A 72,089-nucleotide genomic window follows, 5' to 3' on the forward strand; every position below is an offset into this window, starting at 1 on the left:
ATTCCTATTTCTGTCATCAAATATCTGTGTGCTAAATATACCTATTTTTTTTACATAGGGGAAAAAAGACTCTGAGGACACCCCTCATCTGAGGAGACCACAGACCCCCCACCTCATGAAGAAGTGGAGACCCACCCAAGCCAAGCAGAGCAGGAGGAGGAAGGAGACGTGGTGGAAATTGTCACCACATCAGGTGAGTGTCTGCGACCACAGGCTCAGGTAAGAGATGATTTATAATACATGGTGTGTTTTTGTTTCTATCTTTTTAGGTGATCATGATGTTGTGGATCCAGGTCATTTCACCTCGGAAAGTGCACAGATCCTGATCGGGGAGATCATGGGGTATAATAGGGACTTGGAAAACATCCAGAAAAGCATCAATGATGTTCAAAAAAAATGAAGAACATCATTGATGTTTTAGGGAGAGTTTAAAACCCCTCAAAATCACTTTGTTTTTTTGTGCTTTTTGTGAGCTAAAACTTTTGACCATTTTTTGACATATTTGCGAAAAGCCAAATTTTGAAGATGCACACAGTGTGTCAACATGTGCTATCTGCCATCACGGGAGATCAATGTAGGCGTTTTGGGGGTGCAACCCCTTCCTCAATAATAAACTAGCTGTGAGGAAGGGGTTGCACCCACAAAACACTTCCCTTTATCCCCCATGATGGCAGCTAGCACATGTTGACATTTGGCAATTTGTGTGCATCTTCAAAATTTGTTTTTTCTAGGGGTGACTTCACCCCATCTGAATGCAATATCAAACACAGTTTGTAAATACTCATGTCTGATATTGCCTTCAAGTTCTACTAAATGTGAACTTTGTAAGTTCAAGATTTGTGTCTTTCTTGTTGGTTTTAAACATGCCTGTTTTATCTTAAATGGACATTTCTACTTTTTCTAATGTGACCCCAAAAATTGTTATACAACAAACATGTTGGTTTCTTTTAAAAACCTTTTCTAAATGCACATGTGATTGTGCTGGTATTAAAAATATTGTTTTTTTTTTTCCAAAATCAATGTTTATTGCAAATACAGGTTGAAATACACAAGAATGATACATATGGAGAATGCAGAAGGATTATAACATTGTGTTGGTACAGAATATTAGATACATTGATCTTTTTGCTCAATATATAATATAAATTTATACTGGAGTAGGTTGAAATGATAAGAAATCATAAACCTCAAACAAATAACAAAACTCAACGAGGTGCGGCTAGCCCTGTAATTAGCCAAGTGGTTAATTCTTCAGCACGGGTACCCGATCGGAATTGTGTGTTGTCAGTTTCCCAACAAAGTGATGTGTTCTAATGAGCTTGTGAAGAATTCTGTGAGGCGCCATATCTCTCAATGCTTTCCGAAATATCTGTGTATTTTGGGGTCAAAAGACATTGGGAAGAAAGGCGACAATAACTTGTGTGTATAGGCTCATTGTTTCAAAAGCTCATCTAGGGGCTGTTCATATGGAGTTTATGTGTTATTAAATGAAGTTATCAGTGGACAGTTGCCTACTTTCATGTGATGAGTCAGTTACTGTTAGTATTGCGGTCACCGGACCACTAGCAATCCATTGGAAGGGTTCATCTGGTAGGCTAAGATAATAGTTAGGCTGGGGTATGGGGATGGAGGATTTGGGAATGTATGGGATCAGGAAGCGGGTTGGGAATGGGAGGTGGTAGCGCAGTCTCTAGGAGCGTGTAGTAGACTTATCCGTTGTGTGTTGTTAGTAAAGGTGAAGAGGAGGGGGATGGGGAAGAAGAGAACTGTATAGGGGCAATGTGGACTACAACTCCCCTGTCTCCTGCTATGCTCCGTGTGCCAATGTGTAACCCTAAGACAATAAATGGGCGTATTCGTCTGTTGTTTGGAAATGTTGCCAACAAGCCCAGATTTCCCGAAATTTAGTGGGTGTGTCCTTGGATTGATGTATTAATTCCTCCATTTCTGCTACTTTAGCTATACGCTTGAACCAATCAGCATTGGTTGGGGGTTTGGAGGATTTCCAGAGAGGAGGGATGCACATTTTTGTGGCATTCAATAGATGTAGCGTTAGGGAACGGTGGTATTCTTTTTTTGGGGATAGAGGAGTGGTGCAGAAGCATTTGTGCTGGGGTAAAATTGATCTGATAGGTGGTTATGTTAGAAATGATGTGGTGGACTTCCTTCCAGAAAGGTTGGATAGATGGACATGACCACCATATGTGGACTAAAGAGCCTTCTCCCTCAGAGCATCTCCAACAGTTGGAGGGTATGGTGGGGGAGATTTTGTGTAATCTGGTAGGAGTTTTATACCACCTAGAGAGGACTTTGAAGCCATTTTCTTGTGCCGACACGTTAATTGATCCCTTATGAATATAGGTGCATATGTTTTCAGATGCTTCCTCTGACAGGTCAATTGACAGATCCCTCTCCCAGGTACGAGTTGCCATGTTGGATTTAGAGTTGAGATCAGAAAATAGGAGAGAGTATATTTCTGAGATCACATTTCTTTGTGGTTCTGTCTTGGTACACAAGATTTCAAATGGCGTGAGTGGTCTGGAAAAATCGGAGCGTTTATGAGTATGGTTGAGAAAGTGTCTAATTTGGAAGTATATCCAATGTGGGAATGTTCGTCCAGATGTTGGTATGGTTAAGTTGGAAAGGGACAGAAAGGTATTTCCAGAGAAGAAGTGTTCCGCACGAACATTTGTATGGGGCCAAAAGTCTGCAAGGAACGTGTCCGAAAGGCCCACTGGAAAGTCTGGATTGTTTCGTATAGGTGTCATTGGTCCTTGCGTGGAAGAGATGCGTTGATTCCGGCAAGCCTTCTGAAAGGTTTGCAAGATGGTGCCTATTAAGGGATGTTGTTTGCAGGTCTAGAGGGACAGTGCTCGGGGTGGTCCAGGGAAGCTGTTGGACTGGTATTGGGGAGAATTTGTTTTCAATTTTTGTCTAGGCTTTTGTGTGACTGTGGACATTCCAGTCGACTATTCTCATCAGTTGACAGGCTATGTGATATTTGGCTATGTCTGGGAGCCCAATACCACCTTTTAGTTTGGGTAAGGTTAGTCTTTTGAAACTTAGTCTAGGATGGCCTTTGCCCCACAGGAAGTCACTACAGGCTCTACGATAGGAGGAGTAGAAGGTTCGTGGAAGATTTATGGGGACCGTTTGCATCACGTATAATAATCTTGGGAGGATATTAATTTTAAGTATGGATGCCCTACCAAACCAAGAGAAGATTCCTGTCGACCAGGCCTTTAGGTCTTTCTGAATACGTTGGAGTATTGGGAGATAGTTTTTGGAATATAGTTCAGATCAATGTGATGGAAGATTAATCCCGAGATAGATAATTGCAAAAGTGCAAGTGTTTCTTTTTGTAAGGAAATATTTAAGGCTTCTGATTTTGTGAAATTGATTTGAAGGTTCGATAAGGTGTTAAATGTGGTAAAGTCTTTAAGTAAGTTGGGTAAGGTAACGTGTGGGTCAGTTAGGAAGAGGAGGATGTCGTCTGCGAAGGCAGCGAGTTTGTATGTGTTACTTGAAATGGGCACTCATTTAATGTCTGGGTTGGACCTAATTCACTGGAGTAGTGGTTCTAGAGTCAGAACAAATATTAAGGGGGATAGCGGACAGCCTTGGTGGGTCCCATTTGATATGGAGAAGGCATTCGACAGGCAGCCATTAACACGGACCCTTTCGGTTGGGAGGGAGTAAAGGGCCATAATGAACTGTAGCATGTGGTCCCCTATTCCAATCATTTTTAGCACCTCGGACATGTAGTCCCATGCTACCCTGTCGAATGCCTTCTCCGCATCCAGGGAAAGGAAGAACCCTTGCTTTTGGGAGGAGGTCAACCATTTATGTATGTTAATTGCCTTGATTGTGTTGTCTCTTGCCTCTCTTCCTGGTATAAAGCCAACCTGATCTAATGAGATGAGGTCAGGCAGTAGAGGCAGGAGATGATTAGCTAGGATTTTGGCATATATTTTGAGGTCAACATTTAGCAAGGAAATTTGGCGGTAATTTGTCACTAGTGATGGGTCTTTATTTGGCTTGGTGATCACCATGATGTGTGCTGTCGGAAGATCTCGTGGAGGTGGGTTTTCGGGAGATAGGGAGTTGAATGCAGTCAGGAAGTGAGGTTTAAGAGTGTCAATGAATGTTTTATAGTATCCTGTCATCAACCCATCTGGTCCTGGACTTTTCTCAGGTTTCAGTTGCTTAAGAATCGTGTTTAATTCTGTAGATGAGATCGGTTGCTCTAGGTCATTAGCTGTCTCAGCGGACAGGGGTTCTGGGCTGTATTGTCTGAGGAAATCTCTGATTAACTGTAATCTTTGGGGATCATCCTTCTGTGGGCTAGTGAGGTGTAAATTGTACAGTCGGGTATAATAGTGGACAAACTGAGCTGCTATTTGGTCATTTGATATTATTTTATAGCCCTTCTCGTCACCTTGCCAGGTGCTTACCGGACTTGTTGCCATATTCGTAGAACATTTTTTGGGAAAGTATGTAGTTTTTCTTTGTTTGTTTAGTGTCTCTAGAAGTTCATTTCTAGCTTGGGTCAGATCTGGAAGGGTCCCTAGTGATTGGGATGTTTTTTGAGCACGTTCTAACTCTTGTATACGGGTGGTCAGTTTTGCAATGTGTGCCTGCTTTTCTTTTCTTCTTTTGCTCGAGATCGCTATGAGTTCTCCACGTATGGTACTTTTATGTGCCTCCCATCTCATCATAGGAGATATGTCTGGGGAGTCATTCTCCTGGAAGTATAGTGCAATGCGTTCATTTATGCGAAGTGTGGTGGCATTGTCCATGAGAAGGGATGGGTCAAGGCGCCAAATTTGGAATCTGGGGGGGCTGTCTGTAAATTCTAAAGTCATGGATATGGGGTGGTGATCCGAAAGGTACATGGGGTCAATGGAGGCAGCGGTGAGTAATGGTAGGTCTCTTTGTGACAGGAAGAGGTAATCAAGTCTGGAATGTCGGTTGTGTGGAGCCGAATAGAATGTGTAGTCCTTCACATTTGGGTGAAGCGTACACCATGAGTCATGTAGCGATAACTCTTGCATTTGTGTTTTAATTGCCCGAAGCGATTTGTACGGCATGGAGGAGGTGCCTGCCGATGTATCATGTAGAGGGTTAAGAGGGACATTGAAATCTCCTCCAAGAACAAGAAGGCCATCTTGGAATTTGGAGAGTTTTTGCAGTGTGGATCTGAAGAATGAGACTTGTCCTGAATTGGGGGCGTATATATTGGCGAGGGTTATTCGCTTGCCATATAGTGTGCCTTTTACGAATATATATCGTGCTTCCTCATCAATGCATGTATCATTAATTTGAAACTGACAATGTTTTGCAATGAGGATAGATACCCCCTTGGTTTTTGCGGTGCAATTAGTTGAAGGGAGGTTGGGAATCATGGGTTAGAGAGTTTAGGGATGGAGTCTGTTCTAAAGTGTGTCTCCTGAAGGAAGATGATGTCAGCTTTATTTCTGTGTAGGTCAAGTAGCAGCTGAGAGCATTTTTCTGGGAGATTAAGGCCCCATATATTTAAGGAGACGATCTTGGTAGAAGATTTGTTTCGTTTTTGTGTCTTTCGCTGCATTGTATGGAGATGGATCAGGTCTCAATGTGTTAAAGATCCAGTATAGATATTTGTTGTGGTAAAGTAGAGGCACTACGGAGGAGGAGGATTAGGTCTAGGAGGTAGAAAAGTGGTGTTTGGCGTCGGGATGTGTGGAAAAGTCTGGTAAGGGAAAGATGCGTGGGGAGACGGAGGGGGAAAGTCTTGTGTAGGAAGTTCAGTAGGGGGGTACCCGTGTGAGAGTGTTGGAAGAGCCTATAGGTATAGGCGGTCTTTTCCGGGGAAAAGCAAGAGCCTGCTCACTAATCCTAGGATACTATGTAACCGTATCCAGCTATGACCGGAGTGGTTCAGTGATGGACGGTGAATATAGAATTGTCGTTCGGGAGGAATATTGTTGGTAGTCACTGAGTGGGTAGTAACCAGAGACGGCGGAAGGTGTTGTACTCTAAGGAGGGGTTGCTACCCGCCGACAGAGAGTGAGGTATAGTAAGTGAAAAGAGGAGGTCAAGGAATTATAGCATTTACATTGTGATGTATCATGGAGACCATGTGATTAAGCAGTTGTTTGGTAGGTTATAGGAATGAGGTGAGTTGACACAGTGGAAGAGGATGGTAGTCCCTTTAAGGGACATGTTGTAGTTCTGAGAGTGGGGGAGTATTCTACGATCTTTTGCAGTATACATATGGAGTTTGAGGATGAAGTTGGGGCCCTCTAGATAAAGTAAAACCACGGAACATAACTTTGCATTAAACTCATTAAATGTATGAACAGGTTGTAACTATAAGTCGTAAGAAGTGGTGTATGAAAAACAGTGGAAAGGTAACATTGCAGTACCGATTAAACCTTTATACCTTAGGGTTGGTATGAGAGGCATCCGCCTATCTGTTCCAACTCGCTGTAGTTCCTACCTGTGTGAAGGAGGGAAGGAATTTTGGTCCAACTTACGGACCCATGTTGGCACATGTAGTGTGCATATCATCTAGGGCTGATAGTGCTCACTACTTGTTGGGGCAGTGGGAAAGTGGAAGCAGAGAGAGGAGGCAATAGGTGAGTGAGACAGGAGGGCTTCTAATCACGTTTGCCATGAAGTCCAAAGAGCCCATGCTTTATAGCAGAAGTGCGCTACGGCTATATTGGGATGTTTGAATTATCCATCTAGTAGATTACGATAGGTTACCTGTATAAGATCTAGCGTGGGGCATTTATGGGTGCAGGGAACTTATGGGTTTGTTTTGTGTTATTCATGTATGTATCGGAATGTGTTGTGCCAGCTTAGAATAACTGATCATTACCGGAGGTTTAAGAGGTATGTTTCTCGATCGGAGATACTCATCATTGCCTAGAGCATACCCTCTCATATGTTTTTAACTGATCATCATGGTATTTATGTAATCCCTTGTCATTGGGTGGAGGACCACGGCAGTATGGGGAATAATCGTGGTGCTTCAAAATGACTGGGAATATATACATTTTATCATCAGAGTACATATCTTTTTGTTTAGAATGCAGGTACTAAGGTGGTATGCAATATTTCCCCCTCTGAATGACATCTGAGGTATGGACGTTATCACACCAGTGAAGGGTCGGGTAATTGTAAGAACGCAGTCACGTGAGGTGTGGACTACTTCTTATGAGTCCCAAGGGGTCATTTCAATCAAGTTACCATTTGGTATAAAGCGGTCAATGTGATGATCTGCTAGGGCCGCCCAATCCCACTCCTTATTACAGGGAATGTTAGGTGCGGGTGATAAGTGTGGTGGTGGCAAGTTAAGGCGGACGGCCCCCTCCTTTTTTTTTGCATGGAGCCCGGGAAGTTGAGCAAACCATGGATAGGCCGTTCATCAAATAGTGAAGTAACTTGAGTGCATAGGCTAGACCGAACCTTTTGGGCGAGCCTATGTATGTAGAATCATGTAGTTCTGCAAAAAGGGTCGTGGCCTCACAGATCATCCCCCTACTTCACCCAGACAGGGTGGGAAAGTGGGGTATCAGTCAGGTTGATACACTGCTGATCACCAACAACAGTGCCTACATATATTAATCTACACTGTATACCTGTATATCCATGTACCCCTACATACACATACTCGCCTATATATCGATATACATATATCCATAGACACATATATATATATATTAGTTGGGCTGGATCCGTGATTCGGGTCCGGAGCTGAGTGGTGAGCCCTGGTGTCAGACGGTGAACGTCTTCTCCTGAAGCGCTGTGCCTGGGTCTCCATGGGTTCAGTGCTGATTGGGTCATTTCTTGTCCCAGGGGGACGGAATTCCGCATACCATTCGGGAACTTCTGTGAAGGGGATCTCCAGTGTGTCACAGAAGTGGCGTAGATCTTCCGGCACTCTGAGAAGTGCTGATCGGCCTTGGGAAGAGGCTGACAGGGCGATGGGGAACTTCCATCTGTAAGGAATCCTTGTTGTGCAGGACTTCCAGGAGGGGGCGCAGTTCTCTTCTGCGTTGCAGCGTGATGTTTGACAGGTCCTGGAACAACCGAATGTCTGTGCCATTATGTGACAGGGGGTTCACATTACAAGCTCTTCGTAAGATTTCCTCCTTAAGCTGGAAATCAATGACACAGCAGACCACATCTCGAGGTGGATGTGAATCTCTTTCTCGTGGACGAAGGGCGCGATGTATGCGTTCTATACCTATTGATGTAGTGGGGGGTCTCTCCAGTAAGGTGTTGAATAAGCCTGTCACTTCTGCTTGTAGACGGGCTGCATCGATTGATTCCGGCAGGCCTCGTATGCGGAGGTTATGGCGCCTGCCACGGTTGTCCAAATCCTCCATGTGGCGGTTAAGATCTCTTAGTTGCATAGTGTGGTTATCTAAAACTTGGCAGGAACGGCAGAGCACGGATGTATGGGTCGCAGAAACTTTTTCTATGTCCTGTACCCTGCCTGCAACCGATTGAATGTCAATTTTAAGGTCTGTGATTGCAGCTGTGAGTGCTGCCGTGAGGGTATCCTTGATATGCGTTGCCACCGAGCGTAGATCATGTAAGCTGGGTTGTGGCTGTGGAGTGGGGATTACTCCACCAGTGTCTGAGGAGATCTGCAGGCTGGGTCCTGTCGTTAGGCCTGCTGACTGAGACACCATATTGCCGGATTGTGTCCAGAACATTTCTGGGATATTTTGGCCGCTCTGTCCAGAGTGGCCTCAAGGAGACCTAGAGCGGGAGGCGGAGGAGCTGCGGGAAGAGGTCCCCATGATATACGAGAACGTATGGTGTGAGAAACCTTCGTTTTTGTCAGGTAAATCTCTCTGTCAGCGGGAGCTCACAAGTTATGCTGCCATCTTCCGCTGAAGCCAAGCCACGCCCCGATTAAAAAGATTGTTAATCAAGAATGTGTGGATTATTGTTGCAACGCTCCAAAACTTTTGTTGTGCTCTAATTGGTGTTTTCAGTGACAATGGGGGTTATTTCCTAAGGGCAAATCCACTTTGCACTACAAGTGCAGTTTCAACTGCACTTGTAGTGCAAAGTGTCTTTGCCTTTAGTAAATAACACAGAACAATGCTTTGTAATGTTACACAATCACGCCATTTTCAGGACTCACCACATTTCTGTCAGGGTCAGCTAAAAGAAACACAAGCAGTAAATGTCACCAAAGATTTTAGTAGTTACATTTTTTTTTATTTGAAAAAGATTTCAGACATTGTCTGGCATATTGATAGCCCCCCTACCCGCAAAGTATTCAAGGTATCTTAGACGGACATCACGGGCACTCCAAGCCAGGGGGGGGGCAAGCCAGGACGGCCACTTTCAAGCGCCGTCAGGGTTGGTTCATTTTGAAGTCCAGCCTCAAGCCCAACTGAGCCAGCATAGTTGGCAGAATGTTGCCATAAAAAGTTGTGTAGAACACAGCACGCCAGGATGATATGATTCAGTTTGTACTCTGCCATGTGTATGGGTGTAAGAAATAGGCGGAACCGGCTGGCCATGATTCCAAACGTGTTCTCCACCACTCTTCTGGCTCTGGCCAGCTGGTAATTAAAAACCCTCTGGTCCGGGGTGAGGGTCCTTATTGGGAATGGCCGCATAAGATGGTCCCCCAGCGCAAATGCTTCATCCGCTACGAAGACGAATGGGAGTCCACATTGTCTTCTGGAGGTGGCAAGTCCAAGCTGCCATTCTGGAGATGCCTGTAGAACTCCGTCTGGGCGATGACTCCGCCATCGGACATTCAGCCATTCTTCCCCACGTCCACATACAGGAACTCGTAAGTAGCCGACACTACCACCAACATCACAATATTTGAACCCCTTATAGTTGAAATAGTATGACCCCGAGTTGGTTGGTGGGACGATGTGGACATGTTTCCCATCAATTGCCCCTCTACAGTTAGGAAAGTCCCACCGCTGGGCAAAGTGGGAGGCCACAGTCTGCCATTCCTGTGGGTTGGAAGGAAACTGTGGAGTCAAACAAGAAAAAAAAAATAGTCATTTTACACATAAACAGGGAAAGCAGATTAGACACAATCATTCTTGGCCAATATCAAGATAACATTTATTTGAGGGAGTTTTTAAAGACCAAAGTATAAGGTACACCTATCAGATTCCCCCTCCCCCCTCTCATGGGCCATTTCTAACATTTTGGAGGGGGGTCTTTTGGACAGGTAACCCTCTCCACTTCATTGAGAGATGAATGCCTAAATAATGTGTATTACTTTGGCCAGCCCCTCCTTAGTTACACTATTGACAACCCACTGGACAGGTAAGAAGTGTCAAAATACAAAGATATAAATACACACTGTACACATTTGAGCACATTTGGAAATTCTGCTATTACCTATCAAGATAATAATTGGATACAAAAACTTGAAACAGTACCATTTGAAAGTATACAGGCAGGCCCTTGCACTACATGCTTTGGGGAATTCATCCATACATCTGACCACTAAAGAGATGGGTATAGTGTGTATGGGTTTGGCAAAGTCAGCAGATAGAGGATTAAGGATAGATAGAGAATTGGTATCAGCTGACTTAGCAGTTGGGGGGAGGGAGGGTTCCAAATGATTTGGGGACCCCCCAAAAAAAGCCTCTGGCACTCTGCCTGAATTTAAAGCACAAATCACATTTAAAAACATTTTAGGGGGTGTTTAGGGTAAAGCACTACTATGGAGCTGATAAAATACATTGTTAAGTGACTACATGAAGTGAATATAGGCCCAGGAGACCATGCTGGGGAGGTAAGTGAAGGCAAATAAAAATCCAGCATGCATGAGGACAAAGGGGACATTCACAGCATATTACAAACATGGTAACTAGGGAATGAGGAAAGAAATACAATATATTATCAAACATTCAATACAATAAAATGTGATATTAAAGGATAAAAATCTTACCTTAATATACTCCTTCTGCAGGACCTGAATGATGGCAGAACAGGTCTCTGGAACTATGATCCCCAGAGCCTGGGGGGAGATGCCTGTCGAGAACTTAAGGTCCTGCAGGCTTCTTATCTGAAGTGATGGCTTGCCTCATGCAGGTATCCTGCCTGCTGATTTAGAGGGTGAGCAAAGCCAACAAATGGTGAAATACGGGGCCGTCATCCGAAGAAAGTTCCTGAAATCATCAGGATTATTCTCACGGATCTCACGGAGCAAAGGCATATGACAGAACTGGTCACGCTGAAGCAACCAATTCTTGGTCCATGAACTCCTCCCCACCCTGTTCATGGACTGGACTTGTGTGAAGGTAAGGACCCCAACACCAAGCCCCCGCACAGCACAAACTCTACGAGGAGTACGTATATGCAACATGGCTAGAAAATGGTCGGCTGCTCAGAACAAAGTAACAGAACGCACTGAAGAACAGCAAGGCCTGTGAAGAGCGACCTGAAAAACAGTAACGAACAAACAAGAACACAATGACAAGGGTCACGCATAACTCGCTGTACGAACTGAAGACCAGATACAAACCCACAAGCACAAACTGGACAGCAGAAAGCGATCTGAAAACCACGAGTCTGAAAAAGCGCGAATCGTCTCTCACCAAACTTCTACTAACACGAGATTAGCAAAAGGAGCCCAAAGGGTGCCGCGCTTGGTTCTGACCTGGCCTTTTCTAGTCTCATCGTACGTGGTGTACATCACCGCATTCTTGGCGATCGGAAATTCCGACAACTTTGTGCGGCCGTGTGTACGCAAAACAAGTTTGAGCCAACATCCGTCGGAAATAATCCATGGATTTTGTTGTCGGAATGTCCGATCAATGTCCGATCGTGTGTACGGGGCATAAGAATTTCAGCTGTAAAGTGCTAAGGATGTAATGTTGATGATAGATACATTTTGACAGCTCCAATGGGTAAGAAAGGCCTTAATTAATAGTTTAGGTAGGTGATTCTAAGGTTATTCATGTTGGATGGAGAGTATCCACCCCAGCCAGTATCCACCCAGCCAGTATCCACCCAGCCAGCCCCATGCACATGAAGAAATTACCCCTCCCATTCATGCCCCTATCCAGATGCCCACTACTTGAAGAAATGACTACATCTTTCACATGGAAATCTTTGTTGTTCATCTTTGTTGTTCTAATGCCACAGGATGTCCTGAGATGAGTAAAGGGGAACTCCTGCTGGAAAAATGTTCCTGGGAATAACACCTTAAGGGGGAGCCATGACGCAAACCCAAGGAAGACTTCCAGTGAACACTGTGAAGAAGAGGTATGAGGTGCCAGCCCAAAGACCCAAGCCTAGCCCAATGCATCAGTTTCAGTTTGTCTGTGGATGTCAAGTCTTTACAAAAAGGCAAGTTTTTGGGGTGGAGAATCTTCTGTTTACATGGATAATTACAGAATCAATTCCTTGGAGGTATTTTTAAAAGTTTAGAAAAATGAAATCAAGGAGTGAAATAATTTGGCCTTTTTTGTATACTGGAAATTTTATGAACATTCATAAGCCATACAAAAGAGATTATTTTTGTGTTCTTTTATATTTTTTGATGAGGACTAATTTTCATTAACCTACAGGCTGTCATGCCCCCCTCTTGGTTTTCTGGACTGTTACGCCCCCTTCCCTTTATTTTTCATGGACAATTGCTATACATCTGAGATCTTGGTACCAATTCTGATGCGTTTATTGTTCTTTATTTTATACATGCTTAAGACAATAACATATTTATGATAGGAGTAATCCAGGTTGATGTTAAAGGTCAACATTGGGGCAACAGGGATTGTAGTTGTCATGTTTGTGACAAAAGAGGTGGTTGAAATAGGTGGATTAGAGCCCCCCTAATATAAAATATATTTCTTCTTTTAGGTTTTAAATATATTGTTGCTCTGAAGTTAGAAGTAAGAGAGATGTTTCTATAGAGAAGATGAAAGTCTTGGTTTAGTTTTGTCCTAACCAAAAAACGAATGCCTGGATCAAAGTGATGTGAAAGCCTAGGTATTGTTATAAAAGCTGTTATACTTCTCCCTGTGTCTGCGTGGGTTTCTTCCGGGTACTCTAGTTTCCTCCCACACTCCAAAGACATGCTGGTAGGTTAATTGGATCCTGTCTAAATTGTCCCTAGTATGAATGTGAGTTAGGAACCTTAGATTGTAAGCTACTTGAGGGTAGGGACTGATGTGAATGTACAATGTATATGTAAAGCGTTGCATAAATTGACGGCGCTATATAAGTACCTGAAATAAATAAAATAAATAAAAACTGTCTGAACATTGACAGGCGAGAATTTCTATGAATAACTGTATGTACATGGGGGAAGTGTTTGGCATGGCTTGGATTGGTAATATCCCATTGGTGGGCTAAATCTTGAATGTATACTATAAATATGCTGTACCAGGACCAACAAATCGAACAATATGTCGATCTAATTATCTGTGTTGGGTCACTTTTATATATACATTTTCCCTGTGCAGAATCTGGGTGTGGTGAAATAAGGAGTGGCGGCAATAATAATAAGGTATCGATACACAGAGTGGGCAATAGCCGGGCCAGAAGGCATGCCTCAGGGCAGGTCTAACACATTGGATCTGGCTGCCTGCACCTGGAAGAAGCAACCAGCTGAAAAGGACCAAGATGGTGATATAAGACCCGCGGTATGGCTCTTGGGTTGTAGTAAGATAATGCTGGATAGAATTTGAGGGTGAGTAGGTGTTTTGAAGAGAATGCAGCACTACAGCTAAAATGGAACAAAACATGGGTGTGGTTGGGGGAGTTAATCAAGGAAAAGCTACAGTTCACATTTACTAAAGGATAAACCAGTGTGCTCCTGAATTTCCAGATCAGTGATGGAAAACCTTGGCACCCCAGATGTTTTGGAACTACATTTCCCATGATGCTCATACACTCTGCAGTGTAGTTGAGCATCATGGGAAATATAGTTCCAAAACATCTGGGGTGCCAAGGTTCACCATTACTGCTCTAAATTATCTGGTGGACACCTGAAAAAAGGTCAGGTAGGATTTTAGGGGATTAGAAGACTGGAGTACTAAAGAAAGCATCCTGTAGCATTGAGTTTAATGTGGGCTGTGGCAACAAGGATTGTGTCTTTTAATGCTAAGAATGATATGTTGCACCTGAAACTGAGGCCTCTGGGTGAGTTTCTGCCAGGCTTTTCCAGATCAAAAGCCGCTACTTGTACTGCTAAGAAAGGATGGTGTACAGGAATGATGCATCCTAATGGAGTCTAGATGGGGACATCAGTTACCTGTTATATCATCAGAGGGGATGAGCTGCTAGTTTGGACCGAACCCAGGTTCAGACCGAACTTTGCTTGTATGGAGGTTGGGCAAATGGGCAAACTAAACTGGTGTTCATCCAAATCAAATAATTGGAGACAGTTGGAAGTGATACATTTAGCAGCTGTATTACTATTGCTTCTAAATGTGACATTTTTCCCACTGGCTGGTTGTTAGGAAGCCAGAAGCTTTACTTATCCTAACAACCAAGACTGATTCCTGTCCAGACTATTCATCTGCCAGCCAGGAATTGTTTTTGGGACTGGTATGGAATTTAAGAGGTAATCCCACTCAAAAAACTAGAAAAAGTGGAATATCCCCAAAATGCACACCAGACCCTTATTAAAGCATGCAGCTTGGTTGACCAGGAGAAGGCGAGATAAGCATGCACTCCCCCGAACCATACCAGGCCACATGACCATAAAATGGAGGGGCACATTGCCAGGGATAATATCCACTGACAAAGCACCTTGTTCCTGTGTTAATAAGGACAGAGACTCTTTCCCCATAATTCTGGCCTGGTGGTTGTAGGGAGTTGTGGGTGAAGTCTTTTCAGAGTCTCAACCCCCCCATTTAACAATAAGCACCCTATGTGAATCGGTAATGGGTACACAGTATGCCTACTCATAAACATTAGCTAAAGAGTTAACAAAAAGTGAAAAGTAAATAAACACACTGACAATATAGTAATTCCACTCATTGACAGAAGTGTAACATGTAAATTAAGAAAGAGAGTCTACAATGTACATCCATCACAAAGCACATCTATTAGCAGCAAAAGAAAAAAAAAACACTGACACACATCTGTCCCCATCACTTCCCTAAACCGAATGACAGCTCTAGTAGATGACAGCTAATATAAACAAAGGAACAGGGGGGCGTGGCTGGCCGCGAAGTGAGATGGCCGCCTGATACCTTAGCTCTGCTCAGCCGTAGGACATACAGCAACTCACAGCACTCAATCTCAGCGAATCCCCCCTCTCTGTCACACCAGAAAGGAGAAGTGCCAACTGGCACCCGATCAGCATGTCCAGAAGGAGAAATACCAGCCTACACAAGCCACGCTGCCTCACTGACTATTTTGATAAAGCTGACATGCAGAACAGCAAAGATGGCGCCAACATGGCGCCCTGCGCCTCCTCCCCATACAACAGAGACCCGATGGACAATCTCACTAGCCCTGAGGAGATTGATAGCACAGCTCCGGACACAGATTCCTCTCACCCTTCTCCCGCTGATCGAGGTAAGAGAGCCGCTCAGTCTCCAGCTCTCTTGCCTAATAAAGCTCCCCTGCTCAAGAAGCAACACTTGGATCCTCCAGAAGCTATAGACCCTGAAATAGCTTGCTCTGACTCCCTAGCCACTCTGCCTGCCTCTGACCAGCGAGCATCTGAGCACACTCTCAAGCTCATGCTGCTGTCCCTGCAGAATGATATATTACACTCTAGAATTGATTAGGTAGAAGACCGCACTGATGATCTGGAAAAACAACTCACTGAACACACTGCAGCCTATAATGAAATGGCGGATGCCCATGATCAGCACGCTGAGGAGATACACTATCTGCAAGCCAAAGTCACAGAGTTAGAGGACCGCTCGAGGTGGAATAACATTAAATTTGGGGGTGTACCAGAAACTGTTAAACCTCCTGATCTGATCCCCTACATACAAAAACTATTCTTCATGCTCATTCCTCAATTGCGCCAAACCGACATGGTTATTGACTGGGCACATCACATTGTCAAACCTAGCCACCTCCCTGCATCTGTACCTCATAACATATTAGCCCGCATCCACTTCTTTTAGGTGAAAGAAAAAATCATGGCGGCTGCCAGATCCACCTCTCCACTACCTGACCCCTACACTTCTGTGTCATTATACACAGACATCTCTGCTGCCATGGCTCAAAAATGGAGGGAATTCTCCCACATCACTGCAATCCTTAGGAACCACAACATGCCGTACAAATGGGGCTTTCCAACTAAACTGGTAAACTGGTAGTCACATAACAGAACCAAAACACCAAAACTTTACACCCAAGGATGGAATCAATCGAATGCATAACTGGGGCCTAATTTCCTCACTGCCACCTGACCCAGGATGCCAGGCGCAACGCCTCTGCTACCACCCACAGGTAAAAACGTCCTATGTCTTCTCTCCCTCGAGACGCAAAGTGCATCTTGAAAATTTTTGATTTAACAAGCCTGCATTCTCTCATCTCAACAATGTCCCTGATGAGCGTAATACTGACTGCGCTCTTTACTCTCTCCCCCGAGAAGGAAAAAGTGCCAAACACTTTACAGTTCTTTTGTTATTTTTTACATATATATATTTTTACTTTTATTTCCTACCTGTTCTGCCTATTGTAATACTGTACTACTGGTTAACTTTATATGATTACCTGTGTTTTGCCTACTGTGTAACACTATTACAGGTATAACACCTCTTACACCTATCTGTGTGCGACAACTGAAAGCGTAATCCCTATACCCCCCCCCCCACTAAATACTTGCCAAGATGTCTATCACCTGTACTTCTATCAATGCAAAAAGCTTAAATTCCCCTTACAAACAAAATTTATTATGGAAGGAAGCATTAGCCCAAACTTTTGACATACTATGCGTACAGGAAACTAATTTTATCTCCAGCAAACCCCCCTCCTGTACCCACAAACAATACCGCACTGTTACTTCGCCAACTCCACCAAGAAAAAAGCGGGGGTTATGCTTGCCATACGCTCCTTGGTTTCCTTCCAACCATGTCACACCGAAATAGATCCTGAGGGCAGATTCATAATTCTAAATGCCACTGTCAACAACCATACAATGACTATTGATAACATTTACTCCCCCAATACCAATCAGCACTGTTTCTACAAAACCATAATGAAGAAATTGGAACCTTCCAAACAAGGCCCCTTGATCATATGTGGGGACTTTAACCAAATTATAGATCCCGCATTAGACACCTCAAACCCTGCCCGTAAACGTTCCACCTCTCTTTCCTCCCTGATCCACTCGGAGGACCTGTATGACCCCTGGAGATGCCTCCATGATACAGAAAGGGATTACACTTTATTTTCACACACAAAATGCATATTCTCGGATAGATCTCTTTTTGACTGACAAACATACTTTACAACTGGTCCAAGAAACTAAATTTGAACTTACAGGTATTACATGGTCTGACCACACACCGATCTCAATGAAGCTGTTTCCAGCACTTACAACCAAAAACTACACCATTTGGAGGCTCAACAACTCTATTATTGCACGCCCACAATATCAAAAACAGATACTATCCGAACTGCAACAGTATTTACAACCAATGTCAGATCTATAGACAACCCCACCACACTGTGGAACACCCACAAGGCCTACATAAGAGGCCTCCTGATTAGGTTGTGGGGGGCACGAGAAAAAACAATACAATACCACCACAATACCATCACAAACAAACTTCTAGAGAAAATATGCATACTCTAACTAGCCAACAAACCTCACCCCTCCCCCCTGCTTAGCTCTGAACTACATACAGCTAGAAAAGCTCTCAGTGACCACCTTCACACAAACTTAAGACAACTTAAACGCAAACTAACACAAACTAAAATCCCATACCTTACTGACAATCTCGGTACATGACTCAGAAATCCTAAAGACATCTGATCAATTTAGCTCCTATTACTCTAAATTATAAAATCTCACCAACTCCAATTCCACCCCACCACCCTCCTCTGATGACATAGATAACTTCCTGAAAGACATACACCTTCCCTCACTATCACAGGACAAATTATACTACCTGTCATCTCCATTCTCCCCTATAGAAGTAGAAACATCCATTGCTGCCCTACCACTTCATAAAGCTCCAGGCCCTGACGGGCTCAGCAATGGGTACTATAAAACTTTCTCTAAGCTCCTTACCCCACATCTATGCCACTCCTTCTACTTCACTGCTTCACTGCTGGCTCAACCCACCAGAATCTCTCCAAGCCACCATTGCCACTATTCCAAAACAGGGCAAACTGACCAATGACCCTGCCAGCTACAGACCCATCTCCCTACTAAACACTAAAATATATGCCAAACTTTTAGCTACATGGCTTTCAAACATTATCCCATAACTGGTACATATTGACCAAGTGGGATTTGTGGCTGGCAGACAAGCATTGGACGGTACCCACAGATTTATCAACCTACTACAGTGGGTGGAACACCACCAAACGCCTTCTCTGCTCATCTTCCTTGATGCATAGAAGGCATTTGACAGGGTGGGCTGGTCCTATTTGACAGCGGTCTTACGGAAATTTGGCTTCCTCAGGACCATTCTGCAAGCAATACTCTCCCTCTACTGCTCTCCCAGTGCCAGGGTAATGACTTCTGGACTACTCTCAGAACCCTTCCACATTTCTAATGGGACACGTCAAGGGTGTTCACTGTCACCCTTAATATTTGCCCTTGTCATGGAACCCCTAGCCCAATCAAACTGAGACAACCTCCTCATATCAGGAATTACGACTGGAGATAGAACACATAAAATAGGCCTCTACGCTAACAATGTCATCATCTCTCTGACTCACCCTATTAATTCACTCCCAGCACTCCATCACACCTAAGACCTATTTAGTAAGGCCTCCTTATATAAAATCAACGTCTCCAAATCAAGCATGCTAGGTATAGGCCTCAACCAATGCACCAAAAATGACATCACTGTCCAGACGTCTTTCTCGTGGACCCCTAACTCCACCCTCACATACGCTCTATCAACTTTAATGATTTTGTATCTATGCTCCAAAAAACTATGCAAGACCTTCAACACACCTCAGTCTCCTGGGCAGGCAAAATCGCCCTCGCCAAAATGTAACTTCTTCCTCATGTCTTATATATGTTTCGAACTCTGCCGATACCCTTTCTCAAAAAGCAACTATTGCAGCTACAGTCTATCATAACTAGAAAATAAAATAATAATGCGCTAGCCAAAACAAAATTGGAAGAGCTGCCAACACAACAATCAGGCTAATTGTGACAAAGGAATAAAGTGAATAAGTGTGGCGCTAAGCAGTACATGTGCGTTATTAGGGAAAAGCCTGACAGAATGGATATCTGAAAGGACACCAACCCAATAAAGTATATTTAATGAAACACAAAATAAATCGTGTATGATAGTTGATAAAACACAAAATTAATCGTGTAAAAACTAAATATTAATCAGAAACCGTAGTGCAAAAATGGTAGTGGGGTAATGAGTGTAAAAACCTGACAGTATTGTACTAGACAGGTTATATAAATAATGGTGGCCGACGTTAAGGTCACCATGAGGTGGTGATAGAAAGGGTGAAAGGTAATTATACACTATAGATCCCCAATTACTTAGGAATAAATGTGAGGAAATATTAAAGCCAACAAGGGCATCTTAAGGATACAGTACCATAAAAAACTTAAAATAAACAAAACAATGAACAGCATGAACTGCTGTCAAAACCATAAGTCCAACCTAAACTTATAAGTGACTTGGTATAACTGAAAGTCCAACATCAATGGGTAGGTGAACATCTAGGGATGTGGCTGGAAGGTCTATAACAACCAGAATCAATGGTATAGAGCCCTTAGATCCGGGGGTGGCATCCACGGATTAAGGTATCCAACATATGTGTAAAAAGGGGGATAGGCAAATATACCCTTACCGACAGTGATGGACTCCTCCGCCAGCGGCTTAGGAGTCAGACAGGCTTGGGATAGAGATGGAAGGTGATTCCACAGCAGCTGGAGATGTTGAAGGGAGACAGCGGCACTCACCAACCGGGTCTCTCTGGTCACCGCGACTCACGGTATCCAAGATATGGATGGGGAACTGCTTACCAAGATGTTGCATACATAGAGTGGAAGTAGGCCCTCAAGTGAAAAAGGGGATCAAAGAGAAGACTTCCCCATAGTGTGAATCCGCTTATTGGAAAGCATTTATTTAAAAGAACAATACAATACACCCTGACTTAAAAGTTGGAGTCAGGTATAAAACAATAAAAAGCGCTTAAATCAAAGATAGTGGCAAGACAGGCATAACCACCCGACGCGTTTCGTCCGATAGGACATCAACTGGGGAACCTCATGCAACAAACCACCTGGTTTCAAATAGAAAGCGCACCACTTCTTCCATCCCAAACAGATTCCCAGCGCCCTCCTCCGGCAACACCAAGAGACTCACTCACTCCTCGATACTATCAATGCTACCATCAAGACATGGAAAGCCACTATACAATCTTCTAAAGGCATCCCACTATGTCTACTCTCAAATATACCTCTGGAAGCACTCCACACTCTCACACCTAACATCAATTTCTCTGACTGGATCACCACAGGCATCTCAACTATCGGAAACCTATATGAAGGTCCCACTCTCATGTCCTTCCAACAACTACAGGCCACCTGGCATATTGGAACTAAAGATATTTTCAAATACCTCAGGACACACTCAATCCTCTCTAAAGTAAAATGGTCCAAAAACCTACTACCATGGCATGTGACAAGAGTTTTCCACCTCAAAGTGCCTTATCAGTGTGGAATCTTGTTTATCTATAAGCTCATCACTGATACCTGCCACCCCAACGATGCTAAAATAGGAGCAACTACTCCTACACCTCCCAACAAAGGTACCACTTGATCCAAGCACCTTTTGAAAATCTTAAGATGTGTACTACATTGGGAAACTGTCCAAAAGTTATTCCACAACTGGTACCTCACACCAACTAAGCTCGCCCGCATCTACCCGACCTCCACCAATCTCTGTTGGAGAAACCGTGGAACTCTAGGAACTCCACTACACATTTGGTGGGACTGCCCAAACCTCATCACATTTTGGACTATGCTCTCTAGACTCCTCCTCTCCATTCTACCAACTCCTGTATCCCTAACACCTCAAATGGTACTATTGGGCCTGGACATGGATTTATGGCCCCTACCTTCCCATACAGTCATCTCCCATGTACTTATTGCTACTCGACTAGCTATTGCCAAAAAATTGCAAAACCCCAACCCCCCTCTAGCTTGGAGCTAATTGCTCATGTGAATAACCACTGCCTGATGGAATTTATGTATGCCAAAGCTCACTTACAAATTCTTTGTATTTTTCTTACTCTGTATAATTTACAATTTACAATAACATTCAGTTTAAAAAAACAAAGGAGCAGGGTTTCCTAAACAAGATCATTGACCAAATATGAACATGACAAGGACATTCTTTGGAGCATATGTGTTGTATTGTCTTTTTCCTACATTTCTTTTTAATCAATATTAACAGATAACACGCAACAGTATTTTTTAAATGAATATATTCATTTGCTAGCACTTATTTATTTAAAATTAAACCTTGAAATGCACACTGAACTGTTGTTTTTTTCTATCAAGACACTGCTATGGTGCACCATTCCACTTCACTGTTTTTTGTCAATAATCGGGTGATTGTGGAACACAAAATGTAGCTGACAATGGATTCCTTATTCCCTGCCACAAAGTAAAAACCTGAAAAAAAATAATAATGAAAAATGCCAGTACATACAGCTTTCTAAAACCTGCCTTGAATATTTGAATCTGACCAGAGAATGAAGGAGAGAGAGAGAGAGAGAGAGAGAGAGAGAGAGAGAGAGAGAGAGAGAGAAAGAGAGAGAGAGAGTGAGTTACACAGAAAAAAGATTCAGAAGGTATGCTCCAACTGCCAAGCTGAGGATTATGTATAGAAATGCATATGCTTATTATACTATATCTATAAATCTATAAGTATTATAAATATTTATATATAGTATATTAAAATCTGTGCATTAGATGCCTTGTATAAATCCTTTTTATATAATGAGTGATGGAATAATTTATATATGTTATTTCAACTCCTGGAATATAAAACTTTAATTGTCCTAAGGTATTATGGTTGTGGTAATTAATTGCAGAGTAATTAATTATAAAGTGCCACAGAAATGAACAAAGAATACTTTACACTCCTTAAGGTTACAAATAACACATTGAGAAAAGAAGTGATATAGCAGGATTTGTCATTTGTCAGTGGTTTAATGGAATGTTCTTTACTTTATAAGTAAATCATTAAATCACTGTGAAGTACAGCCGGTTCAATTACTAGTATATCTTGGTCTATTTGTACACCTAATACATTTGATTGTTACCCAGGAGAAGCTTTTTCAGAAGTGCTAACAGATAAATGCAGAACACCTGTCAGATGGACTAAAATCTGTGGTTTGTTAAGTCACTAAAGCCTCGTACACACAATCAGATTTTCCACAGACAAAGCATCAGACTTTTGTCTGAAGGGCGTGTGCCGTGAACTTGTCTTGCATACAAGCTGTACACAATTGTCGGCCAACAAACACAAATGTAGTGACGTACTAGATGTACTACGAGCCGATAAAGAGGAAGTTCAATTGTCATGCGCCACCCTTTGGGCTCCTTCTGCTAATTTCATGTTAGTAGAAGTTTGATGAGTGTTGATTCGCGCTTTTCAGTTTGTGCTTTTCAGTTTGTGCTTTTCAGTTCGTTTCTAAACAGCCGTTCATCAACCAGCCATGTTGCGGAATCGGAGGAGAGAACTCTGTGCTAAAATAAATGCTGGTTTTCCTCAGAAGTGCGATTCACACAGACATGCTACAAATTATGAAACAATACAAATCAGAAGGTAAAAAAGTTAGTGACAGAGTGACCCATATAGAGAGCAAAATGGGGGAGTTCACTGGCACCTTTAACGACATGGCTGATGCACGCAACGAACGTGAAAATTACTATGTTTTAAGACAAAAGACTCAAACCTTGAAGACTGTTTCAGAAGGAATAATGTAAAAATTTGAGGAATTCCAGAAGCCGGTAAAGCATCAGAACTGACCGCATTTCTGTCCAATATACTGAAAGAAGCCCTTCTTGATTTGCCTCTAGAAGACTTGATAATAGACCGAATACACAGATTACCCAAATCACAACATATCCCAGCTAAGCTTCCAAGGGACACGATTGCAAGAATTCACTATTATCAGGTAAAGGAAAAACTGATGTCCATTACAAGAAGAGCAGAAAATCTCCCCGACTGCATGAATAGCCTATCATTCTTCGCTGATCTATCAGCACACACTATGCAATGCAGGCGCAACTTGGCAACCATAACTAAACCGCTCAGGAACCACCACATTTCATACTGCTGGAACTACTCTGCTAATTTGGTCATAACCAAAGGGGAACAGGAATTTCTGGTCACAATGCTAGCAGATGTAATCTACCTTCTTGAGGAATGGAAAATTCTAACTCAGGAAGAAGCACATTGTCCACAACTCAGCTAACCCTACCTCTAAACAACCTGAATGAAAGCTGAGCTTCACATACAAACCCTGTATTGCTTCTTTTGTTCAATGTTCAAATTCAACATGCATCCAGCTGGTTACCAATGATAGTAGATATACTCCGCAAATAATAGCGGGACTTTACTTCTGCTCAGATTTTGGGGAAAAAAGCACATTTTTAAGCAGTGCACCTAAACTTGCACTATTCTGTTTGTGGTTTTATTATTTTAATTATTTTTGTTCTTAAGACTGTTGTTATCCTTAGAATACTAAAGACCAGTTTCCAGCATACATAAGCGTGGGAGGCAACCACTGGTGTACAAGAGGCTGTGAACAGACAGAAAGGAAGACTTCACCGCCTGCCACCACTCTTCCGAAGGGTAAGACAGCCCAATAAAATAGTCTAAACAACTTCCACCCAGGCTTAGCTGAGAGACTTCTTGATCTCATACAAAATGGAATTTAAGATCACATCTTTAAATGTAAATGGGCTAAATAACCCCTCAAAAAGACATATGTTATGGAAGGAGGCCCACACCCAGCAATGTGATGTACTCTGTATACAAGAGACCCACTAAAAAGCACAAAATCATCCATACTTTTCACATAGTAAATTTCCCCATGCATAATTCTCGAATGCCCCCTCCAGAAAAAAATGGGTTTGCTATTTTCGTTAAACATACAGTAGCATTTAAACATATCTCAACCCACTACGATGAGCATGGAAGATACATCATATTGACATGTGAAATCAACAATGTAAAATACACACTAATTAACACCTACGTACCAAATATCAGACAAATTACATTCTTGAACAAGCTGTGGAAAAAAGCCAAACCTCTATGCACAGGACACATGATACTCTGTGTAGACTTAAATGTGATCTCGAACCACCAGATGGACATATCCAGCAATTTCTTCAAACAACTCTATAGATCAACCATAGCCAATATCTCCCAATCGGCAAGCCTATATGATGTCTGGAGATGCCACCATTCCACAGAGAGGGATTTTACCTTATTTTCTCAGGCTCACCTATTGTAATCCAGAATAGACATGTTTATAACAGATATACTTTAATGTAGCCCTTGCAAAACCTTTTTAAATCTGCTTAGTGGCTAAGTGTAGCCCTTGCTAAAACCCCCTGAGCAGGCTTTTGTAGTTAGAAAATCTTTTAATTCCTTAAAGTAGAGCCCCACCCAAAAGAAGAAGCTCCGCTTGTTTGCTTCCCCCCTCTGCTGCCACATTTGGCACCATTCGGGGGAGTGGGTAGCTGTTTTTGACAGGTATCCATCCCCTTATCCAGGTAACCTCGCTGCAGGGAGGTCTCCCAGAAATTTGGACCCCCTCCTCCTTACCCACTGCCAGGCCATTCACAAAGTGCAGCATGCTTCGCGCATGCGCAGTAGGGAACTGGCCGTGAAGCCGCTAGGCTTCACTGCCGGTTTCCCTTACAAGGAATATCGGTGGCAGTAATGGTGGTGGGGGGCTGGAGCTCAGCTTCAATTTCTGCAATCTTTGAATAATTAAGTGTGCTGCCTGAAAACCCTTTTCAAAGTATCTATTTGAGAAGGTGGGATTCGGGATGGGAGTTACCATTAGTAATTACTAGTTGGACACAAGATCACAGAAGTTCTATTTGCATGATTTATAGTGAAAAGCCTATAAATTACTAATCCAAAAGTACTAAACGTAAAAGGTCTTGCACTCTATTTACCCCATGGACTACAAACACTTGCTGGAGATGTGGTGTGGAGGTAGGCTCATTTTACAATCTCCTTTTGCTTTGTCCAGATGTTTCTTGCTTTTGGCAAAAGTTTAATACCCTATTACCTAAACTTGCAGAAAGTTCATTAGACTTGGATCCATTTAAACAACTGCTGGGACCTCCATTCAGCAGATTAGAAAAAACATTGAAAAACATTCACCCCCACATCCTTACAGTGACCTATTCACTACCAAATGCATATAGCAACCCCCCAGCACCACCGCTAAGCATGAATTTTATAAAACGAGTCAGTGAAGTTCACAGTATGAAAAAACTGGGGTGGCAAGAATTTGCAATTCATGGGTTTAATGCTGTATGGAGTATGTGGGATACATATCTGATGCACCATAAGCAATGACACATTTCTAGGCTCTTACTCAGGTTCCTTGCACAAGTTGGCTCACTCAACACAGGCAACCCACCGCTGCCCCCCCCCCCCCCCCACCCCACTTTATTCCTTTTCTTCTTTGCTTTTCTTATTTTTTACTGTCTAGACCTGTCTTTCTTTCTTACAGTTTTTTCACACTCCTACTGTACCTATAACACAGCATATACTGCCCTCTGAACACAGACACTATGATGCATTAATGACTACACTGTTCTTTATAATAGCAATAATATGGCATTAACCGTTCCATTTAATGTGACCTTCAATAAGCAACATATTGGAAAGATTTCACATGAAGATGTTTTAGTATCATTATTTCTGCTTTATCGATTGTACTATGGTTATATGGATTTTAAAATACTGTATGTTACAGATATTCTGTTGGCATTCTATGCATGAAAGAGGACAATTTTATTGATCTGCTGTTTTTTATGTGTGCTTGTCTGTTTAATAAAATATTAAACAAAAATAGTATATATATTCTTATATATTGCTCCAGTAAATTATTTTGTAGGACTATCCATATGCTATTATGTTTTTATCAGGTGCACTTTTCAGATGTGTTCCTGTCTGATCCAAATATTTTGGTATTTCTATTGTCCAGGAGCATACATGAACTAATGGTGTACTTAGGGACTTCCCTTTGGCCAAAGCTAGCTATTATGCTGTGAATGTATATTCTATGGCTAGGTTTCTAACTAATGTGCAAATGATGTTCTGAAAGGTGGCCAAGGAGGCATTTTAGAGCACATACTGTTCTATAAACAATGCTACAAGGGGAATCAGTATGTATAATTGAAAGTATATATGTGTTTTTAATTTTAGGAGTAACAAACACTTAATTACCTAAATCAAACCAGGATTGCTGACTGACCTGATTGATCAAATATGGTCGTGATTTTACAAGGTGATTTGAAGGTACATAGTTGAAAAAAGACACAAGTTCATCTAGTCCATATGTAGTCAGTAACATCACTCTGGCTTGTTTACAATTTGAAACAAGCTGGGAAGCAGCCGTAAGCTGTCATTTAGTGGTGGTAGCACTACTGCCACTAAATGAATGACTTCTATCAGAAGCAGTCAAAGGTTTTGGCAGGCAGGCAAATTGGGCAAACTGTCCAGGTCAAGTGTCCTGACTTGAGCCTCACATCACTTGCTTTGTACCTGCATCTTTTTTAGTTACTGAATCATTAAATTAGCATGACGACAAGGCCACAAACATTTTCATAAAGATGTCATCAAATTTATATACCTGTTTATCACAATAAATCTTGCCTAAAAAATTGCATTCATACATGTGCATTGCTTTTGGTTTTGTAATAAATGTACATTTACAGTGTAGATGTAAAAAATGTGACTTAGGCTCCATTCACACTAGCGCGTTTTTTGATGCATTTTGCATTTTGCAGAAATGCACGGGAATTTTTTAACATGGGTTCCTATGGAACATGTTCACATCAATGCCTTTTTGTTTCTCTGCATTATTGGAAAGGGTCAGGGACTTTTTTTCATGCAAAAAGCAGCGTTTGGAAGTAATGGATTTCAATGGACAAGCATCAAAAACGCAAGCAGCGTTTTTGATGCGTTTTTAATGCGTTTTTGCCGTTTTTTTTTTTTTTTTTAATTTTTTTTAAATTTTTTTAAAAAAAACTTAAAAAAAAAAAAAAAAACGCAAAACGCAAATCGCGGCAAAAATGCGGCAAAAACGCTACAAAAACGCTGCTCAAAAACGTGGCAAGCATGAAAAAAAAACCTCCAAAAACGCTCAAAAGCAACATGCATAGGTGTGAATCGAGCCTGAAGCGGCACATTGATGGCTCGATTTTATTTCCTTCCACCACAGGTAGAAGAAAATAAAATCTCTTGATTCTCCCATGAACACTGATTGTGTTGATGGGGGTATGCCTCCTGCAGCTAATGTGTTCTGCTGGCAGGGGAGGGGCGCAGGGAGCCTTCCCAGCCGGTAGAACACAATGATTATCACTAGAGGTTATAGCCACCGACAGTAATCAAATGTAGAAAATCCAAGAGGCTGGTTGTACCCAAGTTGATCAATCAGCCAGCCATACATGGCTCCAATTGTGGCTGGTCCTTGCAGAACTGCCTGAATTTCAATTCATGTATGGCCAGCTTTATTAATTCATAATTACCATCACAGATTATAGTGCACAGATATTCAAACTTCATAAAGCATTGTTTAACCACTTGAAGACCAGCATGGTAAACCTCCTTCCTGTCCAAGCCATTTTTCACCTTTCATCACTGAAATATATAAGATATTTTGATTAACAAATAATCAGTCATGCAACACTGTACTCATATGAATTGTATATCTTTTTTTGAGACAGACAGTAATTCTTTTGGGTGGAATTTAATCACCACTGGGTTCTGACTGCCTATCTCAATTCTTGGGCCCTCTAATGCCAGGACGGTATACAGTAAACATCCCCAAAATGTCAATCTTTGATAAGTAGACAATCTATGTTATTTAATGAGCAGTATGGTGAGTTTTTTGAAATTGTAATTTTCTTCCCCCCAAATTATTTGTGAAACTACATTTTATTTTATTTCATTTAAGTTTTTTTTCACACAGAGCAGGTCATACTTACAATTACAAACCGAAACACATTCTTCTACTCCTCCCAAGTATAAGGATACAAGTATGAGGATATCAAATGTGTGAGACTTTTTTTACTGCCTAGATGAATAGAGTAGCCCAAAATCCAAGGAGCACCATCAGGCTTTCAAGGGGCATAAAATACATCAGATTTCCTGACTACCTATCACACTTCTTGAGGCTCTGAAGTGCCAGGACAGGAGAAACATCCACAAAATGAGCACATTTTGAACGTAAACCCTCCAATATAGGGGCATAGATTGAACATCTAATTTCCTGACTTACTATCATATTGTGTTGACCCTGGAGCATCAGGATAATAGAAACACCCACAAAATAACCACATTTTGGAAGGTTAACACCCAAAAGTATTTTTAAGAAGCATAGTGAGTATTTTGAATAGTTTATTACTTGCCACACATTTTTGGAAAATATGTCAAATAATAGGATAATCCTAACACACAATATGAGCATACTTTTTACACCCCAAAACAAATTTTGATACTCCTCTTGAGTATGGAGATACCACAAATGTAAGACTTTTTTGCAGCCTAGACACAAAGAGGGGCCCAAAATCCAAGGAGCATCTTCAGGCTTTAGTGAGGCATACATTACACATCTAATTTCCTGACTACCTATCACATTTTTGAAAGCCCTAAAGCACCAGGAAAGTAGAAACACCCACACAGTTACCAAATTTTGCAGACAACTTAAGATATTTTTTGCTTTCATTAATTCTATAATAAACTATTTTCTTGAATGATGACAGCAAACTGTGAACATTTAGCAGTGAAGGAACCTGTGTAGAGAGAGACTGAATTACATAATTTGCAAAAAGCATGATTTTTGTGCATGTAGTCATGACCTGATATTCTTTAATAACCAGAATGATTTCTAATTTTCTCTGCAAGTGGTTCCAATAAAAGTGCAAATATCAAAGGTGAAAGAGAGCATCTCTGGCATATGCCATTTGTTATTAAAAAGCTTTGTCAGACCAGGCCTTCTGCAAAAACACGGGCCAAAGGAAAGGCATATAGGGCCAATATAGCTGAAAGTATGTTGCCTTGAAAACCAAATTTACTGAGGACCTTTGACAAATAAACCCCAGTATATCTTATTGAAGGTCTTTTCTGTGTCCAACATAAGTAGGCACTTCATTGGTTTTAGCATAATGCGTGAGAATCAGCATTCCACACATAGCATCTAAAGCTTGAAGTCAAGCCACAAATCACACTTGATCCTCTTTTACCAGCTGAAGTAGATTGTTCAAATCCTATTAGCAATAATTTTGGCATATATTTTCAAATATGTGTTAAATAAAGAGACTGGATAAAAGTTTTAGGCTGATATTGGTTCCTTTCCTGGTTTAGGCAAATGTATTTTTATTATTTTTCTTTTTTTTATATATTCTTTTTTTAAGTTTGATTCCAATAACGAGGATGCATTTAGCTATTACATAGAGAAGGATACACAGGTTCAGATAAGCATATACAGTATCTCACAAAACCAGGGGTGGTACAAGGGGTGGGCGAAAGGGGCGGGTGCCCTGGGTGGAGCAATTTATTGTAGGAAGGGGGCGCAGCGCTGGTAGGCAGTTTGATGTTAAACTTTATGGGCAAGTGACTAACACCGGCTGCCCCTACAACATTGCAGAGCTGCGCCTACTTGCAAAGCTGTGCAGAGGCATACTAAGTGGGGGGCGGGCCGCCCCGAGTACCACACACTGGGGGGTGTCAGGCTGGCCCCCCTCCACGATTGAAGTGGTAGCAGCGCCGTGGGTTTAGGCAGTGGCGCAGTGACAGGCACAGGGAGAGGTGATCTATATTGTGATGCGAGGGGGTGTGTGCGGGGGGTACAGGGTGACACCGCTGCACCTACCATCCTCTCCTCTTGCGGCCGTGGGCTGTCTGCCTGTGCAATCCGGGATGTCACACAGGCAAAGCCGAGCAGAGTGAAGCCGCCTCCCCCTCCTCTCTGTTTATGTGTAAACAGGGGGAGGGGATCTGCTAAGCATGTGCCGCCGCGCTGATCTGAGATACTGAATGGGGGGGTCTGCACACTGCACTGAACGGGGATACACTGAAGGGGGGCTACTTTGAAGGGGGCTACACTAAAGGGGGGTGTCTGCACTGAACAGGGGGCTACACTAAAAGGGGGCGTCTGCACTGAAAGGGGGGGGTGTCTGCACTGAATGGAGGCTACACTGAAGGGGGCATCTGCACTGAACGGGGGGCTACACTAAAAGGGGGCCTCTGCACTGAACAGGGGGGCTATACTGAATGGGGGTGTCTGCACTGAACAGGGGGCTACACTGAATGGGGGCAGCTGCACTGAACGGGGGCTACACTGAAGGGGGCATCTGCACTGAAGGGGGGTCTGTGTAACATGCAGGGGGTCCAGAGCTGCAGGGTGCTGTGTAATGTAAAGGGGTCCAGAGCTGCAGGGTGCTGTGTAATGTAAAGGGGTCCAGAGATTCAGGGTAGTGTGTAATGTAAAGGGGTCCAGAGATGCAGGGTGATGTGTAATGTAAAGGGGTCCAGAGATGCAGGGTGATGTGTAATGTAAAGGGGTCCAGAGATGCAGGGTGATATGTAATGTAAAGGGGTCCAGATATACAGGGTGATGTGTAATGTAAAGGGGCCCAGAGATGCAGGGTGATATGTAATGTAAAGGGGTCCAGAGATGCAGGGTGATGTGTAATGTAAAGGGGCCCAGATATGCAAGGTGATGTATAATGTAAAGGGGCCCAGAGATGCAGGGTGATGTGTAATGTAAAGGGGCCCAGATATGCAGGGTGATGTGTAATGTAAAGGGGCCCAGAGATGCAGGGTGATGTGTATTGTAAAGGGGCCCAGAGATGCAGGGTGATATGTAATGTAAAGGGGTCCAGAGATGCAGGGTGATATGTAATGTAAAGGGGTCCAGATATGCAGGGAGATGTGTAATGTAAAGGGGCCCAGAGATGCATGGTGATATGTAATGTAAAGGGGTCCGGAGATGCAGGGTGATGTGTAATGTAAAGGGGCCCAGATATGCAGGGGTATGTGTAATGTAAAGGGGCCCAGAGATGCAGGGTGATGTGTAATGTAAAGGGGCCCAGAGATGCAGGGTGATATGTAATGTAAAGGGGTCCAGAGATGCAGGGTAATGTGTAATGTAAAGGGGTCCAGAGATACAGAGTGATGTGTAATGTAAAAGGGCTCAGAGGTGCAGGGTGATGTGTAATGTAAAGGGGCCCAGAGGTGCAGGGGGCTGTGTAATGTAAAGGGGTGCAGGGGGCTGTGTAATGTAAAGGGGTCAGTGCGGGGATCACTGGTCTCCAGGCTAGCAGGACTGGGAGGGATAGGGAGGGGGTCCAATGTAGGTTTACCTTACAAATTTTCTGTAAAGTGAACTTACAATTTAACCATTTGCCGACCCACCGCAGTAGATATACTGTGACAGGGCTGCAGCTACAGTATTGTATTGTTGTATTGTTTTTAGTGTTTTCTGGTTTTGAAAGGACACTGACTCTTTCTTTATACCCGGAGGGAGCGCAGTTTGCCATCTTCGCCCTGGGCACCAGATGGCCTTGTCCCAGCACTGAGTACACCCCTCACATTTTTGTAAATATTTTATTATATCTTTTCATGTGACAACACTGAAGAAATTACACTTTGCTACAATGTAAAGTAGTAAGTGTACAGCTTGTATAACAGTGGAAATTTGTTGTCCCCTCAATATAACTCAACACACAGCCAGTAATGTCTAAACTGCTGGCAACAAAAGTGAGTACACCCCTAAATGAAAAAGTCCAAATTGGGCCCAATTAGCCATTTTCCCTCCCCGGTGTCATTGGACTCATTAGTGTTACAAGGTCTCAGGTGTCAATGGGGAGCAGGTGTGTTAAATTTGGTGTTATTTCTCTCACTCTCTCATACTGGTCACTGGAAGTTCAACATGGCACCTCATGGCAAAGAACTCTCTGAGGACCTGAAAAAAAGGATTCTTGCTCTACATAAAGATGGCCTAGGCTATAAGAAGATTGCCAAGACCCTGAAACTGAGCTGCAGCATGGTGGCCAAGACCATACAGAGCTTTAACAGGACCAGTTCCACTCAGCACCATATCCAGAGGTTGTCTTTGGGAAATAGACGTATGAGTGCTGCCAGCATTGCTGCAGAGCTTGAAGGGGTGGGGGTCAGCTTGTCAGTGCTTAGACCATACACCGCACACTGCATCAAATTGGTCTGCATGGCTGTCATCCCAGAAGGAAGCCTCTTCTAAAGATGATGTACAAGAGAGCCCGCAAACAATTTGCTGAAGACAAGCAGACTATGGACATGGATTACTAGAAACATGTCCTGTGGTCAGATTACACCAAGATAAACTTATTTGGTTCAGATGGTGTCAAGCGTGTGTGGCCACAACCAGGTGAGGAGTACAAAGACCAGTGTGTCTTGCCTACAGTCAAGCATGGTGGTGGGAGTGTCATGGTCTGAGGCTGCATGAGTGCTGCCAGCACTGGGGAGCTACAGTTCATTGAGGACCCATGAATGCCAATATGTACTGTGACATACTGAAGCAGAGCAGGATCCCCCTCCTTCCGGGACTGGGCCGCAGGGCAGTATTCCAACATGATAACGACACCAAACAGACCTCCAAGATGATCACTGCCTTGCTAAAGAAGCTGAGCTCTGTGATGTCGTCATGGAGGAGTGGAAGAGGACTCCAGTGGCAACCTCTGGTGAGCTCCATGCCCAAGAGGGTTAAGGCAGTGCTGGAAAATAATGGTGGCCACACAAAATATTGACAATTTTGGGACCAATTTGGACATTTTTACTTAGGGGTGTACTCACTATTGTTGCCAGTGGTTTAGTGTTGTCGCATTAAAAGATATAATAAAATATTTACAAAAATGTGAGAGGTGTACTCACTTTTGTGAGATACTGTATGTCATGTGGTATCTGATTGGTATACAGTGTATCAAATGAAAAACATCTCAAGTTATTATTGTAGCATTTAATATTTATGGTGGGAACGGTGAAGAGGACACAGCATTCTTGTAAATTCTTTCTAAGTAAGGAGAAGAAGAATTTGTAGCACTCAACTGAAAAGCCATCTAGAACTGGTAATTTGTGCTGAGGTAGTTTTTGATAGTGCTCATCATTTCTTTAAAAAAGAGAAAAATGAGTGTTAAGCATTTCTAAATAGTATAATTTCCTGCCTGTATGTGGATGAAAAAGGTAGGGTATTTTTTGTTTAATAATCTTTTCCTTAACCTGTCCTGGCAATAATTTATCTCCTTTGTTGCCATTATAGACAGAATGTAATTTTAAGGCCCTAAGATTTCAATAATGTTGGAATAATAATAGAGATCTAAGCTCTTGTCCTCTGTCGTTTAGCAACACTACTCGTCTTCATAAGTATACCTCATACATATGTTTATGTGAATTCCATAATATAAAGGGGCCTACAACAGAGAGTTTGCTGATAGCAAATAATTCTTGTATATTTTGTGTTAAATCAGCTACCTTTTTAAGTTGAGCCATTAAATGAGTGTTGTTATACCACATTTATAGTCTACCTCTGTTGTGCACCCCACAACATCAATAGATATTGGTGCATGATCTGTCCAAGTTATGTTGTGGATTTCCGACTTGATTACATTTCAAAGGCAAAACCTATCAGTTAGGATCAGATCAGTTCTTGAATATGTAAGATGGGAGTGTGAAAAAAGGTCAAGTCCAGTTCCGTGGAGTGTTGGCACCTGCACACATCATACAAATTTGAATAGGTAAGAAAGCGGATCAATGTATTCTACAGGATCTTCTGCAGTTGGAATCCAGCACATCTAGCGATCAATCTGGTATTGTGATAAAGCCTCCGAAAACAATCAGGTGGCCTTGGCTTAGTTTAGTCACCTATTTTTCACAGTTTCCCCAGAAAAGTTAGTTGTTTAGTTGTTGGGAAGATATACATTATTCAATGTATATTTAATTTTGTTGATTTTCTATATTAAAATAAAGTCACCAGTCACTGCCACAATGTCATTTATGGCAATCAATACTCCCCTTTTTTTTGCTAAGATGTTAATCATATAAACATGTAGAAAGTGTCTATGTATGAAATTAGAGGTGTTTGAGGTGCTAATATGGGTGAGTTTCCAGGCTTCTCTCCATATCATATATCTCTTTTGTGGACTATTGAGTCCTGTAACATTTATGGACAAAATTTTAAAATGCATTATGAGTAATAATAAGCATTTGTGAATGCATAGCAGATCCCTAAAGGAGAGAAAGCTAACATTATACTTTTTTTCTTTTGCTGCAGGATATACTATAAAGGATCTGCATATAGAGACAGACCTGAAAGGAGCTGTCAGCTTGTCTGGTTAAGGTCAGTAATTTTTCCTTGACATGATAAAAGTGAATGCATACCAAAGTATTCTTAAGAAATTTAGCTGGTAGATGGGCTGATTTAGGGAGTCTATGTACACAATCTATATTAAGTTCCTCAACAGGTGTCTTAGGTAGGGTCTCCACGAGGAGTGTGGAGAAATAATCTCTTAACTCTGCAAGGTTAGGCTAGGTTTACACTACTGTAATTCAATGTTGATATAATCTTCAGTGCAATTAGGTATTGCAACTTGGATGTGGTTTGCATATTCTAGGGGGCCAAAATTGTACTGAGATAAAAAAAGAGTAGTACCGGAACCAAAAGGTGGGGGATGCATGGGAGATGCTGAACGGACACTCTCTTTAACTGTTTTGCAGCACTGAAACATTTCTCAGTTCCCCAGGGCCATTCTGCTTTGGACCAGCTCAAGTTCTCTCACATCCCTGGGGGATATACCCATGTATGCCTACAAGCAAGAAAGTTTGAAAATGTTCCATGCAGAAGTAACTTACAGCTTACCTTCTGGGCACCCAAGAGAGGGCAAGAATGTCCCAATATGGCAACCAGACCAAGCAAGGCTCACAAGATAGGGCTCTTTCATTAAATAAAGTGAAAGGAATACTACGCTGTGAACATGCAACCTCGCAGCCAGCACAGCTTGTAGACAAAAAAACAAAAACTGTGAATAAATAAGTGCAGCGCTAAGGTTGCAAAAAGCAAATTTGCATAAATAAATGATATAAATGTGACTTAAACATAAATATATCAAATAAACATGCAATGAAAAGATGGGCTAACATAGCGTGATACCGTATAAAAAAGGCAATTTATTAAGAATAGAATAAAACACTTACATTTGGAAGAGTAGAAAAAAGCATGTATATAACAAAGAGCGATGCAAACAGGAGGTCCACATGACGCATTTCGACTCCACGGTCGTCATCTGGGGTGTGGACCCCCTGCAACAGCATCCCTTATAAAGTGAAAATGACCCCAGAACCTGCTAAACACCGGAAATGGCTCCACATGACATCACTTCCGGTTCCTGTGTCGCAATCCCAGAAGGAAATGGATACCTAGATATTTCAGGTCAACAATATGTGCGTGTCTCCATAGTATATGATGTACATGACATAAAATAAAAGGTGCATAAAGTACAGTGCCCAGCCCTGCAATTACAAAATGTCCTTATGTCGAACCAACACTTTCTTGTAATGAAAACGAGGCTTGGATTGCTGATGTCTTATTTATTCACAGGCCTCTTTCATTAACCTTGATCACTCAGTTGGATGACCATGAGTACTCTTCACTTGTCACTTTACTCACCTAAGAAGATCCTAACACTGGCTTGGAGGCCATGTATGAAAAATGTGCTTAAAAGTTCCAAAGTAAGCTTTGCTAATGCTTTTACACAAGAGATAGCTACTCTAAGGATCAGCACTGGTAGACCAGAGACTAAGCATGTAGGGCTCAGCCTTGCTTATAATGACTTAACTAAAGAACATGAATTACTATCTGAATCCTTTTTGCAAGTTCAAGCTCAAATATAGACATATAAATGTTTTGGACATCCAAAACAGACACAATGTTCTACCCAGATAGTGGAGGAAACTATTAAATCCTTAAAATCATTCATTGCTCTGGGCCCAGATGAGTTCACAATTACTTACTAAGAAATTAGCCCCACCTTTTGGCTCCCAAATTGTCTCTCCTTTTTTACCATACAGTGCCTTGAAAAAGTATTCATACTTCTTGAAATTTTCCACATTTTGTCATATTACAACCAAAAACATAAATGTATTTTATTGGGATTGTATGTGATAGACCAACACAAAGTGGCACATAATTTTGAAATGGAAGGAAATGATAAATGGTTTTCCAATTCTTTTACAAATAAATACGTCAAAGGTGTGGCGTGCATTTGTATTCAGCCCCCCTGAGTCAATAATTTGTAGAACCACCTTTCGCTGCAATTACAGCTGCAAGTCTTTTTGGGGATGTTTTTACCAGCTTTGCACATCTAGAGAGTGACATTTTTGCCCATTCTTTGCAAAATAGCTCAAGCTCTGTCAGATTGGATGGAGAGCATCTGTGAACAACAATTTTCAAGTCTTGCCATGAATTCTCAATTGGATTTAGGTCCCAAGGAACTGCAAACCTATCAAAACATGGCTGTCCACCCAAACTGACAAGCCAGGCAAGGAGAGCATTAAATAAGAGAAGCAGCCAAGAGGCCCAATGGTAACTCTAGATGAGCTGCAGAGATCCACAGCTCAGGTGGGAGAATCTGTCCACAGGACAACTATTATGCCGTGTACACATGGTCGGACTTTTCGACCGGACTTGTCCGACGGATGCCAACGGACCAAATCCGTCGGACAATCCGATCGTGTGTGGGCTTCACCGGACCTTCAGTGGACTTTTCCAGTCGCAAATCTGATGGACTTTAGATTTGGAACTTGCTTCAAATCTTTACGTCGTAACTCCGCCGGACCCAGAAATCCGCTTGTCTGTATGCTAGTTTGGCAGACAAAAAAACGATGCATGCTCAGAAGCAAATAGTAAACGGGAGCACTCGGTCTAGTAAAACTAGTGTTCGTATTGTAGGTAGCACATTCCTCATGCTGCAAATTCTGTGATCGTTGAATGCAGCGCATTAATTGTCTTCTTTAATAATGCTTTAAGAACGAAGTTGTTTTGCTGTTCCTATTCACACAGAGTTTTCCCAAACGGATTTCTGGATTTTTTCTCTTGATCTCATGAATGATATTGCATTTCTTTTAAAAGCTATATCTCCATACTAATGTTTACACTATTTTTTTTTGGAGTCATCTTTTATTTTTTATTTCATCAAGATTTTTTTATGATTATTGTCAAAATTATTTTATTTTTATCTCCTTATATTTTTTTTGTTTGTAAAGTTACCACAAAGAACCATTTTGTATTTTTTTTAGTTCTTAAATTTACCACAAATAAATATTTTATTTTTGTTTGTATATAAAGTTCCCACATAGAACCTTTTTTGGTTATATATTTTTTTTGTTTTTATTTTGGTAAAGTTACCACAAGAACATTATATTTTTTTTTATTGTTTTTGCAACCTCAAGGAGATTGTTGTCCCTTGTTAATTTGACATTGTCTCCAAATAAATGATGTTAATTAAAACACATAAAGTCTTTTCATAAACTAAAATATCCATTTATTTATGGTAAAGAAAATAAAGAGGAAGTCGACACTGGCAAAAGTCTGTGGAAAACAAAATTGGGATCTTGAGGAGTCCATATAAGAGGGAGCACAATCTGGTCCAGGAATCCCAGAGATCAAGAGCATCAGCAGATGGCATAGATGTCCCCAGGCTGTGGTACTGCACCAGCCTGCGTCTTCTGTCAGACCAGACTGAACCCAGGTCATCACTTTCTTCTCTTCCTTGCAGCCTTCCCTTCATGCTGCCCTGCACCCTTCCCTGCAGCCTTCCCTGCAGCCTTCCTTGTAGGCTGTGGCTCCGGTGGTTGAGTTGTGGCAGGAGGAGAAGGAGGAGGAGGAGGGGCTGCCTCATTTATTTGGGTGTTGGCAGTTAGCTCACCCTTCAGCCCCTTGTGGATAGCATCAGCAAAAAGTTTTTCACAAAGGAGGCATTGGCCCCACTCCATTTGAAGCAGCCTGCTGGCTAAATAATGGCCATAGGCCTCTTCAACTTCAGGGGGGCTCTTCAGAAAATTTGTTGCCTCTCTCATGAGATGCAGTGATGCCTCCTGTGTCACCGTCCCCTTCCTGGCCCTTTTTGTAGGAAGGCGGAGGGGAGCCACTTGTGATTGTGTCAGGCTCCTACTGGGCCCTGCCACCTCCTGGCTGACACTGGGCCCGGCCTCCTCCTGGCTGACACAGGGTCCGGTCTCCTCCTGGCTGTCCCTGGGCCCGGCCTCCTCCTGCCTGCCACTTTCCCCACTTTCCTCCTGGTTGACCTCATCCTGTGTATAAAAAAGGGACATAGTTTTAGTTTTTTGTTTTTGGTTCATCAATGACACACAATTTTCTTCTCATGACTTGCAAATTCAATGTTAATACATATATTAATAAGAGTATAGAAATCTGACACCAGCATTTTTTAAAGCAGGTGACAAACATTTTTGGCCACTACTGTCAATTGATATGTATACATCATTTTTAGGATAAAATTCTTCATCAATTATAACATCTAGTTAACATCATTAATATTAGGATACTAAATATTTTTAAAATTAATTTACCTGACTCCAGATGGTCACATCCGGTTCTTCCAGGATGGAAGACCCAGCTTGGTCCTCATCAGCCTCTGCTGGGGTGGAGGGAAGGGTGTATGGAAGGGTGCATGGAAGGGTGGAGAGAAGGGTGGAGGGAAGGGTTGAAAGTGATGCCCTGGCTTCAGTCTGGTCATCAAGAAAACGTAGTTTATTGTAGTACCACAGCCTGGGTATATATACATCATCTGCTGCTGCTCCTGATCTCAGGGAATTCTGTATCTTGTTATGTTCCCTCTTATACGTATTTCTCAAGATCCCAATTTTCTGTAACAAAATCTCCATGGTTGCTTCTGGGATGAACGTCTGCACAAATGTCAGAAGTCTCTCCAGCGTTGACTTCTTTACATGTTTTAGGTAATATTGAGGGTGTTTGACCTCCCACAGATTCCTCATCTCCCTGTACTTGTCAATAAATGCCGACAGAAATTCTGGCTCTTGGCATTCTGTTTTCTGTAAAAGATAATGACACAAGACAAAAACATTTATGTTTCAGGTAAACTCTCATCATCTTATCCCAACATAGGCCTCATCAATCTGTAAGCTGTATAGGCTGCTTGCTACAAAGTAAAAAAAAATAAAATAAATAAAATTACCTTTGTTTATGGCATCCTCTATCATCTATGCACAGAACGTACGTACGATACAATACATAATAAAGTTTTATACACTGCGCATGCGTGAAACTCCTGCTTTGCCCGCCCCTGACGTTCTTTTTTTACGCATATTTTCAGCCCCTTGTCTCTACGCACAGAACTTACGTACGACACATGCATAATAACTCTTTTTATACACTGCACATGTGTGAAACTCCGCCTGCGTCGCCTGCCCCTGATGTTCTATTTTAACGCATATTCTCCACCCCTTGTCTCTACGCACAGAATGTACGCATGACACATGCGTAATAACTCTTTTTATACACTGCGCATGCACGAAACTCCGCCTGCGCCGCCCACCCCTGACGTTCTTTTTTACCGAATATTCTCCGCCCCTTCTCTCTATGATGCGTAGTGGGAGGAACAATGGCGGAGACACATCAGGTGTGTACTACCTCAGGTAGCGACGAAAGCCCGGAGCCCGGAACGTCCCAATCTGGGAAGCAGAGATTTAAGGCCTCCAATATGGCCTTTAAAGAGATGGTGGAGATGGTGGCAATTTTGCGTAAAAATGACTATGATGGGAAGTATGGCTAATTTCAGAAAAGCCAAAATAATTCCGAAGGTGGTGAAGACATTGCATCTTACTTTTGGGTATGGTGCTCGAAAGATCAGATTCAGAAAAGATGGTCCGACCTCAAACTCCGAGAGCCAGATCAGTACATATATACACACACCTATATCTCTATATAAAAAATATATATATATATATATATATAGGATGTTTACGAAGTACGCGACATGGGCACCCCACCACGTGAGTGTCTGACACACCAGCTTATGGTAAGGTAATCTATGTATGGCTGCATATTTCTAAAGACATCTTTTTTTCCTTCAATTTTAGGACTGGTTGAACCTCTTAGCACAGACAGTGCACAACGCCTAATTGGACAGCTAATGGCCTGGAATGGGGATATTGATTTAATGCGTAGTCGGCTGGATAGTATGCAGCAGGAAATGAAGAACATGATCGATGTTTTGGGGAGAATCTAAATTCACTTTTTCAACCAAAAATGGGCCTTTTCTTTTATAGTATTAAAATTCTATGCCTGTTTCCCAAAATTTTAATTAAAAAAATGATGCCTGTTTTTTTATTAAAAAAAATATTTAAAATATAGAGGCCTGTATGTAAAAAAAATATATGTATAGAGGCCTGTTTGTTTTAAAAAAAAAAAAAAAAAAAAAGAATATAGAGGCCTGTTTGTAAAAAAAAATAAAACAAAAAAATATAGAGGCCTGTTTGTTTTTAAAAAATAAAAATAACAAAGAAAAAAAAATATAGAGGCCTGTTTGTAAAAAAAAAACATATTAATATTGAGGTCTGTTTGTGAAAACCAAAAAACATAAAATAATGTAAAAAACTAAAACATAATTGTATTGTTAAAAAATAAAAAAAATATATATTTTTGACAATCACCATTTTTTACAAACTCACAAGTGAATGTGCACAGATTAATAAAAAACCTATTAGTAATGAACAAGATTTGTGGCTTCTTCTTTCAATGCTCAACATCAGTTTTGTAAGTTATTAGTTGTTTACAGTGACAGTGGTGCTTATTTACTAAAGGAAAATACACTTGGCACTACAAGTGCTCTAGGATAACCTAGGAGAAAGCCAAAAAGAAAGGTAAGCAATAAATGTAATTCAAGATTTTATCTGATCAAGATTTTTTATTTAAAAAAATTAACTATTCTGTTGCATTGCAATGGCCCCCCTACTCATAAAATAATCTACATATTGATCATGAACTTGACGGGTACTTTGGGGGGCCAAGCCAGTACGGACAGTATCCAGGCCCTTCAGAGGATTGTCACTAATAAGTCCGGCCTCAGGCCAAACTGATGAAATATAATTGTTGGAATTTTTTTTTTAAAGTTGTGCAGGATGCAGCACGCTAGAATAATGTGATTCAGTTTGTATTCCGCCATGTTTATAGCTGTCTGAAACAGGTGGAACTGGCTGGCCAGAATCCCAAAAGCATTCTCCACAACTCTTCTCGCTCTGGTCAGCCGGAAATTAAAAACCCTCCTCTCTGGGGTGAGGGTCCTTTGGGGGAATGGCCTCATGAGGTGCTTGCTCAGACTGAAGGCTTCATCTGCTATGAAGACAAAGGGGAGTCCTTCCACGTTATCGGCATCAGGTGGCAATCCCAGGCCATCACTCTGGAGACGCTGGTAGAACTCCGTCTGGGCAAATACTCCTCCATCTGACATCCGCCCATTCTTCCCCACGTCCACATAGAGAAATTCATATTGTGCCGACACCACCGCCATTAAGACAATACTATGGAACCCCTTATAATTAAAATAGTATGACCCCGAATGGGGTGGTGGCACGATGTGGACATGTTTCCCATCTCTAGCCCCTCCACAGTTGGAAAAGTCCCAACGGGTGGCAAAATGGGATGCCACAGTGTGCCATTCCTGTAGCGTAGAAGGAAACTGGGGAATCAAACAAGAAACAAAAAATCAGTCATTTTTAAAATAACATTCCAAGAACATTACACTTTTAAAACATTATTGCCCAGCATCAGTATAACATTAATTGAAATATTATTTATGAAATAATATATAAAGGCCCACTTATCAGATTGCTCACCCCCTCTTATGGCACATTGTTTGTTACATTTTAGGGGGGGTGAAATTCAAAATCAAGTTTAAGGACACGCACGGTTTGATTTACTAAAAAGGCTACAAGACTGTGCACTTTGAAAAGTGCAGTTGTTGCACTCTGCAAGTGCAGTTGCTCCAGAGCTTAGTAAATGAGGTAAGGCTTCATGTTGCAAGGAGTACACAATCACATGCAAGGGCAATTAATCAAAAAACTTTGTTGCTTGCACATGATTGGATGATGGAAATCAGCAGAGCTTCTGCTCATTTACTAAAGCTCTGGAGCAAATGCACTTGCAGAGTGCAAATGCATTTTGCAAAGTGCAACATATATTTGCTTTTTGTAAATCAACCCCACAGAACATTATAGCAAATTATTAGGGGGGGAGGGGATTGTAAATCGAGTTAATGACACACAGACTATTTGGATGAATTGTAGGGGGGGGGATTGTAAATCGAGTTAATGACACACAGACTATTTGGATGAATTGTGGGGGGGGATTGTAAATCGAGTTAATGACACACAGACTATTTGGATGAATTGTAGGGAGGGGGGAGGGGATTGTAAATCGAGTTAATGACACACAGACTATTTGGATGAACTGTGAGGGGGGATTGTAAATCAAGTTAATGACACACAGACTATTTGGATGAATTCTAGGGGGGGGGATTGTAAATCTAGTTAATGACACACACACACTATTTGGATACATTTTAGGGGAAAATAACTACAATGCAGCTGACAAAATACATTTAAAGTTAGTAGACTAGGTGGATATGGGCCCAGTATTGAATGCTGGGGAGGTTAGTGAAGGCAAATATGCATGCAGGACAAAAAAGAGCATTAAAAGATTACAGCATGCATGAGGACAAAAAGGGGACATTCACACTATATTGGAATGATGGTAAGTAGTGTTTGAGTAAAGATATACATTACATATCAAACATTAACTAAAATAACATGTGATGCTAATAAAGGATAACAATTCTTACCTTAATATAGTCCTTCAGCAGGACCTGAATTATAGCAGAACAGATCTCTGGGATAATGATCCCCAGAGCCTGGGGGGAGATGCCCGTCGAGAACTTAAGGTCCTGCAGGCTTCTCCCCGTCGCCAAGTAACGCAACGTGGCGACTAGCCTCTGCTCCGGAGTGATGGCTTGCCTCATGCAGGTATCCTGCCTGCTGATATAAGGGGTGAGCAAAGCCACCAAATGGTCAAAAACGGGGTCTGTCATTCGGAGAAAGTTCCTGAAATCCTCAGGATTATTCTCACGGATCTCACGGAGCAATGGCATGTGACAGAATTGGTCACGCTGGAGCAACCAGTTCTTCGTCCATGAACTCCTCCTCGCCCTGTTCATGGACTGGTCTTGGGCTGAAGAATGAACTACAGCACCAAGCACATACAATGCATGAGCTCTATGACGAGTACGTACACGTAACATGGCTTCAAAATGGTCGGCCGATCAAAACGCACTTAACTGAAGAACAGCAAGGCCTGTGAAGAGCGACCTGAAAATCAGCAACGAGCGGACAATAAAATACTGATTACTCAATGCGAACTGACCACACGCACTTAAAAGCAGATACAAACCTCACAAGCACAGACTGAACAACAGTTAAAACGAACTGAAAAATGCAAGTCTCAGAAGCGCGAATAGTCTATCACCAAACTTCTACTACCTTGAGATAAACACGAGATTAGCAGAAGGAGCCCAAAGGGTGTCGTACGGGCTATTGAACTTCTGTTTTATAGTCTCGTCGGACTTGGTGTACGTCACCGTGTACTAGGCTGTCGGACTTTTGTGTGATCGTATGTAGGCAAGTCCGTTCATTAGAAAGTCCGCCGCAAGTCCGCCAAAAGTCCGTCGAAAGTCTGTCGGACGGGCTGTCAGAGTTTTGTAGTTGAAAAGTCCGACCGTGTGTATGCGCTATTAGTCGTGCACTCCACAAATCTGGCCTTTATGGAAGAGTGGCAAGAAGAAAGCCATTGTTGAAAGAAAATCATGAGAAGTCCCATTTGCAGTTTGTGAAAAGCCATGTGGGGGACACAGCATACATGTAGAAGAAGGTGCTCTGATCAGATGAGAGCAAAATGGAACTTTTTGGCCTAAAAGCAAAGTGCTACGTGTGGCGGAAAACTAACACTGCACATCTCCCTGAACACCACACTTTTCTTCAGCAGGGACAGGGAAGCTGGTCATAGTTGATGGCCTTTATGGAAGAGTGGCAAGAAGAAAGCCATTGTTGAAAGAAAATCATGAGAAGTCCCATTTGCAGTTTGTGAAAAGCCATGTGGGGGACACAGCATACATGTAGAAGAACGTGCTCTGGTCAGATGAGAGCAAAATGGAACTTTTTGGCCTAAAAGCAAAGTGCTACGTGTGGCGGAAAACTAACACTGCACATCTCCCTGAACACCACACTTTTCTTCAGCAGGGACAGGGAAGCTGGTCATAGTTGATGGGAAGATGGATGGAGCCAAATACAGGGCAAACTAAGAATAAAACCTGTTAGAGTTTGAAAAAGACTTGAGACTGGGCTGGAGGTTCACTTTCCAGCAGGACAATGACCCTAAACATACAGCCAAAGCTACAATTGAATGGTTTAGATCAAAGCATATTAATGTGTTAGAATCCCCCAGTCAAAGTCCAGACCTAAATCCAATTGAGAATCTGTAGCAAGACTTGAAAATTGCTGTTCACAGATGCTCTCCATCCAATCTGACAGAGCTTGAGTGATTTTGCAAAGGAGAATGGGCAAATATTTCACTCTCTAGATGTGCAAAGATGGTAGAGACATACCCAAAAAGACCTGCCGCTGTAATTGAAGCGAAAGGTGGTTCTGCAAAGTGTTGAATCAGGGGGGCTGAATACAAATGCACGCCACACTTTTCACATAGTTATTTGTAAAAAAAAATTGAAAGTCATTTATCATTTTCCTTCCAATTCTCAAATATGTTCCACTTTGTGTTGGTCTATCACATAAAATCCCAATAAAGTAAATTTACGTTTTTGGTTGTAACGTGACAAATGTGGAAAATTTCAAGGAGTATGAATACTTTTTCAAGGCACTGTATATTCTTAAATCTACCACTGAAAGTTTTCAATTGGAGGTAAGTTTATTTGGATGTGCAAGGATAGGTTTGATTTGAGGTGGGGAAAGCTAAGATCCAGTCATGCAGTTGTCTAGTTTTATCCAGTGATAATACAGAAGCACTTGCCTCAGTATCTTCAGCCTGCACCTGTGAAACTCTCTGCTTTATTTTAGCAATGCTAATAGTGAGAGAATGAGCCTTGGGAAGTCAGTGATGTGCACAGAGCATTTTTTCACTGCTATTCTCCCCATCCAGACATGACAATCTGTAGAGGAGCAGCTGTGAGGAGACACTGGGGTGCCACTGCCGCCATCTTGGTCAGCACATCTGAGCAGCAGGGGGAAGAAGTCTGTTGATTTCCGCGGTCTCCCACATTCCTTCCTCTTTTGTGACATGCTGTGTAGCAGGTGGAAGTGAGGGAGAGGTCAGATGCTACTGTAGAGCTGACTGTGCCCCTGCAATATGCTCCCAACCCAATTTTTAAGAGCCATGGTGACTCTTTTAAATATTTAACTTTTTTGTCACAAGATTTTGGAGAATGCAGAAATAAAAATAAAATATATTTTTGTACACAATGTTGTCAATTTAACAAGCTATTTCTCACACACATGGACATACTTAGAATTTCAACCTGAAATACATTATGCTACTCCTCCTGAGTAAGGGGATACCATTTCAATGTTTGGGCTGATTATCTACTAGACATTGTATCTTATAGATAATCAATAAAAACCCTATCACAACTGTGTACTGTAACGTTCTCCTATGTAAAAGTGGTCAGGAAATATAGCTAAGTGTAATATCACCTGTATCGATCCCCATACTTATAAGACAAGCAATCCTAGCCAACTGGTACATGACTGCCATGAGGAATGCCATGATCATGGCCTGGAAGTAAAGCACACTGAACAAAGGGTGAAACAAAACAATTCCTGTTGTTCCAGTGGTGCAATTGTCCTCAGGGGATGGCTGAGACTTGTGTCTTACTGGAATGTAGTGGGTGGAACATGCAGATCAGGTCAGGTCAGGTGAAAGGAACAGATGTGGTCAACAAACAGGCAAAGTAACTTTCTGGCAGCAGGCAGAATTGTGGTTAATAGACAGGCCAGAGTCAGCATAGGTGACAGACAGAGGCAACACTGCACTGGTGTGGCAGTGAAAAGGAACACTCTTACTAGATGCTGACTCTGGTGAAACTGGCGCTAGTGTGGCATTGATCAGGAACACTGTTGCTGGCTTACACTGTCCTACTGACACTGAGACTGCTCTGGAGGTCATCAACAGTGTTTATGGTTGCACTGGTCTTGCAACACTGGGACTGGTGTGGCAGTAATCAGGAACAATGTTGATGGCTTAAACTGGTCTAATGCATTGAGACTGGTGTGGTGGCATGTAGGAAAATTGTCACTAGATTACACTGTTTTGGTGAAACTGGGACTGGTGTGCATTGACCAACAACACTGTTGCTGGTTTACACTGGTCTGGTGACAGTGAAACTGGCGTGACAGTGATCAGAAATATTATTGCTGGCTTAAACTGGTCTAGGGACACTGGTACTGGTGTGGCATCAATCAGAAACATTCTAGCTGGCTTACACCAGTCTAGTAACATGGAAAGTGGCCTGGCATCAATCAGGAACACTGTTACTGGCTTATGATGGTTTGGTGACACTGGAATTGATGTTGCATTGATCAGAAATACTGGTGCTGACTTACAGTGGTCTGGTGAAACTGGAACAAGTGTGACAGTGATTAGGAACACTGCTGCTGGCTTACACTGGTCTGATGAAGCTGGGACTAGTGTGGAGATGATTAGGAACACTATTTCTGGCTTACACTGATCTGATGACACTGTTACTTATGTGGCTGCGATCAGGAATACTGTTTATAACTACACTGGTCTGGTGACACATATTCGTGTGGCAGCAATCAGAAACACTGTTGATAGCTTCACTGGTTTGGGTCACTGCACTGGCGTGGCGAGGATCAGGAACCTTGTTTTGGATCAAGAACATTGTTTTTGGCTGTTGGTGTGGAATTGATCAGGAACAATGTTGCTGACTTATACTGGTCTGGTGACACAGGGACTGTTGTGGCAGTGATCAGGGGCATTTTTGCTGGCTAGCACTGGTCTGGTGACACTGGGACTGGTATGGCATCAATCAGGTACACTGTTGCTGGCTTATACTGGTTTGATGACACGGGGACTGGTGTGGCAGTGATCAGGAAATGGCATTTGAAATTACATTAACATGGTAAAATGTCTATGAGATTTCTAGGAGATTTTAGTGACTAGTGATTATTTCACTTTTTTATTTTCCCTGATAAGATTAACTTACACTTTAAGCAGCATAGGGGAACTATATCCACCTCTACCCCAGTGACGTAACATGCTTGGGCTTCCTTGCTGGAACCAACATCTTATCACCTGCTTTTTCTGGGTGTTTAAGATCCTCAACCATATTGACTGGACACGCCAATATGACATAACTCTTATGCATGTACAAAGGAGTTAATTCATCCCAGTAGCTGACAGGAATTTTTCACTGAACTGAACATGCAGCTTTTTTTACACTAAAAATGAATAGCCCCAGAAAAAACATGTTAGTAAGATGTATGTGGGACAGCATACTGATGTTAACAGCTTCTTTCTGATTAGATATCTGTCAATATTCATTGGGGCTACAAAAATATGGCCAACATAGTTTCTGTGGAAGGGTAATTTACTACAGTGTGTCACTTACAATAAACACATTTAAAAAAAAATACACATTGAGGATACTGCAACTTTCAAAAAATGTTCTTTGATTTAAAAAATTGTGCGCATATATGCAGCCTCGGAAAAGGACATGCTCTGACCGGGCTCCACACATGTCCGATCCTCCTAGCTACATTCTGTGAGCTGGAGTGCAGGAATCGCAATGCAATCTACCCCAACACCTATGGGAGTGAAGGATGCAGAGGAGGAACACAAGAATGGGGAAAAAGAAGCTAGCCCAGCCCACCCAGCAGTACAGCTCGGCACGCTCTTCACTCCTGTACCAGAAATTTCACACAGCCAAAATGGCATCGGGAGAGAGGAAGAATTCACATGGAAGCCAGCAGGTTTCCTCACCTCCTTTAGCCTAATTATCTCAGCATCACCAGCACAGGCAGGTCGGGTCCCTTTTTTTCCCATTCTATGGATGAGCCACTAGCTCCCTCACTGAGTGATATCAATCCATTATCTCCCTCTTCCTGTGTCCCCTATGTTAGACCTTCACTGTGCAGCATCTCCGGCCTTCTCTCTTGATAGTAACATGGTAGAACTGACTGAAATATCCCTGAGTCAATCCAGCCTAACATAGAATAAGCCACCTGTACCCACATATTCTGGCAATGCAGTATTGATTGCCAGATTTTCAGCACTATTACAGAAGGACTTATATAAAGCATGTGCCATAATTACTATCAATATTAAAAGTGACTTTCAAACTATGGTGGATAGATTGGAGACCATTGAATCCAAACTAGATGGCACTGTTTCCAGAGTGAATCAAAATAATAATATGATAACTTCATTGCAAGAACAACAAGACCAGGCAAAAATTGAGGATCTTATAAATAGGTTCCAGTGTTATAACTTCAGAATCTGGTGCCTCCGCAACCCATTACAGACTTGGAATCAAGGGTCCACATATTAATGCAGGACCTAAACCCTGATGTATCACCTCATCAGCTTGAACTCGATCGGGTTCACCGGACCCCGATGGCTCTCAGGTCTGAAGGTCTACCCAGAGATGTAATCATTAAGCCCCATTTTTACAGAATTAAAAAAAAAGTCATGTCTGAAGCATGGATTAAGTCGGATATCACTCTATTGGGCTACAAAATTCAAATTTTTGTGGACATATCTCAAGTGACAATTCAAAAACAAAGATCAATGAAGCCACTTTTGTCGCATCTGATAAATCGCCAAATAAATTATCGTTGGTCATTCCCATTCTGCTTATCTTTCACTTACAAAGGCAAGATGCATTCCACGATAGGGAAGAAGTATTACTGGGCTTGGGAGTGGGACTGATCTGCAGAAATTCTCCCATCTTGAAGGTGCAAAACCATTCCCCTCATCCTGTTTCTCCACTCTGGACTAAGCAGAAGCGCAGGAGCTCTGGAAGATCTCCATCGAACATTTGATAGTTCATATGTCTGCTACTTGGGTTAAGCAACTGTTCTGATTGGGACATGCCTAGTTATATATTGGCTCATCCCTACCTGTTTCTTGGTACTCTTGTTGTTGTATAGGGTACACTTTCCACCATGGTTCTATAGTATGGAACATTGCCTTTTCTTTTTAGTGCTTATCTAATGGATTTCTGCTGATAGTTTTAACTCCCCCATCTCATATAAATATTCTGAGTGGAGCGATACTACATGCCACTTCTTGTGAACTTGTTGTTGCCTGGAGGGTATCAGGTACCTTAACACTGAAAAATGGGGAGCTGGTCTCTTCAACTAGTATCTACAGTTTAGTTAACAAATACAGATAAGCCATTTGTTCAATATTTGACATTATGTATGCACATATTTGGCGTATTGTTTTGGTACGTTAATTTTCTTCTACCTTTTTCTTTTCTAGCTTCACTTTCACTTGAGTGCACCCACAGCTTGAGCAACAGGAATACCAGGAGGTATCTCGGGTCCCTTGGGGACAAATCGGAAAGCCTAACATCAGGGGAGTATATTCTACTGAACCATTATTTCTAGTTCTTCCCCTTCAAACTTCAAAGTTCTAACACACAATGTACAAGGCCTCAGTTCTCACACTAAGAGGACTAAGGCCATTCAGTATTATTACAAACTGGATATTAATATTCTGTCACTCCAGGAAACTCACTTTCATGCACTTTGGCCCCTAAATACCTTAATGCCTGATATACAGTGTTTTTCACCTCAAATTGTCTAGACAAGGAGAGGGGGGTGGCGATATGGCTAGCTAAAAATGTCCCTTTTACCCCTAATGTTGTTATTAGTCACAAGGAAGGTCGGTATGTACTGGCGGCAGGAAAGATCAATGAACATACTGTCACTTTTATTTCTTATTATGCACCTAATACAGGCCAGGTACTTTTCTTTAATAAGATGTTCAAGGTCCTTATGGCCATGTGGTGGGCCACGTGATTATAGGGGGATAGTAATACTCCCTTGGATCAGATTTTAGATAAGTCAAACCCTCATAAAGCAACCTTAAAACACACCCCTGAAACATAATGCCATTTTGGCTTGTTTGTTCTATTCTTACAGTCTAGTGGATGTATGGAGCGATAGCAACCCCTTGACCAGGGATTACACATACTATTCCCATGTACATAAAATTTACTCAAGGATCGACTATGTGTTTATAATGTCACCCCTGTTGCCATTTGTTAAGTCAGCTAAAATATTCCCCCCCCCCGGTCGGATCATTCCCTGATTCAGATAATGCTATCTGAGCTGTGGGCTCCCCTCAGGATGGAGTCTTAATGCATCACTGCTGAATGATCCCATTATATTCCAGGAAGTGGAAATGGTGATACCTCAATATTTTTAGGACAATGCATCGAGCGATGTCCCTCCGTTGCTTATATGGGTGGCACACAAGGCGACTAGATGCAGAAATGTAATTCAAATTGCTTATAGTGCTAGGCAAGCTTGGTTAAGCACTATTAATGACCAAGAACAGGAGCTACAATGGCTTTTATAGCAACAGAATACTAATCCTCATCTAGACCTAAGACACAAAATTTAGTAGGCGTGGACTACCAAAATCGAAAAAGCACATATGCTGGTTGAAGCATCGCTATTATACAATAGGGGATAGCATAATACTCTGTTGGTGCGGAAGCATGCTCCTCACCCGTATAATCCTGTTCTACCCAAATTGTGAAGAAGCAGTGGTCAAATGTCACAAAATCCGCAATTGATTCTACAAGAGTTTTATCATTTTTATACTAAGCTTTATGCTCCTCCTGGTCAGTTAGCCCTGAACCAAGCCACTTTTTTTAAGGATCTTCCCCGAATTAAGTGGGCACATGTCAAATTAATAGAGGGAGAATTCACTGAAGCAGAAATTGCTAGGGCTATTAAGGGATTACACCTGTCAAAAGCACCAGGTCCAGATGGATTTTCAGGCCATTATTATAGGAAATATTCAGATCTACTAACCCCCCACTTGTGTTCCTTTTTCAACACATTGCACACAGGCACCCCCTTCCTACTATACATGTGCGCACTGAAATATTTTGTTTCGGAATTTTGGTTTCGTCTGAATAATAAATTTATTTAGTTACTCCCAAAATTAGTTTTTATTTATTTTGTTTCATAAAAAATGCATTCGTATAAAAATACGAATTAATTAAGGTCGAGTCTGTCAATTAAAGGCTTATGGTGTTTATCTGATGTTCTAAGAAGATTCGACGAAGCAGCTAAACTGTACGACGTCACGATCATACATTTACAGTCGAATGCTCTGCCCACAAGCTATAGTAGAATTCTAATGTTGATTGACTAGTAATAATTATAATTATTAATTATTATTACTAGTCAAACAACATTAGAATTCTTCTATAGCCTATGAGCGGAGTATTGTTGAACAGTATTTATATATTTTTGATTGTATCGAATAATACAATACTTGCTTGTTTCTGTTCATATCGACTGTACGTGTATACTTAAGTTCTAGCTATTTTACTGCTCCTCCTCTTTGGTTACAATCAGCCAATAAGATTCATCATCATCATCATTTTACTTCCCCCACCTATTCCAGCAGCAACCACTAACAGTTCTTTTACTATTGTCTCTATAATGTTGAATCTTTTCTCTCTATGTCGAATAATCTTGGATTAATAGAGTTAGGTTAGGCTCACTCAACCGCAGGTTCGATAGACATAGATCGCTATTGTCACCGTCATGTCAAATCTTCTATCTATCTATATCGAACTGTTGTCGCAACAGTATGAAAATATAATGGAAACAAAAATAAAGCATTTATCTATTTCGGAACTTTCGGATTTCGGATTCTGTGTGTTCATTATCGTTTTGTTAAAACGAACACGAAAATCCGGACGAAAATGAATTTGTACGATAACGTATGCACATGTCTACTATTAGGGATGAGCTGAACATCCCTTGTTTCAGTTCGCACCAGAACTTGCGAACAGGCAAAAAATGTGTACGAACACGCAAACATTGTTAAAGCCTTTGGGGACACGAACATGAAAAACCAAAAGTGCTAATTTTAAAGGCTTATATGCAAGTTATTGCCATAAAAAGTGTTTGGGGACCCGGGTGGATGTGGGGGTCTGCGGGCAGGGGGCTTATCGGAATCTGGAAGCCCACTTTAACAAGGGGACCCCTAGATCCCACCCCCCCATGTGAATGGGTATCGGGTACATTGTTACCCCTACCCATTCACCAAAAAAAGTGTCAAAATGTTAAAAATTACAGTAGACGATTTGGGACAAGTCCTTTATTAAAGAATAAAAAAACCTGTCCCGCGATGTCCATTCATCTTCAATCACAACGTTCGACGACTCAATAAAAAGAAAAACGTAATGTCAGAGGGGGCAGGCTCACCCGTTTATGTCACTGGGTGGCCCCGCCCTCAGCTATATAACAGCTGTCATCACAAAGAGGTTTCAGTCAGCGGGAGCCTCCCATGGAGTTTTTTCAGTTTTTTACATTTTGACACTTTTTTGATGAATGGGTAGGGGTACAATCTACCCAATACCCTATCCATTCACATAGGGGGGCAGGATCTGGGGGCCTCCTTGTTAAAGGGGCTTCCAGATTCTGATAAGTCCCCCGCCTGTAGACCCCCACAACCAGCGGGCAAGGGTTGTGGGGATGAGGCTCTTGTCTCCATCAACATGGGGACAAGATGCTTTGGGGGGCTACTCCAAAGCACCCTCCCCATGTTGAGGGCATGTGACCTGGTACGGTTCAGGAGGGGGGTGCTCTCTCACCCCCCCTTTTTCTGCGGCCTGCCAGGTTGCGTGCTCAGATTTTTTTATTTGGGTGTGGGGTTCCCCTTAATATCCATACCAGACCCAAAGGGCCTGGTAATGGACTGGGGGGGACCCATACCATTTTTTCAATGATTTTCATCTATATTGCTGGGACCCAATGATACATTACAGCCGCGAGTAGGTTTAAATTACATTTTTTCCTTTTTAAAAAGGTAATTTTGCTGTAGTATTGTTATAAACACGGGAAAAATGCGCTACTTTACAGGCATACTAAGGTCACCCCAGATGCACATTATTGAAAAGGAATATTTAATTTTTATTGTTTCACTGCTCCCGAAAAAACTGCAGTTTTTAACACTTTTTTTTGCATTGATTCATGTCCGCTGGGGCAGGACCCAGGCCCCCAAACACTTTTTTATGGCAATAACTTGCACAAAAGCCTTTAAAATGAGCACTTTTCGTTTTTCTTGTTAGTGTCCTATAGACTTTAACGGCGTTCTGTAGCGTTAGAATTTACCGCACACGCCACATATTGTTCGCTGTTCGGCGGGCTCATCCCTACTTCCTATACATGAAAACACTGCCTTCATACATGTCCTACCTAAACCAGGTAAAGAGCATAGTGATTGAGTGAACTATCACCCGATTTCATTAATTAATGTTGATCTAAAACTCATGAGGAAAGTACAGGCCATCCCTTTGAACTTTTTCCTTAACAAATATATACATTCCAATCAAGTAGGCTTCATCCCTAATAGGCAGGCACCAGACCAGACTGGGAGGTTGGTGGACATTATATCCACAGTTCACTCAAATTGGAACAGAAGGGGGACAGAGGAAGGGCATGCTATTGTCATTAGACCTGTAAAAGGCTTTTGACTCCTTGTTGTGGGTCTACCTCTTTTACTCTCTACAATGTTATGGATTTGGCTCCCTTTTTAGTACCCTTTTGCAAACTCTTGATAGTGCTTTCTCTGCTCAGTTGATGATTAAGGATTATAGCTCCCAACATATTCAAATACACAGGGGCACTCAACAAAGTTGCTCTTTATCACCAATTTTGTATATATTGGATTTAGAACCCCTTACCATCCAAATTTTGGAACATTTGAATATCAAAGGGATATTTTGCAGGGATCGGGAACATAAGTGCGCCCTGTTTGCGGACAATCTCCTGATGATCCTCTTCTCCCTGGTCACATTCATTTCCAATCTTTGCTTAACACTGAGACACTTTAAGCATATTTCAGGCCTTCCGGTTAATCATTCTAAGTCCTTGGAACTCAATACTGTATATGTTTGGATGAGCAGGTCATTCGTGCCCTCAAATATTTCTTTCCTTTAAAATTGCAGTCAGTGACCCTACCCTATTTAGGCATATACCTAACACTCACTTTACACACCTTGTAAGTGAAAAACGACCCTCCTTCATTCAAAAAGCTAACTGATGAGTTGCAAACCTAGGCCTCTAACCTTCCTTCTTGGTACAGTCATCTGTACTCAATAAAAATGATTAATTTACCAAGACTACTATATGTATTTCGGACTCTTCCAATTTTGCTCCATATTTCTGATTTTAAAAAATTCAACAGAAACTGTTACTTAATTTTTGGTGTGACAAGAGACCTCAGGTGAATAGGCATACACTGTATACACCTAAACTAAAGGGCGGCCAAGGATGCCGGATCTCCTTAATCATGCTGCACAATTGGCACAATTGTCACACTTTCACACTCAATGCAAACATCCCTTATGAATGAAGATGGAGTAATCCCTGTAGCTGTACATGCCAATTAGACATCTTCTGTGGCTGTGTCCAAAAGAAAGACCAATTATTCTATGCCCTACATTATCATTTTCTCTTATTTTATGGGATCGATTAGCAGCCAGATATGGTTTCAAGTCCCCATATACTCCTTTGGCTCCATTGTTGCAAAACCCAGCATCTACCCTATGTCTCCACCCACATAATTGCACATGGTGGATGAACAAAGGCTTGCTACATATTGCAGATTTATGTGACCACAGAGGTGTTTTGTTGCAAGCTTGCTTAAGAGAACGGCACTTTTTGCACACTTTAAAATGCAAGTCCAATCTGACCTCTTCCACTTCAATGGAATACCTTTGTAAGACTTTTGACAGGCACACTGGTCACATATCTAAGCTTTATAGTATGCTAACGAATAGTCCCATAAAACTCTTTTATATGGAAAATGGGTACAAGATTTGAACAAACAATTAGAGATGGATAAGTGGTGCAAGCTTGCCCAGCTCGCTTCCAACTCTTTTATTAACGCCTCTCTTATAAAGGTCAACTATAAGGTACTTGTGAGGTGGTAAATGGTACCAGTGAGAGTGGCAAAGTGTGTCCCAGGAGCATACACTTAGTGCTTTAGGGGTTGCGGACAAGAGGGAGCCGCCTTTAATATTCGGTGTTCATGTTGGAAAGTGCAGAGGTTTTGGATTAATGTGTTTAATGTTGTTTACTCACTTACACAAGTGAATTTGGTAAAATCATTCCTGCAGGCACTATAGGGACTACTGAGACATACTAGGAGATTGCTTTTATATTGGTGGCTGCCAGGATTTCCATTGCTAGATCTTGGAAATCTCCCACAATCCCTATTGATCACATCTCTGTCAACTTCTCTCTGAGAAAGGAACAATGTTTATCCTATTGGCTGGATAGGGTGCACTACTCTTCCTTTTTTTCTCTCTCTTCCACTTCTTTTTTGTCTTCCTCTTTGCAACACTTTTCTTTTCTTTTTTCTTTTTGATTTTGGTTATATGGTCATAAGGCGGTTTAAATTGACCTGTCATGAAACTGGTGGTAGGTTTTGGTCTCAGAGGGTGTCTGAGTCCCACTCACCAATTTGTTGAATGCCATTGATTTGAAAATGAGGCTAGGTACAGTGACTGTATGTAACTGAATATGCGTATATACTATCACCATATTTTATGTAGTGCATCTGCTTATGTTCCACACAATTTATTTGCCTTATGTCCTATTACATTTGTGCATTTTTATACTATTGTACTTCTTTTTTGAAAACAATAAACATTATTGGAAGAAAGAAAAAAAATCACGGAAAAATAAACAGATGCAAAGATGACATCTCCAATAAGCTTAGGCCATTAGAAAAGAGTGAGAAAATATTATTTGTTATATAATAAATAGGTATTGCTCAAGTGATGAGAAAATTTGGGGAACTGTTTATATTAAGGATTTATATATAGTAAATTAATTTTACGTGTCAATTAATGCTAGGACATTTAAGGATTCAGAATATAATGTTTTGGCTAAATTAAAACAACTCTAATAAATTATAAGGGAAACAGGGCATTTAAAACAGAGCCACAATATACGCAGAACTGTAGTATAAAAGGGAGGAGACTGAGCCATAACAATGTATAAACAAAAGGATATGGAGAGCTAATGCCCCAGACTGAGCACTGACACGAGGAGTACACTTAAAGTGTATGTAAACCCTCACATATACCCGGTGAAGTGAACAGCCTCAGATGATACACAGGGATGAAACAAATCCTCCTACATAAGTTTTACATGTATATCTGCTGTCTTCAGCTTTATATACTGTTTAGAAAGTGCACATCCTGTTAGAAGTTTTACTTTCTCATTCTGCACTGTGAAAGAAGTCTTGGATTACACTGGGAGACAGCTGATTGCAGGAAAAGCACACCCCCCCTCCAGATAGGCAGAGCTTTTCCGAGCTGTCCTGTGAGTAGAGCAGCTTTCTGCTAATATATTTATAGCACCCTCCCTAAAACAAAATTCAGCCTGGTTTTATCACAGTTGTCGGAGAACTTGTCAGAGTTTACCATGCTGATAACAGAAGAACGGAGCAGGAGAAAGCCACGGGACTTAGTGATTTGAAGAGAGATAATATAAACACTGCAGATATATGTGATCAGCTCAAATTTGATGATTTAAGTTTACATTCACTTTAAGACTGAGAATGACAACCGAAAACAGACGATGCCACTGAAAAATATAACATTAGGCAAAATTAGAGCACAGACATAAGAGGAGTGGAAATAGACCTTCCTTGGAATGAATGTTGATATGAGAAGATGAAATGAGGCATTATCCTAAATAATGAAACAATGAGGCAATGACATAACACATTTAAATAAGAAAAATGCCCAGGTGAGCACTGACAAGTGAAACTGACTACTGACATGCAATGCTGACCATTGACATGACATCATAACAACCATGACAAGGGAGATTAACTAGTGACATGCAAGGCTGACACATTATAAGTAAGATTTATGCTGCGTACACATGATCGGACATTCCGACAACAAAATCCATGTTTTTTTTTCAGACGGATGTTGGCTTAAACTTGTTTTGCATACACGCGGTCACACAAATGTTGTCAGAAATTTTGAACGTTAAGAACGCGGTGACGTACAACACGTATGACGGCACTAGAAAAGGGAAGTTCAATACCAAGTTTAAAAAAAGAAAAAGGTTCCCCAAGGGGTTCTTTGGCAGCAATTGAGAGTCTCAACAAGTGGTTGTAAAAGTATAGTCATTTTTATTGTAGAAGAACCAATGGACAATATCATACAAAAAGGTAAAACATGAGCTCTGGTTTCCAAGGTGCGAGACTATGAGATTGAAATAGAAGGGAAAACAGATTGACAATACCAAAGATGCAAGTTCAAATTATTGGCTTATGGTGATTAAATAGTAATAGTACTGTTGCAGTAGACTGAAGATTTTCCCTTCTATTTCAACCTCATAGTCTCGCACCTTGCAAACCAGAGCTCATGTTTTAACTTTTTGTATGATATTGTCCATTGGTTCTTCTACAATAAAAATTACTATACTTTTACAACCATTTGTTGAGACTCTCAATTGCCACCAAAAAAACCCTTGGGGAACCTTTTTCTTTTTTTAGAATCCATATTTGGGGCGTGCAGTTGCTCTATATGTGTCATATCATGCTATAGTTCAATACCAAGTGTGCCACCCTTTGGGCTCCTTCTGCTAATCTCGTGTTAGTAGAAGTTTGGTGAGAGGCAATTCGCACTTTTCAGCCTTGTGCTTTTCAGATCCTTACTGCTCTTCAGTTTGTGCTTGTGGGTTCGTATCTGGTTTTCAGTGCGTGTAGTCAGTTTGCATTTGTTTTTCAGTGCGTATTTTATAGTACGTATTTGATTTTGCAGTGTGTTCTTGTCCGCTCATTTCTGATTTTCAGCTCGCTCTTCTCAGGCCTTTCTTTTTTTCAGTGCGTTCTGTTAGTTCATTCTGACCAGCTGACCGGTTTTAAGCCATGTTGCGGTTACATAGTCCTCGTAGAGTTTGTGCTATGCTGGGGCTTGGTGTTGGGGTTCTTATTACTTTGACCCAAGCCCAGTCCATGAACAGGGTGGGGAGGAGTTCATGGACCAAGAATTGGTTACTCCAGCGTGAACCAATTCTCGCACATGCCTTTGTTGCGGGAGATCCGTGAGAATAATCCTGATGATTCCAGGAATTATCTCTGGATGACGGATCCCGTTTTTCACCGTTTGTTGGCTTTGCTGTCCCCTTATATTACGAAGCAGGACACCTGCATGTGGCAAGCCATCACTCCCAAACAGAGGCTCGTCGCCACGTTGCGGTACTTGACAACGGGGAAAAGTCTGCAGGACATCAAGTTCTCGACAGGCATCTCCCCCCAGGTTCTGGGGATCATTATTCCAGAGACCCGTTCTGCCATCATTCAGGTCCTGCAGAAGGACTATATTAAGGTAAGTTTTCTCCTTTAACATCACATTCTATGTATTTAATGTTTGCTAATGTATTGTATTTCTTTCATCATTCCCTAATTACCATGATTGTAATATGCTGTGAATGTCCTCTTTGTCCTCATGCATGCTTGAAGTTTTTAAAGTTCTTTTTTTGTCCTTCATGCATATTTACCTTCACTAACCTCCCCAGCATGCTATCCTGGGCCCATACACACCTAGCCTAGTCACTTAACAATGTATTTTGTCAGATCCATAGTAGTGCTTTACCCTAAACACCCCCTAAAATGTGTCCAAAAGCCAGAGGCTTTTTTTTGGGGTCCCAAAATCATTTGGAACCCTCTCTCCCCCCAACCGCTAAGTCAACCGATACCAATCCATCTGCTGACTTTGCCAAACCCACACACACTATACCTACCTCTTTTGTGTTCATATTTATGGATGAATTCACCAAAGCATGTAGTGGAAGGGCCTGCCAGAATACTTTCAAATGGTACTGTTTAAAGTTTTGTTCTCCTATTATCTTGATAGGTCATTGCAGAATGTAAAAAAGTGCTTACATTTTGACAGTGTGTATCATTTTTATTTTATTATGACACTTCTTACCTGTCCAGTGGGCTGCCAATAGTGTAAGTAAGGAGGGGCTGGCTAAAGTAACACACATTATTTAGGCATTCAGCTCTCAATGAAGTGGAGAGGGTTACCTGTCCAAAACATCCCCCTCTACATTTTTTACAATGGGCCATCAGAGGGGGTGAGGAATCTGATAAGTGGACATTATATTTTGTCTTTAAATACTCCTTAAAATAAATGTTATACTGATTTTGGCCAAGAATGTTTGTGTTTAATCTGCTTGCAATGTTATATGCAAAATTACTAATTTACACTCTCTAACCCACATCTTCAATCTCTCCCTCACCTCTGGCATCTTCCCCGATGCTCTAAAACATGCACTGGTCACCCCCATACTCAAAAAGCCGTCCTTGGACCCTACCAATCTTAACAACCTATGCCCAATCTCCTTGCTCCCCTTTTCCTCTAAACTCCTTGAACGCCTGGTTTACAACCAACTGAGTGACCACCTCATTAAAAACAACCTTCTTGATCCCCTTCAATCTGGATTTCGCCCTCAACACTCCACATAAACTGCTCTTTTAAAACTCACAAATGACCTACTAACTGCAAAAACCAATGGACACTATTCTGTACTCCTACTTCTGGATCTTTCAGCTGCCTTTGACACGGTTGACCACCCCCTCCTCCTCAAAAAACTTTACTCCCTCGGTCTCCGTGACTGTGCTCTTCAGTGGCTCTCATCCTACCTATCCCAACGCACCTTCAGTGTCACTTACAATTCTACTTCCTCCACTCCTCTTCCCTTCTCTGTCGGGGTCCCCCAAGGTTCTGTTCTTGGACCTCTTTTATTTTCAATCTACACCTCTTCCCTGGGTCAGCTGATAGCTTCTCACGGCTTTCAATATCATTTCTATGCTGATGACACACAAATCTATCTCTCCACCCCTCAACTCACTCCATCAGTCTCCTCACGCATCACTAACTTACTAACCAACATATCTGTATGGATGTCACACCACTTCCTCAAACTCAACTTGTCCAAAACCGAGCTTATAATATTTCCTCCCCCACGTTCCTCTTCCCCCGACTTCTCTGTCAAGAGCAATGGCAAAACCATCCACCCGTCCCCACATGTCAGGGTACTAGGTGTTATCCTGGATTCTGAACTCTCCTTTCAGCCCCACATCCAATCACTTTCCAAAGCTTGCCGCCTCAACCTCCGCAACATCTCTAAACTACGTCCCTTTCTAACCAATGAAACCACAAAGCTCCTGATTCACTCCCTGGTTATCTCTCGCCTTGACTACTGCAACTCACTCCTCATTGGCTTACCTTTAAACAGACTATCCCCCCTTCAGTCCATCATGAATGCTGCTGCCAGACTCATCCACCTTACAAACCGCTCAGTGTCTGCTACCCCTCTCTGCCAATCCCTCCATTGGCTACCACTCGCCCAACGAATTAAATTCAAAATACTAACAATAAGTTACAAAGCCATCCACAACTCTGCCCCCAGCTACATCACTAACCTAGTCTCAAAATACCAACCTAATCGCCATCTCCGTTCCTCCCAAGACCTCAGGAATTCCCTACCCCAATCTGTCAGACTGTCTCCAACTTTATCCACTTTTAGGCGATCCCTGAAAACTTTCCTCTTCAGAGAAGCCTATCCTGCCTCCATCTAACACCTGCACTCTTTTCTCCATTAGCTCATCCCCCACAGCTATTACCCTTTTGTATCACTTGACCCTCCCTCCTAGATTGTAAGCTCTAACGAGCAGGGCCCTCTGATTCCTCCTGTATTGAATTGTATTGTACTTGTACTGTCTGCCCTAATGTTGTAAAGCGCTGCGTAAACTGTCGGCGCTATATAAATCCTGTATAATAATAATAATAAATAATAATAATTTTATTTTCTTTTTGTTTAGCTCCACAGTTTCCTTCAACGCCACAGGAATGGCAGACTGTGGATTCCCAATTTGCTCAGTGGTGGGGCGGAGGGCCAATTGATCGGAAACACATCCACATATTCCCACCCCCAACTTGTGGTCATACTATTACAACTATAGGGGGTTCAATAGTATTGTGATGTTGGCGGTGGTGATGGTGACATATGAGTTTCTCTATGTGGACGTGGGGAAGAATAGCTGGATGTCGGATGGTGGAGTCATCGCCCAGACCAAGTTTTACAGACAGCTCCAAAATGGTGGCTTGGGATAGCCACCTGCTGAAGAGAACGTGGAAGGACTCCTGCTCATCTTTGTCGCTGATAAATCATTTGGGCTGGGTGATCACCTGATGCATCCATTCCTCATGAGAACCCGCACCCCGGACCATAGGATTTTCAACTACCGGCTTGCCAGAGCCAGAAGAGTGGTGGAGAATGCTTTTTGGGATAATGGCCAGCCGGTTCTGCCTATTCCTCACTGCAATAAACATGGCGGAATATAAAATCAATCACATCATTCTTGCATGCTGCATATTACATAACTTTTTAAGAAAAAATGCATCAAACTATGTGGCCTCAGTTGGGACTGAGGCCGGCTTATTACCGGATCCAACACATCTGATGGCTCTTGAAGCTGGCTGTCCTGGCTCCCCCCCCCCCAAAGCACCTGCGAACTTCACGAAAAGTATCTAGAGTACTTTATGGGTAGGGGGGCCATTTATATGCCAGACAATGTTTAAGAAACATTTAAAAAAAACATTTTTTGTTAAACTGAAATAATATTTCCTTTGATTTAATGCTTGTGTTTCTTTTAGCTGTCTCCAAGGTTCTCCAATGGGCTTTTTTTTTTGGCCATTTTCTTCAATAGTGCAAACGTAATTTATTTGATACAAGAGGTGACAATCTCTTCTTCAGCAAACTATTATGTTGTGGGTCTGCTAAACACACACCTTGTTTTTGTTGTTAGTGTATGTAATGCATTAATGATAAAAATAATCATCATTTTCAGCACCATGAATTAATTTTTGGGAGTCAAGAAAATGGTGTGATTGTGGCAAATTATAAAGCACTGTGGGAGTTATTTACTAAAGGAAAATACACTTTGCACTCCAAGTGCACTGCAAAAGTACACTTGAAAATGCACTGAAAGTGCACTTGTTGTGCAAAGTGGATTTGCCTTCATTAAATAACCCCCATTGTCACTGTAAACACCAACTTAGTATCAAAACTGCTATTGAGCATTGAAAGAAGAAGCCACACATTGTTGATTTTAAAACTTTTTACTCTGTGCGCATTCACATGTGCTTTAGAAAAGGGTTTTTGAATAAATCAACATATTTTTGGAATAACATTTTTGCATTTGACAGTACAAATAGCCTTTTTTGTGTTAAACAGGCATGGTTAACCATTTTCCGACCGGCGCACGCCGATGTACGTCGGCAGAATGGCACGGCTGGGCAAATGGGCGCACTCGTACGTCCCTTTGAATTTGCCGCCATGCCATTGCGTGCGCGCAGCTGGTGGCGCGTATGCTGGCCGGGAGCTCCGTGAGTTGGGTTGCGGGTCCCGCTGGACTCGTTCACCGCGGGGATACCCGCGATCACCTTGCGGAGAGGATGGACGGGGGATGCTAATGTAAACAAGCATCTCCCCATTCTGCCTAGTGACAGTGTCACTGATCTCTGCTCCCTGTGATCGGGAGCAAAGATCAGTGACATGTCACACGTAGCCATGCCCCCCCACAGTTAGTAACATGCCCCAGAACATACTTAACCCCTCCCTAGCCCCCTAGTGGTTAACCCCTTTACTGCCAGTGTCATTTACATAGGAATCAGTGCATTTGTATAGCACTGATTGCTGTATAAATGACAATGGTCCCAAAAATGTGTCAAAAATGTCCGATGTGTCCGCCATAATGTTGCAGTCATGATAAAAATTGCTGATCGCCGCCATTACTAGTAAAAAAAAAATTAATATTAAAAATGCCATAAAACTATCCCCTATTCTTTGAACGCTATAGCTTTTGCGCAAACCAATCAATAAACGCTTATTGCGATTTTTTTTTTTACCAAAAATATGTAGAAGAATACGTATTGGCCTAAACTGAGGAAAAGTTTTTTTTTTTCAAATATTTTTTGGGGATATTTATTATAGCAAAAAGTAAAAAATAATGCTTTTTTTTCAAAATTTTCGCTATTTTTTTGTTTATAGAGCAAAAAATAAAAACCGCAGAGGCGATCAAATACCACCAAAAGAAAGCTCTATTTGTGGGGAAAAAAGTACGTCAATTTTGTTTGGGAGCCACGTCGCACGACCGCGCAATTGTCAGTTAAAGCGACGCAGTGCCGAATCGCAAAAAGTGCTCTGGTCAGGAAGGGGGTAAATTCTTCCGGGGCTGAAGCGGTTAAAACCATAAAACAATACACAACTCAGGAACTTACAAAGTTCAACTTTGATAAATTGAAGGTAATATCAAACATTAGTATGTTTAAACTGTGTTGATCTTGCCTTCATCAGATGGGGTGATGTCACCCCTGTGAAAGCCAAATTTTGAAGATGCACACACATTGAGAGTCAAAATGGGGATTTCCCTCCTGATCCCATGCCTAATGTCAACATGTGCTAGCTCCCATCATGGGGGATCAATGGACATTTTTCGGGGGTGCAACCCCTTCCTCTCAGCTACTTTAGTTGTGAGGAAGGGGTTGCACCCACAAAACGCGTACCTTGATATCCCATGATGGCAGATAGCACATGTTGACATACTGTGTGCAGCTTAAAAATTTGGCTTTCAATACACTTCAAGAAATTTTTAAATATTTAGAAAATCTCAACAAATTGAAGAATTTTGGTGTGTTTTAGATTCTGCCTAAAACATCAATGATGTTTTTGGGTCTTTTTTCAACATCATTGATGTCTTCCTTGATCTTCTGTAAATCCCGATTGCACACCATGATCTCCCCGATGAGGACGTGTGCACTTGCACTTGTGAAATGAGTTTCATCTTCCACAACATCCACATCACCTAAAATTCAAAAACGCACCATGTATTAAAAATATGCAGGCATACATCTATTACCTGAAACTGTGGTCTCAGACACTCACCTGTTGTGGTAACTATTTCACCAACTTCATAAAAGTCTCCCTCCACATCCTCAGGTTGTGGTGATGGTATTTCCCCTTCTTTAGGAGGTTTTGGGTCCCTGGTGTCCTCAGATGTCCCGAGTCTTTTCTCCCCTATGTGAAAAAAAGGTATACTTAGCACACAGATATTTGAGGGCAGAAAAAGGGATCTGAAACATTGCTTGGAAGTGTTGTACAATTGTCTTTTTGGGCAGAGTTCCAAGCTGAAGACATTTTTTTTCCCTTTCTAAAGCTGGAATACTTACCATTTTTGTACAATTTTCACACATGGAGACACCCCTAGTATCCACTGAAGCACCTGTGTGGGACACCCTAAAAAGTTTGTTCTGGTGTCCCACACTAGTGCTCCTGTGTCCAGATGTGTACACAGCTGCTGAGTGTCCTCTCCTTACACTGGATCAAGTTTGCATTTCATTCTAGTCACAAACCAATCTAGACAACAATATACTAAACTTATTTTAATACAAATAGGCATGAACAAATGTAGTTAACCTGGATCTGCCCCAAACATTGTATTAGCGGGCAAACAAACTGTTTACAACCAACGATTACTGTGCCCACTAACCTAAGTTGCCATTTTAAATTGTACAACAGTAAAGAAAAGCTCATGGAGCAGCATGCAAGTAATAATAATAATAGGAACACACGACAAAAACTTACTTGACAACAACTTACTTTTTTGAAGAACTCTCTTGATCCCTCTGTACTGCTCGTGCTCTGCAATTTCAGGTCCGACCAGCATTTCCTCAATTGATCCTTGGATCGCCGTACCCCAAAGTTTCGGCGCAGACTCTTCACAACTTTAGCCATGATCTTGGCCTTTTTCACATTTGGGTTTAGGTAAGGTCCATACTTCCCATCATAGTCGGCCCTCTTCAAGATGTCCACCATCTCCACCATCTCTACAAAGAACATTTTTGAGGCCTTAAATCTTCTTTGGGATCGGGATGTTCACAGCTCCGGCCTTTTGTCGTTGCTGCTGCTGTCTGCATGCACTTGCTCTTTCTTCGCCATGTGCTCTCCCACTGCACCAAAAGACAAGGGACGGGGAATAGACTAGAAAGAAGGTCAGGGGCGGGCAGAGTTTCACGTATGCGCAGTGTATATAAAGCGTAACACGCATGCATCATACATATGATCTGTGAGTGGAGGAAGGAGTATCGGAAGCGCTGATCGTTAGAACAAAGGTACAATTTGAACTTGGGGCATCAGTGGTCTATACTGCTTCTATTTTAAATCAATTAAGTATCACCACATAGTGGTATTGTGTATACATATGGAGTATTGTGTGCCAAGTCCCAGTATAATTATTGAATAGAAAAGTATCTAGGGGCTTGGACTTTACAGGCACGATATCCAGTATTGTAAAGTTTTTAAAAACTTGAAATTTATTAGATATACAAAAATTGTTAAAAACAAGAAAAAAAATATATACAAAAACAAAAATCAGTTCATAAAAATACAGTTACAGTTATACACTCCATACATAGCTCAATATGATATGAAAGGGTAATGTAAGAATAGAATAGCAATTATTCCGCCATAGGCTTACTGCGTATACAGAGGAGAGCTATGTAGTTGATAGCAATGGAAGTCTTTAGGATTCACTCAACATGTTACACGCCATAGCGCTTCTTCAGGAGCATGGAACAGATTTACTGGAATATATAAATCATTGAATAAATAAAGCTAGAAACCATTAACCATAATGTTGACTAACGTGTAACAGAATAACAAATAAATATATATTGCACATTGGAGACACTAGGATGGAAACCCACTACTTGTGCTAATCAAGCAGGATCTAGGCAATATTCACACACTATGGGGACGTATGTAACAAGATAAAATAAAAAGTTTGAAGCATGGGGTCACGGTATTATTGGTCCAGTAAGTGAATCAGTGTGGCTATAACAGGTTTAGTGTTTTTCCATGATAAAGAACAAGAAAAATAGGGAAGTATTGGAGAAAGAACAAGGGGGGGGGGGAGAGGGGAAGGGGAAGGAAAGGGAGGGAGGGGGATTGGGGAAGGGGCAAGGGAAGGAAAGGAGGGAGAGGGGTATGAGCAAGGGCGAATATCCCTGGGGCTTAACCAAACATATATAAACGTGTGTAATTCTAATTAATCAATAATTAGTAAGTATAGAAGGGGGATTTAATATTTACTATTTAGGATCAAGTCAAAAATAGATCAGAAAACTCAGCAAAAAGCTGAATAGTCAGGGCGGTATTGCTGATGGACATTTCGTAGTAGATTAATATATTAAATGTGAAGAATAGCATAAACACTTACCAAACTCAAATGGGAAGGGAGAGGGGAGATATCTGTATATCCTTCAAATGAGGTATAAGGTATACTGTTAGAATATCTTAACCGGTATAGTAATGATAAAATGGCTGTACAGGAAAGGAAATTATATCCTAGTAACTGTATTAAGCCAGTATTTGCATATAGGAGAAGCAGTGGTCGCAGAAGCTTGTATGCAGTCTCAGATGATGATTCAACATCCCAAAAAGTTATCTGTAGTACATGACCTGATGTAGTGCAGACAGAAAGCACATAAGGGGTTATTAGAAAAGATAATTAAGTGCCAATAAATTACACCGATGAAACCAAACGAATATAGCTTATAAGAAAGGTTGGAGTTAGAAAAAAAGAAAGAAAGGGGATGAGGCGTATAAAGAGAATTACAAGGAATATATCAGTATCAATGTTGTTAACGTACCTAATTGCTGATCCATGGTGTAAGTAAGCATAAGAAAAACACACACAAGCAGCCGCTCGGGTAGAGAGCGACTGTGAATGGAGCTGGATAGAGGGACGCTGAGTGGCATCTCTTTGTACACACACCCCGCTTGTAGTCAACCAATCGGCGAAGCCAACGTGACGTCATCCAAGCCAGCCGCTGGGTGCAGACTGCACATGTCCCCACTCACACCGTCAGCAAGGGAACAGCCTGATGTGTGAGATAGGGAGCGCAGCTGCAATCAAGGCATAACAGGGAAACCCGGAAATGCCAGAGTGAGCCTACAGCCCTATGGTGGGGGATGTGGCGCTGGGCGGCCGCATAGTGGTGAAAGTATTCCCACAACCCATGAAGGACCAGGCCAGCGTGGGTTAACAGGGCAGTAGAACCCCAAAAAACGCAATACACATAAACAAGCAAATAAGATAGACATAATCAATTAGAGGAAATATAAATACAATGCATAAGATAATTGAATAAAATGGCTATTTTGTATAACAATATCTAGGATTAAAAAAGAATATAGTATAAGTGCAATGGATATATGGAATTGCATAGCCAATATACATATTGGTCCCAAGAAGCAGCAATGATGGGATGAAGGATATATACTGAAAATAATCCAAATGTATATAGGTTAAAGTAAGGCTAAGAAAAAGGGGAAATTACAAAAAAGACTTATATGTGTGAGCCTCGTTAATACCCGGAGCATACATAGCACCGAGGTGTTCTATCCACATAGTTCCTTTTTGAAGAATATATTTATCACAATCCCCACCTCTAGGGTTTCTAGGGACAACTGCCAATACAATAAAAGATATCAAGGATGCATCAAATTTATGATATAAATCTAAATGTCTACTGACTGCAGTGATCATCTTCCCCTCTGCCGAGTAGTACACATGATCTTTTATTCTGCAGCGCAGATGTCTGATAGTTTTACCTACATAGAAAGTGCCACACTGGCACAACATGAGGTATACTACTCCTTCAGTGTTGCAATTGGCATGAAAGTTGGGGGTAAAGGTTTCTCCATTAGGGCGTGAGAACACTGTGCTTACCTTGATCCATGGGCAAAATGGGCATTGGCCACATTGTGATATTCTGTGTTTAGGTTGTTTGGACTTGGAGTTAGTAGACTAGTGACTGGATGTCAATTTGTCACGTAGGGACCTGGCTCGTCTAAAGGTAATTTGTGGGGAGGGGCCAATATATTTCTTGAGGATGGGATCCTCTTGAAGAATCTGCCAATGGTTAGTCAGAATATCTCGAAGTTGTTGGTGTTGTTGCGAGAATCTCGTAATGAATCTGACAGAACAGCTAGTAGTAGCTGTTTTTGTTTTATAAAGTAATAAGGTTTGTGATTGACGTACGGCTTTGTTGTAGGCACTGCGAAGTAAGGTTTTGGTGTATCCCTGGCCAAAAGTCTAGCACGAAGGGCATTGGCCTGGAGCTTGAATTCCTCCACATGAGTACAATTGCGACGCAATCTTAAATATTGCGTGTATGGAATACTCTTGATGAGTGACCTAGGGTGGGCACTGTCTGCATGTAGCAGGGTGTTCCCTGCTGTCTCTTTCCTGTAGAGAGTAGAAGCCAGGCAGTTCTTATCATCTTTAAAGATGGTTAAGTCTAAAAAGGTTATTTGTTGGGAATTGCTAGAGACCGTAAACTTTAGGTTAAATTGATTTTGATTAATAGTTTGAATGAATGTATCAAGTAGGTCAGAAGTGCCTGTCCATACAACAAAAATACCATCAATATAACGCCGCCAAATAAGGGCGTGGTCGACAAACAAAGTTAGTGATTCATCTGAAAAAATGTTACGTTCTCACCCCCCCAGGTACAGGTTGGCATAGGCTGGTGCACAACATGTGCCCATAGCCACACCCTGTACCTGGAGGAAGTGGGAACCTTTAAAGCAAAAGCAGTTACGGGTAAGTATGAATCTCAGTAGGTCAAGAATAAATTCACAATAATCCCAGCTGTAGTGATCCTGTTCTTGTGAGAAGGTGCGGACCATCCTCGTGAGGGATACTATAGTATAATGACTCAACATCCAGAGTCACTAGCAGGGCATCAGGAGGGACAGCCAAACCCTCTATTTGTTTCAAAAGATCCAATGTGTCATGGGTGTAAGAAGGCATACCTAGTACATGTGGCATTAGAACGGAGTCGATTAAACGACTAGCATTCTCTGTCAAAGAACCAATCTCAGAGACGATTGGATGACCAGGGGGCATAGTAGGGTGCTTATGAATTTTTGGTAACACATAAAACGTGGCTTCCCTGGGGTTTCGTACATTTAAATAGTTATATAAATCCTGGTCAATGAGGCCTCTCTGGTGGGCCGATCCAATAATGCATAGATATTCTTTCTTGTATTTCACAATTGAGGCATCCGACAGATGAGAGTAACACTGTTTGTCTCATAAAATCCTCATGACCATGGATTCATAGAATGCCCCGGTCATGAGGACAATGTTTCCTCCCTTGTCAGAGGCCTTAATCTCAAGATCAGGATGGTTTTGCAAAAATTTAATGGCTCGTAATTGGGAAAGGGTTAGATTGCTAGGGCTGGGTAAAATAGTCATATGTTTAATGTCATTGACAGTCCCTATAAGGAAAGCCCAGATCCGGGGATTGGTCATTAAATCCGGAAAGCGTTGGGATTTAGATTTGAATAGTTTTGTGAGAGGTATAGACGAGGCTGGTGTTCCTGAAAGTTGAGTGGGCATAGAGCTGCTAGGTTCTTGTGATGAATCATTCTCATCCAGTAAGAGCATTAAGTCACGGAAGGCCCAAAAGTCCTCCATGGAGAAATGCTTGACTTGTTCGGAAATAGATTTGTCTTGTTTGGATTGTAGAACTTCCTTATCAAATAGGAACCTGTAGGTCAGATTGTGTGAGAATAAATAGGCATCTTTAATGGTTTCATTTTTGTCAATATTGGCCGAGGGGAAGAAACTAAGTCCATATTTGAGAATATCTAGAATCTCATCCTCAAACACATAAGGAGTCAGATTGATAATGTCTCGTCCTGATGTTAGGTCAGGAGTAGCGGAAGCGCCGATCGTTAGAATGAAGGTACAAGTTTAACTTGGTGCATCAGTGGCCTATGCTGCTTCTAAATTGAGGCCTATATTGGGACAAGAATAGGAGAGTTTAGCCTGACATTAGGGTTTGTCTTGTGTTGTGTCTTGCAGAGAAAATGGATGGCTTCAGTTAACACAACTTCCTGCCCTGTCTGTGGCAGGTGAAACATCCGCATTATAATCATAAACAAAAGAGGCAGGCAGCACTGGAGAAACTGCTGGAGTTGGTGAAGACGGTGGTCCCCACGGCAACCATCCCCTATTTAAAAGCCAAAATTGGTGGCCTGAGGAGCACTTATAATAGGGAGCTCAATAAGGTCCAGGATTCCATGAGATCAGGAGCAGCAGCAGATGACATTTATGTCCCGAGGCTGTGGTACTATGGTTCTGTCAGACCAGACTGAAGTCAGGCAATCACTCTCCACTCTTCCTTCCACTCTTCCTTCCACGCTTCCTTCCACCCCAGCTGAGGCTTCCGACGTCCAACCTGGGCCTTCCAGCCATATTTCTGGTTGTAAAAATAATGATGTTAACTAGATGTTATTACTGATCACTAATTGCTGATTTAATAAAATGTTTTACATATCAATAGACAGTAGTGGCCAAAAATGTTTGGGACAAAAAGGAAAAATGTTGGGGTCAGAATAATAGTCTTTTCTATTTGTTAACATTCAATTTGCAACAGTCATGAGCTGAAAATTGTGTGTGATTGATGACCAAAAACTAAAACTATGTTCTTTTTTCATACACAGGAAAGCCTCAGCCAGGAGGAGGCTGTTTTAAAGTGGCAGCCTGGAAGTGGTGTGGGAAAGTGGCAGCCAGGAGGTGGCCAGGCCCAGTAGTAGCCTGACAGAATCCCAGGTCCCTCCCCTCCGTCTTCCAACCAAAAGGCCCAGGAAGGGGAGTAATGTACAGGAGGCAGTGCTTGGGCTGAATCGGGAGGCTATGGCGGCCCCCAGAGCCACCCCCACTCCTCGAGAGGCCTTTGACTGCATGACTACCAGCAAAATACAGGAAATGGAGGAGGGCCAACTCCTCTTGTGTGAGTAAATTATGTATACAACCCTAAATAAGGGGTTGAGGTGCCAACACACAACCAAAACACCTCTGTGTATGTTTGACCATCCTCATCCTCCTCCTCCTCCACCTCCTGCCACACTTACAACACCACAGCCACAGCCTGGAAGGAAGTCTGGAAGGAAGCCTGAAAGAAAGAGTGGAAGTAGGACAAGAAAGTGATGGCCTGGGTTCAGTCTGGTCTGACAAAATACGCAGGCTGTTGTATGACCACAGCCTGGGGACATATATGTCATCTGCTGCTGTTCCTGATCTCTTGTAGTCCTGGACCAGATTGTGCTCACTATTATAAGGACTCCTCAGGCTACCAATTTTGGGTGTAAAATAGTTGATGTGTGCCCTGGGGTACAAAGGCTTCA

Source organism: Aquarana catesbeiana, linkage group LG02 (genome assembly GCF_042186555.1).
Source record: "Aquarana catesbeiana isolate 2022-GZ linkage group LG02, ASM4218655v1, whole genome shotgun sequence".
NCBI lineage: Eukaryota > Metazoa > Chordata > Amphibia > Anura > Ranidae > Aquarana > Aquarana catesbeiana.